At 49.3% G+C, this 57,470-nt stretch overlaps 1 protein-coding gene and 2 pseudogenes across 6 annotated transcripts; 1 reads left to right on the top strand and 2 right to left on the bottom strand.

Annotated features, from left to right (window-relative positions):
* The first annotated feature begins 1,978 nt into the window (after positions 1–1,978).
* On the top strand, positions 1,979–32,784 carry TMPRSS13 (transmembrane serine protease 13). Of its 4 annotated transcripts, none has more exons than XM_084783944.1 (14): positions 1,979–2,140; positions 12,204–12,483; positions 13,534–13,638; positions 16,015–16,053; positions 16,149–16,271; positions 17,333–17,462; positions 19,831–19,923; positions 20,770–20,813; positions 22,155–22,317; positions 23,120–23,292; positions 27,236–27,334; positions 29,691–29,833; positions 29,991–30,143; positions 30,729–32,782. In XM_084783944.1, the coding sequence occupies exons 1-14, from the start codon at positions 2,120–2,122 to the stop codon at positions 30,753–30,755; spliced, it is 1,593 nt and encodes a 530-aa protein (XP_084640070.1). In that variant the 5' UTR covers positions 1,979–2,119; the 3' UTR covers positions 30,756–32,782. The 4 variants fall into 4 exon arrangements, with proteins under 4 accessions (XP_084640070.1, XP_084640071.1, XP_084640072.1 ...); XM_084783946.1 differs by having other exon boundaries at positions 1,981–2,140; positions 12,204–12,355; positions 30,729–32,784; XM_084783945.1 differs by lacking the exon at positions 16,015–16,053 and having other exon boundaries at positions 1,980–2,140; positions 30,729–32,775.
* Positions 5,669–6,189, bottom strand: LOC311597455 (small ribosomal subunit protein uS17-like; annotated as a pseudogene). The gene has a single exon. The product of its transcript is annotated as a small ribosomal subunit protein uS17-like (transcript).
* A 503-nt stretch (positions 32,785–33,287) lies between the features above and the next one.
* Positions 33,288–33,607, bottom strand: LOC311598020 (large ribosomal subunit protein eL33-like; annotated as a pseudogene). The gene has a single exon. The product of its transcript is annotated as a large ribosomal subunit protein eL33-like (transcript).
* Between the last annotated feature and the right edge of the window lie 23,863 nt (positions 33,608–57,470).

Raw genomic sequence — 57,470 nt, forward strand, 5'->3', positions numbered from 1 at the left:
AGCTGACACTGCTTCAGTGGTGACTGTTCTTAGGTGCTATGTGTCACCACCAATTTCCAGATGGCACACCCGTAGAGTTCCAAATCACCTTTGTCTTCAGTTGTTCCCTCTGACTTGCCCAGAACTGCCTGTTCGAGCTCTTTCTAGAGGGTTGGGGTACCTGGACTGAAAGAGGCAATTGACCTTCTTGGAGGACTGAGGGAGACCTCCATGCCTGGTCTCTGGGTGAAAGGATCATGAATAGCCTTGTAGCTCACTGAAGGAGGAGGATCCAGGACACAATGCCAGCCGGTGGCCAGATCTGGATGACCAGAGTTGGACAGTACAAGGGAGTGTACCAGCAAAGTAATGCATCCAAGTCTGAGGCTCCTAGACTCTCTGCCTGGGTCTTCTAGGAGTTTTCCCATGAGCTTCTGTGTCTTAGATTTCCCTGAAAACCCTAAGCCAGAGCAGTTTCTTTATCCATTCATGTAAAATAAGGGCAAGTGTCAGCCTCTTACTTCTCCTTAGCGGCCATCCCTGACCCTAATTGTCAGGGCGTCCTCAGCCTCCCTCACCCCTGCCTGCATTGCTTTCCCCTGACTTCCACTGCCTAGTGCCAGAATTTCTCGGCTGGTTTTCTCAATTTGGTCCCCAGGCAGTGCTGGCACCACAGCTCCAGGGCTCTAGGGCTTGTTGGGCTCCTAGGACTGCACGTAAATCAGGAAGTCATAAAAGAGGAAAAATAAAAGCAAAGAGAGTTTTACTCGAGTGCAAAATCATTGCATGAGGGAACATAGGTCTAGTCCAGAAATCCATGGTGCTCAGCAGAGTTCCAGCATCCCTTGGGCTTTCTCAGGAAAGGAGCATTCCTAGGGGAGATGAACAGGACTGAGGCAGAGGATGGAAACTTGAACAGACTAAATTGGTCACATTTTTTTTTTTAAATTATTACTCGAGAGGGACAGGTTGAGACAAACTGGTCGATCGGGTGTTTCTCAGCCCTTGCCAAGAATTGTTAGATTTTGGAAATCAGTTCCTTCTATCAGATTTAGTGCCTGCTCTAATGTCTCTCAAACATCCCCATGGTGTAGGAAAGAATTTTGACTTGGCTTTGACCATTCTGCAGCCTCGCTGATTTTCACACTGTTGTTGGAGCAGAGCCAGGCATGTCACAGGCACTGTGTAACGAACGATGGGCATACAAGGCTTGTCACGGCTGCCGCTGTCTCGCTGCTGCTGCTGTTTGCTACCTATGAAATCTGCCGATTGCTTAGGCATTCTGACTCTCAACCTTATCCTCTGTGAAATGATATGGAGGGAATGCTCAGAACATCCTCAAGCCTTCTAGATACTCAGAATCTAGAACATTCTTCCTAAGTTCACCTAAAGCCTCTTCTTCCACAATTCCTAGCCCAGCTGCTGCGGGTTTAGGGCGGGCGTCTCTTCTTTCATTTCGTTTTCCTGTGCCAATCAGGATGGTCATGAGTCAGCCTAATATTCCCTGGACCGGTTTCCATTCAAATGCTTACATGTTTTATAGTAATTGGTTTTGATATAGTTCATAATATTTTATTGCTGTCAATGGAGGTAATTCATTACGTGCATAATTCAAAACCATCTGATTTCATTTTTGAGGGGGTGGTTAGGAGTTTTCATAAAAATAAACAGAATATAGAAACAAAAACGTCCACCTCATGTGCCCAGATTTGGGCTTTGGACATAGGGGGCACTTGGAAATGAACATAATGCGGAGACAGAGCCATTCCTGGAGGGTTCAGATGCACGCATCTTAAGGGCTGCTCATGGTCCCTAAGTCTGTCTGGAACCCTCTGGGAGGGGAGGTGAAGAGGACCCCACACAGAGAGGCTCCACATAAGCTCCCGTGGTGGCAGTTTCAAGAGCCCAGGTATTAGCTGAGTAACTGGGATGGCCTGGCATGGGGCTGAAGGACAGGTCTGGCAAGTTCTAGGTTGTTTATAGCCGAGTTACCTCACATCCGAGCAACTTCCCCGCCCCATCTGTGGGGGCCGGCCCTCAGCCCTCAGCCTCTTTTTCCCCACATGTTGGGGGACCCAGGAGCCAACATGGATCTTACCCTTGGTATCAGCTGAGCCTGGAAGACGCATCCTCTTACACCATGGACAGAGGCAGCCACCCGGTGAGTTGCTCCGACACCTCCCAGACTCTTTCAGGCCGAGGAGCAAGGACAGGCTGGAGACAGGCTGGGCGCTGCCAAGGCCTGCCCTGGGTTTAGGGGAAATACAATGCCTCGGCTAGCTGGAAGCTGCCTGAGATCCAGAACTCTCAGCCTTCTTTCATCTTAGTCCCTAGAAGGAGATCTTAGGAGGAGAAACCAATAAAGTATGAGGTCTCGCTACTAGGCACCCCTGGGCTGTGTGGCTGAGGCCTGGACAGGGCTGTGGCATCTCTGCTGCTATGTGGTTGGCTTTGTTGCTTGAGGATCTTATTTAATCTAAATTACTTTTTGCTGGCTTGAGAACCAAGATTATTTTAATTCATCTTCAGGGAATATTTCCTAAGTAGACTTCTAAACCTTCCTAGTAAGACGCGATTTTTTTTTTAATGTACATCTAAGATTTTCATCTACCCTAGGTCATTTACTAGAGACTTAATGTACACAGGAAGTGCTTTTATAAGTCTAACCACAGTGTCCTCTGCTACATCTCAGGCTTCTTTCTTCTGCTGCTTTTAGGGGTGCTAGAGAGAAATGGGGCTGTCCCGGGTAAAGAAGGATCATGCACACACACACCAGGTATCCACAAAGCTTTGTTCAGTGTGCCTTTTTTTCCTTAACTTCTCTTTAGGTCCCGTTTCCCCCCTTATTTCTACATTTGGGGGGGTTATTCTATTGTTATTGTGGAATCTGAGGCTCTAGAAAGTCTAACAAGCCCTAGGCTTGAAGAAACTCAACCCATCCCATGCTCTCTGCTCCTGCTAGCTTGTGGTCCATGCTGAACCGGGGTATGATCCTGCTGAGGGCCCTGTCATCTCTCCCACTATTCCAGACTCCTCTCGGCTCTTCTCCCCATGCCCTCTGCTCTGCTTTTTTTTTTTTTTTTTTTTTTTTTTTTTGGCTCACGTCTTCATGGTCAGAGGAAAGGGGTTACACAGGCAGGGATGGTAGTTTGTAGAAAGCATGGGGCACCACAGTCACAGCCATGGTGGTCTTCCTTGGGAATGCGCTAGTCCCCCAGATCCAAAGAAGACAATTGAGCTATCTAAATGGTGGTGGCTTCGTGTTGGGGAACGGTGGTGACTTCATGTTGGTGGTGGGCAGAGAGCTTGCCCCTTCCCTGGAATGAAGTTACAGAGGTGACATCCATTTGGGGAATTTATCCGCCCCACCCCCCTCCAGAGTTAGGCTCCAGTGTGGAAGGTGGCTGGAGGGACATGCCATGGCCAAACGGATGAGTTAAGTGTCAGAGGTCTGGTAGGTCCTGTGAGCACTGTGGAGGGTCTAAGCATTTCTTGGAATGAGCGAGCTGAGCCATCCCATTATTCAAGGGTCATAAAGGTGCCTTCTTATTCCAGGTGAACCCCTAGACAGTGAGTCAGGGTAGAGCAAGGAGCTTATAGCTGTCCCCTAATCTGGTCCACAGCGGATTGCTTTTCTTTTTTTCTTCTTCATTTTCGGTTTTTTAAAGAAAGGGTTTATCTACATAGCCCAGACTGTCCTGGAATTTGTTTTGTAGGCCAGGCTGGCCTCAAACTCAAAATTATTTCCTGCTTCTGCCTCCCAAGTGCTGGGACTAAAGGCATTTGCCACTACTGCTTGACCACCTGGCTCAGATTTCTTAAGATTAAACAAGAGTGGGCAGTCCCTTTAGCTTCCTGTCCCTTGGTGTCTCCATCTGTAAAATGGAGCACCTGTCCCAAGGCATTTACCACTACCACCTGGCCACCTGGCTCAGATTTCTTAAGATTAAATAAGAGTGGGATGGAGAAGTCAGGTGTGGTGGTGTACAAAATTCTAACACCACGAAGGCAGAAACAGGTGGATCTTTGTGATTTTGGAGCCAGCCTGGTCTACATAGGCAGTTCCAGGACAGCCATGACTATATAGTGAGACCCTGTCTCAAAAAAAAAAAAAAAAAAAAAAAAAAAAAAAAAAAAAGACAAGACACTAGAGGTTAATTAAATGTTGAGCTTCCCCTGTGAGGGCTCAACGGCAGAGAGATGCTTTGTTCTTCCCACAAAGAGAGGAAGTGGTGTGGGTTGGAGCTGTTGGCATTCTCGCAGGACATGCTGGACCTTCAGAAGGCTCTTAAAAAGGAGTGGAGAAGGCACCCTGCTTTTTTGTATTCAAAAGGAAAATAGAGCTGGCTGAGGTGGGTAGCACCTTCCTGCTACCCAAGCTGTGCTGGAGGTGGAGGCAGGAGGATGGAGAGTTAGTCCCAGGCCAGCCTGGACTAGATAGCAAGACCACGATTGGAAAAGAACCCAAGGAAGAGCCACTTGGTATGGTAGGCAGAAGTGACAGGACCCAGTCACTTTAGCTTCCTGTCCCTTGGTGTCTTCATCTGTAAAATGGAATACCTGTCTCAAGGAGTCTCAACGTCTTCTGTGTGTTAAAGCTCCTTTACAGTGTCATCTGATATACCATAGATTGCAGATACGGTCCAGTCTTGACGTGTGGCTTTCTTGTCGCCTTCTCTATATTGAGTCCAGTGCTGGCTCCCCTGAACTGGGACAGACTGTTCTCCTCTGTCTCCCCACCTGCCAGAGAAGAGGGTTGGACAAATGGCCCCCGAGATCCCTTTCTGTTTCCCTGGCAGTTGCGGGAATGATGCAAATTGGATCGTAACTGTGTCCCACTGGGTGTAGGTGCTGTTCTTGCCAAATGTGAAGACCTTGTGCTTCTGCCAAGTGGGCCACGCTTTTCAGTGCTTGGGGAGGTGTAGTGCCTTCTAAGAGGACTGAGGTCAGCCCATTGATCTAGCAACGGTCCTTTGGAGAACAGTCTTATGCTGCGAGTTCCTGCATGCAGCTAGCTGTATGTGAGGACATGTGAGGCACAGCGTGAGCCAACACGCATACCCTCCCCAGGAGGCTTCTCAGCTTCTCAGGTTCCCAAGATTGCAGACCAGTACACCCAGGACCCCTTGTCATCCCACAGCCCCAAACTGGAGGCACCTCCAACAGCTTGCCTTTGTCCTGTAGGGCCACACCCCTCACCTGGAACATCTGTTTCATGCTGTCACTGGCGCTGATCAGCATGCACCTGGCACACCCCACCGAGCCTCATTCTGTCTCGTCCCCTGTGACTTAGTGTGAATACGTGGGAGTGCATGTCGGGCTCCGTGCTGGGTGGGAAGGCTGGCTGATGTAACAATGGCCACTTAGCTTAAGTGTTTTGTTTTGGCAACACAGCTTCCTCCTGGGCCAGCAACAATGCGGGTGGACTGTACACTGGCAGCTGGACAGGTGGGAAAACACCACAGAGGCCTTGGAGGCCCTAGGTAGGTGAAGGCTTCTCCACTGGGGACAGCCCAAAGCACCCACTGGGTCCTAGTGCTATACTGTCACTACACCTGCATCTGCAGACAGGACAGGCTTAGCAGGGAAACAAAGTCAGGAAATACCCTGATGCACTCAGTATTTAGTTGTTTTTTTTTTTAAGTTGGAAAATAACTTTATTTGTTCCGAGGAGCAGGCCAGAGTCCCCTTAGAACTTCTGAAACTGCTTCCTGGTGCCAGCAGCCTTGGTGACCTTGAGCACATTGAATCAAACAGACTTGCATAGGGGCCTGCACTCTCCCAAGATGACAGTGTCGCTGATCTGTACATCCCTGAAACAGAGGACAGGTGCACAAGCATGTTCTTGTGGTACATCTCAAAGAGATTGTAGTCCCAGCCAATGACAACGGTCCTCTGCGTCTTCATCCTGGTCACGACACCAGACAGGATCTGACCTCGGATGGAGATGTTACCAGTGAAGGGGCGTTTCTTGTCTATGTAGGTGCCCTTGATGGCCTCCATGGGCGTCTTGAAGCCTAGACAGATGTTTTTTGTAGTACCAAGGGAGTTTTTCCTTGCCGGTTTCTCCCAGCAAAACATGCTTCTTGTTTTGAAAGACTGTAGGCTGCTTTTGGTAAGCACACTCTGTCTGAATGTCTGCCATCTTCCCGGCAGCCTGAGAAAAAGAGAGCTAGGCCAACTCCTGGGCTTCGTTACTCACTATGCAAGGTCTGGAGCGGAAGTCTAGATTTCATTTTTAATCTTAATGTAATGTATGAGTGTTGTGGGCTCTCTCTCTCTCTCTCTCTCTCTCTCTCTCTCTCTCTCTCTCTCTCTCTGTGTGTGTGTGTGTGTATGTGTACAGTGTTTATGTGGGAGTCAGAGGACAACCTTGAGTGTTGGTCCTTGCTTGAGACAGTCTCATTTCTGCCGTTGCACACATACTTCAGGCTAACTGACCAACGTCCTTCCAGGGATTCTCCTGCCTCTGCCTCCCATCTCATCACAGGAGCACTGGGGGGGTTACAGATGTGTACCACTATGTTTGGCTTTCCGTGGATTCTTGGGATTTGAACTCAGATCTTCATGCCTTCATGGCAATACTTTTGCCCCATGAGCCATCTCCCCGGGCCCACACACCGTATTCTCTAAAGTCGTTGGTGAATGAGTGAATGAATGAATGAATGAATGAATGAGCCATCAAGGGAACCGTGAGGTGTGATCTAGTGGATGCTTCTGGTTTCTTTCATGCATCAAGGCATCCTAAGCTAAAGAAACTGGGATGCTCACCCAAGGCAGTCATTTTCAAGTCCTTGAAGCAGCTGCTTCTTTTATTCAAATGAAATTTCGGAGCGAGGCCGTTGCATGAGAACATGTGAATCTCTGTCTGTGGTGAGTGAGAAAAGGGCTCAAGCCCCACCATAAAGGCCCGTGGCCGGGCCCCATGGTATCTCCCTGAGAACTTATAACTTATGGGGACCCCTGGAAATCAGCTGTCAATCCCTTCGTAGGCATGAAGGAGCTGAGAGCATGGCGGGGACATAACTGTCCCTTAACCCACACAGCTAGCTAAGAACAGAAGCTTCTGTGCTTCACGCAGAGTCTGCCGAGCAGGCTGGCGGGGGTTCCTGACTTCTGTGTATGTGTCCCGGGGAAGGCCAGCCGTGTGTTTGGGGAGGAGGCAATGGAGAACGGTCTGCATCTTGAGGGACCTTGTGTCTATGGAGTTCTCTAAAGGAAGAGAGTAGGGGAGACCCATGCCCTAAGGGGGCACAGTGAAACCTGGCTTCGTCTCAGGCCAGTCTGGTCCTCATGGGGGCGGGGTCAGAGCTCCCTCATCACAGCTTCCCCTTGTCCCTCCTCCCTCTCCCCAGTCTTCCATAGACAAGAACTTTCAGGCCTTGACAAAGGGAGCTCCCAGGCAGGACAAGGCGAGGCATATACTTATTCTTCTAGTACATGAAAGGCAGAGGCAGGAGGATTGTGAGTTCCAGGCCAGGTGGGGCTATATAGCAAAGTTCTCAAAAAAACCACAAAGAATGCTGGGCTCTGATTGTGGTCTAGCCCACACACCTCCTCCTTTGACAGTCCTTAGAACTCAGGGTTTCTGGGAAAGAGCAGTGCTCCAGAGCCTAAGTCTGGTCTTGCTCACTGCGGGGTGGTAGGAAGAAGGCTAGGGTGGGTACAGCATTAAGAAGCAGCATGAGAGTGGGACTGGATCTGTGGCTCTGCCACTGCCTCAAGCTGGCATCCTGGGTACATCCAGAGCCCCTCTGGACCTTGGCCAATTCATCCTGAAAGAAAGCGTAGATCAGTGGGGGCTTCAAGGTCCTTCTGTCCTAGTATATCCCCAGAGTGAGGACTTGGGAGTGGCCTTGGAAGTGGCCTTGGGAGGAAGATTCCACAGGCCTGTCTTTGATAATGGGCTGACACTGAAGTGGCCACTGGACATTTCCTGGGCCCAGCATGTAAAGCTTGTGTAGAGCTCTTTCTAGTGGTCTGCATGGTGCGGGGAAGCCAAGGGCTCAGCCTGCAGCGGCAGTTAGCTAACTGGCTGACCCCACAGGACATGCAGGGGAGGTCAGGGGCTGTTAGATAACTCCCACCCAACACCAAGAGAAATCACAAACGTGTTCCGTTCAATTGCGGGTGCAGAGTGCTTGTGTGGGAGCCAAAGGAGAGTGGGCACAGGATTAAAAATGGGGGCCTTGGGAGTCTTTATGTAGCCCCTTTTCTGCTATATAGGACTTTGGAAAAAGTGTGTGTGTGTGTGTGTGTGTGTGTGTGTGTGTGTGTGTGTGGTGCATGGATGTGCACGTGCAGCTATATGAGGACATGGAGGTCAGAGCAACATGTCCACTGTCTTTCATTATTGCTGTCTTCCTTATTGCTTTAAGACAAGGGCTCTCCTTGAACCAGAAGCTCACTGATCCTGTTAGTCTGTGACTGGAGAGCTCTAGAGATCAGAGTCTCAGTACTCCCAACACCAGGGGGACAGCCACACACAGCCATGTCCAGCTTTCTGCCCTCCTGTTCTCCCATGATGCACCAGAACCTCTAGAAAGTCCAACAAGCTGTGAACAATGCACCCAGAGCTTGTCAGGCACAAGCGGGAGCCTTGGCAGTGGCTGGTACGCAATTCATTTGATGGTCAACTGTTACTCTAGGGACCACGGGGCTGGGGTCAGAAGGAATGAATGGTAGCAGTAGGAAATGGCTCAAGTTATCCAGGTGCTGACTCTGTCCTAGACAGCTGTCCATGTGGCTTGAACAGCCTCTGGTCTGCAGGGGGCTGTGGGAAGGGCAGGGGCCTGAAAGGACTGGGTCATGGGTTCTTTTTGCGGGGATTGGGAGGCCTGAGTTTTTGGTCTCCTAGCTCTGCCTTAGTACCTAGGGACTTAGAGAAGTCTCCTCCCTTCCTGGAGCCCCATCTGTTGTCAGGGCGAGGTCATGTCTCCGTATGGGAGGATGACATAGCCGCAGTTGCTTTCCAAGGATGGAGGGGGAGGAAATGAGTTAGTGCCGTTGTAGGTTAGACATCAGGAAGCTGTTCCAGCTGGGTGGAGTGGCAGGCCGGGAGACGCACGAAGAGGGAGGCTGTGGGCTCTGGTATTGCCACGGTGCTCCCCAATGTCCTGTGAAGTCTGGGTCAAAGTTCAGAAGCTGCTCTCCTCGGGCCTCTGGCCTCCTCTTCCTTCCTGACATCCTCCTGGGACTCACACACGTTCTCCAAGTGGCATTTCTCATTCCGATTTTGGGATTCTAGGTCTCTCCTCTTGCACAGGTTTGCGGGGCCTACATTACCCAACTTTCACCCTGGCTCACGTAATAGCGTGCTGACGCTGTCAAGGCTGATGCTGAATGCCCTCCAACTCAGGGTCACCTGCTAGTTTTTCAGGGTTACCTAGTCTGGCTTCTACTGACTTTTCCCACCTCGCTGGCCAACTTCTTCTCTGTTCTCACTCTCTTCCTCACCCCGACTTCACACTCTCCTCGGTTTTAATGCCCTGGACTTTGCCGGGACCACCTCAGCCTTCCGTCCTCCAGACCTACTTCTGTCATTTCTTCCCTTTGGGATGAGGTGCGAGGATCACGGGATCACACCTGCAGATAGATCAGAACTCCAAGGTCATCTCTGGCTACACTAAGAGTTCAAGGCTAGCCTGAGCTATATGAGACCCTCTCTCAACGAGCAAGCAGACAAACAAACAAACGAAACTAAAGAGAGAGGCCAAGCATGACCATTCTTACCAGTTTTTTTTCCACCAAGACCCTTGTGAGCACCAGACTGAATAGCATGTGTGAAACTGAAGATGGTGAGCCCTGGAGAGACGAGGGACACCCTGGGGTCATTTGCGACATCACTGGTCACAAACTAGTTTAGCTAGAACCCAAGCCCTCTTCCTTAATTGACCTGGAAATTTGAAAATTGATCACCTTTTGATTATTAATTTCTTAAATGTGTATGTATAATATGGTATACTCGTATGGAGGCCAGAAGACAGCTTGCAGTATGTCAGTTAGCTCTACCGTGTGGGTTTCAGGAACTGAACTCTGGTTCTCAGGCGTGGCAGCAATCGCTATTACTCATTGATCTACTTCTTCAGCCCTCAGTTCCAATATCTGAGGGGTGGAGCTAACCATGACAACTAAAAAGAGCCAGTAGCAGATTGACATGGGACCAAGTAAGGCGCCTCATGGGCTATTATCTTCTTCAGAGCTTGACCCTCATGTACAGTCCAGGATTGTTCACATAGACCTCTGATCGTAGACGGAGGAGATGAGGTCGGCCCTGTTCGTACATGTAAAACAAGCTCTGACGGGCTCTTGATGACCTGCCCAAGAAAACCCGGTAGGGGATGGGCACAGCCCTACTCAAACAGACCGATTTCAAGCCAGGCGTTCTTAAAGAAACAAACAGACCCACTGCAGCAGCCGGCGTCTCCGCAGCCCTCACTGTGTACATGTGCTTTGCATGTCTCATCTATGACTACCGAGATACCAAGCAGGGTGATTACCCACATCTTGCAGATAAGGAAGCTGGTGTGGAAAGGGGTGAAGTCACTTGCTCATGTCACGCAGCTCAGTTCGGGCATAGTTGTAACCCTGACCAGCTGCAGTTCTGGGTCACAAGACTCCAACCGGGGGGGGGGGGCGGTGGGGGGGGGGTCAGGGATGCAGGGTGGGGGACAATAACCATAATTGACAATAAAAAGTACCACAAGGTCAAGTTCCCACCAAGAAGCCCCTGGGCCCCGCCTCAGCCCCCAAGTGGGGCTCTTGCCTTGCAGGGCCCCAGATCCCAGCTCTTTCGTCATGTTTCAAATGCACAGTGAGTGCCCTGTGCCTGTGTCCAGAAGATAGCACCAACAATTTCTCCTTCTGCCTCAGGGTGGGATCCTGCCTACACAGTTTTGGTAATCCAACTCTAAGAAAATGAGCTGCTAGAAATATTACTAGCTCTTGGGATGAGGTTAGGACCCCCACAAGGCTACAGACAGGAAGGTTGGTTGTAGATTCTAAAGTGTATTTTATTGTATCAAATCATAGGAATTTCCCCAGTACTGGGGATGATTTGAAGTGAATTTATAAGAATGGACACCAATAAGGGTTCTGTAATGCCAGATCCCTGCCAGGAGCCAAGACTCAGGCCACCACTGCTGGAAGGGTCACGTCACTGAGGCCCTTCCCTCTAAATGAAGTACCATAATTTGTGTTTTCTTCCAACACTCTTTTCTCCATACCCCATGGCTGTCGAACCACGCTCTCTTGATCCTGAGTACGGAAAAGACAGAGTCGAGGAAACCATTACTTAGTAGGTGGCTCCTGTATCCTGGGCCCTGGTGGGGACTTCCCTAATTAGAGCCAGACTATTTTATAAATGAACAAAAAGCTTAAGTGATTGGGTGCCTGGCTCCAGTCCTCTTGCTGTGAGAGGACAGGCCCAGGGTTGAGGCTGAGGGCTGCCTGACTGTCATCAAGTGCAGTCTCAGGTGAGGGACTCACTCAGGGGCAGAGTCGTTGCCCAGTGTGCCCAAAGCCAAGTTTGGGTAAGGGGTGTACTTCAATAATAGAGCATTTTCCTACCATACGCAGTGCCTGGGGGTCAACTCTCAGCACCTCTAAAACCAAATGTCTTGTCTAGTTTGACCTTCCTTGTCCCCACACCCCTCATAGGGGTCAGAGGTGAGCCTACTTGCTTTGGAAATCTGTTCTTCAGACAACACCCGCAAGAGGGTAGCCTCAGTGTCAGAACACCTGGAACAGCAGAAGCAGCTGCCTGAATGTCCCCAAACACATTCAGAGGCATCCCTGTGCAGCCAGAGGGAATAAGGGTACCCATGTGTACCCGCCTCTTCCACTGATGGGGCCCCAGTACCTCCCTATGGACAAGAATCTCTTGTCCCTGCCTTGAGCATGGTCAAAATCATCCTCAAATCCAACACGCAGGCCCCAATAAAACAAAGATGTGGCCAAACCGACTGCCTCGGATTCCTGGAGGAGAAGATTTAAGAAGTGTATTCTCTGTGTCCCACTCATAAGAGACAGTGATGCTGGTTGTGTCAGATGTTCTCAAGAGGAGAACTTTGAGCTGCACTGCTCAGGGCTTGTGTTGAATATATTCAAGCACAGGCCTTCCTCTGTCCCCTGCCACTTGCCCCAGAGTATTCATCTACCACTCACCACAGCTGGGACAGGCTGGCTGGGGGCAGGGACAAGACTGCTCTTCATTCTATTTGCAGAATGCTTCTCCAGCAAGGACACCTCCTCCACAGGCTTCCCCAGCCCGGGCATCTCCAGCAAGGACACCTCCTCCGCAGGCTTCCCCAGCCCGGGCATCTCCAGCTGGGGCATCTCCTTCCAGGTCATCATCGGGCAGGTCATCATCTGCCAGGTCAGCCTCCACGACATCCTCCCCAACGAGAGTGTACCTTGTTAGAGCAACACCAGTGGGGGCTGTCCCCATCCGGGTACCTCCTGCCAGGTCAGCACCAGCCACCAGGGCCACCAGGGAGAGCCCAGGTAAGGGGGCCATTCCAGGGAAGGCAGAGAACCAGGGCAGTATCTTTGGGCAGAGGGAAGCTCTCAGTGAGAACTCTGCTCCTCACGCCCCTGGGATAATGACATGGCGGACAGTCAGAGTGGAACACGGGGCGGGGCGGGGGAGGGGGGCAGGGATGACTGGAGGGGTGAGGGTAGAAAGGGACCATGATGTCACAGTGAAAACGTAGGCAAAAGGAGGAGCGGGGTAGGGGCCAGGAGCAAGGAGGCAGTGTGCTCACTGCTGAGCTCCAGAGCTGTCCAGGTGGAATGCTGGGGCTGCCCTGCTCCGGGTAGAACTCCGACTTCAAGAGCAAGGGCTTCTGTTTCCTTTGGCTGACCTGCATTTCTGCTGGGTCGTGCACGGTAGTGATCAGCATGCCCGCTCATACATAGAGGAAGAAGAATGAGAAGAACTCTGTCCACTCCAAGCTGCCAAACTTGTGGGGGTGGGGAGGGGTTCAAGTTCAGCAGTTCATCTGCCAGGAAGTCCAGGAGGCCAGTGGACCTCAAGGCTTGGCTCTACCCCTTGGGAAACTGTTTCCATTTACCCCAGGCCTTAGCTCATCCCTGTTGCCTCTCTCCCCTCCCCCAATATAGTCAGGCCTAGTTGCTACTTGACTATGAAGAAACACCTAAGGTTTGGGGACCATCCTAGCCTTTCCCTATCCAGGGTAGGAGAGGCACTTTGGTGGCATGGATCTTAGAATGAGAAATTGCATTTGAATCTCTGTCCTGCCAATCACTAGCTTAGTGACTTTGGCTAACTCCTTTCATTTCCACGAGCCTGTTTTCCAATCGACAGAATGTACCTAATAAGCTCAGGGGATGCTATGAGGATGAAGTGACAGACCGCATGCCTGGTGCCTGGCTTAGAGGAGGGTCCTGGAGGAGGGGCTCCATAAGAGGACTGTATGGGGGAGGGGCGGAGCTGTATCAGGACGCTCAGGAGCCAGTTTTGCTTCCTTCTTGGTCTTCCACCATGCCACACTCCTCCTCAGCAGCTTTCCTTCCCTACCACCCTGTTCTTAGGTCTCAGTTTGCCCAAGATCTCCTGGCAAGAGACCCAGAAACAGCTGCCACTCATCGGGTGTGTCATCCTTCTCATTAGCCTGGTGATCTCGCTCATCCTTCTCTGTGAGTCGAACAGAGGGGACAGGGTGGGTTTGGGTTGGCTCCATCGCAGAATGGAGTGGGGTCAGGCATGGAGTCATACCACAGGGATCTTGGATCCTGGGATATCAGGCTCCTTTGAGATGACTGGGGTAAGAGTGTGGGGTGTCGTGGGCTTCTGGGTTTGGGCCCATCAGTGCAGATGGATTCTGATGATACACTGGAACAATTACATTAACTAGTCTGGGCTCCGGTTCAGTCTCTTTGAATGGGATGCTGTTCATCCTTAACCATTCAATTCAGCACATACGTCATGACATCTTATTCCACTTTGCCCAGACCAGGAGGACTGTGTGAGAGCAGTGCACAGTTCTTGGCATAAAAATCTCACCCTGAAAACAAGCAGCTATCAATGAAAACCAACATTCCATAAAACAATGAACCCCCCCTACCCCACCCCCACCCCACCCCCACTCTCCTGCCGCTGAAGGTTGAAGGGCCATGTGTGCTGTCTGGATTCAGGCCCCTCATGTTGTCCTTTGGAAAAAAAAAAAAACCCAGGACATGTCCCAGGTGCTTTGATCAGGAATCCATCAGAAGCCAGCCCAGAGGGGAAGGTAGAAGGGAGCAAAGACGAACATGTATCATGTTGTTCTGTTCCAGGAAGGTCACTCACTCCCGAGAAAACGGAGCTAGAAGTAAGTCAGGCTGTGTGATCTCAACGTGACTGTGAGGAATAAGTGACAGAGGCACGGGTTAGGGTGCAGGCAATTTCAGATGAGATACGTAAGATCTCCTAAACGTCAGAGGTGGGGGAGGGGAAGGGGCACAGGTGGCCAAGGCCTACATTGGGTAGAGGGAAGCAATCCATCTACCCAGAGGGGAGATGCACATTTGAGAGCCAGGGGCCCATCTGTTCAGCTACACGAAGCCAGAAAGCTTTGCGTTTAGGCTCGGAAGAGAGACTCTATAGAAGAGGCAGCATGAGATGACAAATGGAGGGACAGAAGGGCTCATGGGAACTTCTGGTGGCACGGCTGTTAAAGGAAGAGTCTGTGTGCCATCATATCACGACTACAGGACAGAGGCCCCGGCATCCTATCTCTGCGTCCCTTGTGCTGTATGACTTCAGCAAGTTAATTAACATTTTGAGCCTTGGTTTCCCAACCCAGATGATGTGATCATTATCACAACGCATGCGATGGCCTCCAGTTTCCTCGGGCTGAGACCCGTCCATTCCTTCTCCCTTTGCCAGCAGAGTCCTTTGTTTCTGAGAACAGAGGGAGTGACCCATGGAAGGGACATGAGACACTCAAGGGCAGCCTCACCAAGTAGTCTCCAGGCTCTCAGCTGGTTCTGTAGTATTTCCTGCAGCTCCTTCATGGAGGCCAGAGAGGTAGTAGGGTCTGTAGGGCCAAGCCTGGCCTCCTGGTTCCACTTCATCCACAAACACTGCACAGTGCTCCTCTTATGTGTCGCGTCCCCAAGCACTGTGAGTGGGACACTGAGGGCTCCCTAGAACTTCAAGCGTCTAGGGTGAGCAAGGAGGAGGGCAGGACACTGTGAGGAGAGCATGCAGCCCTGAGGGGTTAGGATAGACGCGTGTCTGGACTGAGAAGGGGCTGTCTCCGCAGGTGGCCTTCCCTTGAGTGACAGAGACTGAGGGGAGCTGGGGAGATGGCAGAGGCTGGGAGGTTGGGTGAGGCGGTAAATGATAGGGCTGTGGGGCTCCACAGGGAGGTGTCTCTGGGCACTAGAGTGACAGCTCAGGTTTGAAAAGAGACTGGTGTTGGAGGCAGAGGAAGACAGGGAGCTGGTTCCCACAGAGGGTGCGAGAAGTGTCCTTGCACATTTGGAAATCAGCTACCTGGAGTTGCCTGCTGAGTAGGAAGACACTGAAAGGCATGAAGAGAAGCAGTGAAGGACCAAGTACAGGGAGTCCATGTTTAGGGGTGATGGAGGAGGATGCAAGCCTAGGAACTGCTGAGGCTGGCATCGTGGTATCAATTGAGAAGACAGACCAGATGGCAGCATTCCTCCCCACCTCTGTCTCTCTCTCTCTCTGTTTCTCTGTCTCTCTGCTTTTCTCTCTCTCTCTCTCTCTCTCTCTCTCTCTCTCTCTCTCTCTCTCTCTCTCTGTGTGTGTGTGTGTGTGTGTGTGTGTGTCAGAGAAGAGGGGGGTTTAAGAGGGAACTCTGGGATACAGGAGGAGACGTTTTCTACTAGGTCATCCAGCACATAGGGGTAAGGAAGCTTCCAAAGTAGGACCCATGTCCCTGTCTCATCATTTCTCTTGGTCTTTTTCCTTTCTCTCTTGGTAGCTAGCTGTTCAAGTGTCTGGGTTTCCCTGATTGCAGGAGCTTTCTAGAACATTCCTGAGCAGCCTTTCTTTCCATACAGATGGGGGACGGGAGCCCCAGAGTCCAAGAGGGATTGCAGGTCGGTGTCTGAGAATCCCCAGAGCCTTGGGCTGCTGAGAATCCTGTCTTCGCGTTGGTGGTAGCCAGCTGTCTGCTGTTTGTTTTGTTTTCCAGTCTACTTCTGGCGAGGCCACACAGGGATCAAGTACAAAGAGCCGATGGAGAGTTGCCCCAAGCATGCAGTTCGCTGTGATGGAGTGGTAGACTGCAAGATGAAGAGTGACGAGCTGGGCTGTGGTAAGAAGCTGGGCATGGGGAAGTATGTGCGTGTGTGCATGCCTGTGGGTGTGCATGCGTGTGTGCATACATGTGTGTGTATACACATGTGTGTGCACTTGTGTGTGTGCACACGCGTGTGCATGTGTGTCCACGTGCGTGCATACATGTGTGTGCATGTGTGCACGTGCATGCTTGTGTGTATATGTGAATGTGTGCATGTGTGCATGTGTGCGTGTGTGCGTGTGTGTGTATGTGTGTGTGTGTGTGTGTGTGTGAGCATGAGAGCATGTGCTGCCTACATCTGTATGTATCTGGCTAGTGCACACAATATTGTGGAATATCATGGCTCAGGCAAAAGCAATGGGCAGAAAACCAGAAGATCTTGGTTTGAGTCACAACAGACAAAGATTTGAAACTTGATTTTGAGTGTCATGGATAAATGACCTGCTTCCTAGGGCTTTTGACTTCTAATTTTTTAAAAAAGAATGGACTGGGCAAGATTGGTGGCACATAAAAACCTGAAACTCAGTGAGACAGAGAGAAACAGAAAATCTGGCCATTCCTCTTTGTTCGGCAGACCTCCCACTTGTGACCCCTGTGGTTTCTTAATGTCCTAGTTGAGCACAAAGACCTGCTGAGCTCTTGCCCTCTATGGTTATGCTTGTACAGTTTTAATACCCTTGCTAAGGGGTGTGGCTATTCGTCCTTTCACCTTCCCATTTATTAATACATAAGCCCTTGACCATGACTGCACCTAGCTGCGGCCAAGCCCGTCCTATGAACACACACTCAGATCAGTGGTCCTATGCCCCTCATCACCTTCTCTGAGCATGTCACTGCCTCAGGGTGAGATGCTTATCCGTCTCCCAGAAATGGCCTCCTGAGTCTTGCTGGATGAACAGCTGCCCAGCCGCCGCTCCTTCTCTTCAGCTCTGTGCTTACTGAAGGTCGTGGCCGCCCAGCTATCACTTCTTGGGCAGCTTTCCCACGCTTCTCCCAGGAGCCTCTCACAACTTACTCTCCCGAGCTTGGAGCTTCCTGGGCTCTGAGACCCTTCTCTGCCCTTTTCTGCTCTGCAGTCAGGTTCGACTGGGACAAGTCTCTGCTGAAGGTCTACTCGGGGTCGTCTGGCGAGTGGCTTCCTGTCTGCAGCAGCAGCTGGGACGACACCGACTCCAAGAGGACCTGCCAGCAGCTGGGCTTTGACAGGTGAGCATCGAATCAGTCCAGCGTGGCTACACAGAGAGAATCTGTCTCAAAAATGTTAAAGGAAGAAGGAAGAAAGGAAAGAGGGAGGAAGGGAGGGAGAGAGAGAAAAAAAAAAAGAGAAGGGCTTTGCAGGAACTTGGCTGATCCTACCAACTCAGGACTACCCCCACCCCCAACCAAGGCATTGAAAAAGGGATCTGCTGGGTGTCAGGGGGAGCTATGCTTGTGAAAGCACCCTCATGGCCACCACCACACTGAGTGGTTCTGGGATGGCTCTGTGAGCACTAGGAGCTCAGAAGAGGCCATAGTTGTGACTTGGTTATAAAACTCCCTGAATAAGAAACAAGTAGGACCAGTGTGATTCGGCCAAGTCCTATGACGTGACACATTAGCTATAGAAGCTTTACACCAAGAAGCCAGTATTGGTGAGTGAAGCAGGAAGTGACTGACCCTTCCTACTTGAAGGCGCGTCCTGCCTGAAGCCCATATAGGCACCTCCACTCACCATTTTCGTCTGAGTTGTGTGTGTGGTTACACAGGAATGTGCATACATATGTGGAGGCCCGAGGGTCACCCTCGGGTGTTTCTCAGGAGTCAGCCACCTTGTTTGCTGAGAGAAACTCTCTTATTTAGGCTGAAGCTTGTGAGGTAAGCTGGGATGGCTGCCACTGAGCGCCTGGGATCTGCCTGTATCTACTTCCCAGCGCTGGGATTATGAGCTCCCTCCACGCCTGCCTTTCACATGAGCCCTCTCGCTTTTGCAGCAAGCACTTTGGCAGCTGAGCTGGAGCCTCAGGCCTCTCTCTCCTCTCTCTCTCTCTCTCTCTCTCTCTCTCTCTCTCTCTCTCTCTCTCTCTCTCTGTTCTGAAGCTGAGTGGTTTCGGGGTAGATGGATGAGTGTGAGGCTGTGGGTGACCCTTAGAAGAAACACCTAGAAAGACAGGGTTGGAGCTAGCACTCAGAGCTAGTTCTCTGCCGCCACCTCAGCCCTTGGTGGGTAAAGGAGGGACCGACTGATCCATTCTGAAGACTTGGGTGCCTTTGTCTCTGAGCCACTGTGTCATCTCATGCAGGTCTGATAGCCCTCAGCATTCTCTCTGAATGCCATTTATGCAAAGAGCATCCTCAGAGCTTCTAGGAGACCATGTGACACATAGGCACAAGAGAATAAGACAAGACCCTCTAGTGTGATGTGGGAAAGGCGGCTTATCCCAGCAATCCCACCCAAGGGGATGAGTGGGGTCCTGTTGGGGCGGGATGGAGAAGACTTCTAACTGTGCTTGCTTAGAGGAACTGCATATTCACAGGCCCAGTTCACAGGAGGATGTAGAATGTTCTAGAAATGTATATAAGTTCTGAGCAGAGAGTAGAACATTCTGGAATCACTGGGGTTCTTCTGAAAATGTCCCTCCCAAACTGAATCTTTAGGATTAAAACTAAGAACTTTTTTTTTTTTTTTTTTTTTTTTTTTTTAGCAAATGCCCAAGGTGATTCAGAGGGGTGCTGCTTTAAGAGTCACCTTCATATACACTGGGTCACTTCCCGGGGGACCTTGAGCATGTAGGCTGATGCTCAGTAGGCTTAGGGCAGTGCTGATGCCACTGGACTATGGGTCACAGTTTGGATAGTTAGGGTTTCTGTTGCTGTGATAAAACATTATGACCAAAGACAATTTGAGGAGCTCACACTCTATCATTGAAGAAAGTTGGGGCAGGAACCTGGAGGCAGGAGCTGAAGGCAGAGGCCATGAAGGAGACCTCATCCTCCTGCTTGCATATATATATACTTAGCTTGGTACCACCTGCCCCGGGTGGCACCACTTATAGTGAGCCTGGCCCTTCCAGATCAATCATTAAGGAAGAAAATAGCCTACAGACTACTAACTTGCCTACAGGCCAAGCCTATGGAGGCATTTTTCTTAGCTAAGAGTTCTTCTTCCCAGATGACCCTTGCTGGTGTCAAGTTGACATAAAAACCAGCTACTCCAGCTATAAAAGGCTAGATGTGTATTCTCAAAGTCAACGATGCCTCAACCCTCTCTGGAGCTGTTAAATCATGGGTGCCTGGGTGCCTCCCAGAGCTGTTTCTCTAGGTCTGAGGCAGAGCCAAGAATATGCTTTTCTAACCAGGGACTGGTGATGTGGCCAGACCCACACCATCCTGGACAGCTGCTGGGTCAGTCGTAGGGCTGGTAGGCGCAGAACATGTGGTGGAGCTGGGCTTTGAAAGCTATGCTGGAGTGGCCACTGCACAGGCCGTTCAAGTGGACCTCAGTCTGAAATGAAAGGCTGTGTGTGGCTCTAATGCCGCCGCAGGGCTTGGGTCCTGCTGCCTACCACGGTATTCATTCTTCCCTCCTTTTTTGCAGTGCTTACCGAACAACCGAGGTGGCCCACAGGGACATCACCAGCAGCTTCTTACTCTCTGAATACAACTCCACCATCCAGGAAAGCCTCTACAGGTGCAGTGGAACACCCCGACTAACTCTCTGTGTGCAAACAAACAGGGACTGCTGGAGGGTGCTTAGAGTCGGGAGTCCCTCTGTCATCCTGGGGCCCAGACTCCAAGGCTCCATTGCTAAAGCCAGGAGCACTATGACCACCTTGGGCTTAAAAGCTCTTGTCTGAGATCTGGTGCAGAGATCACCCCAAGGTCAGAGGTTCCTGCCTCCTAATCTCTAAGGGTGACTAAAAAAACCTTAGGGTTCCAGAGAACTAGGTGTTTGGATTAAAAGATGCATCACCGGGGACAGGAGCAGGGAAGGGTCTGACAAGTACAAGCCGTGAGGGCCCAGGAGGTGCATCTGGGAAGCCGCGGCCCCCTCCTGCCATCTTCGCCCTACCGTCCCTCTTTGTCCCAAGCTCCCTGCTGAGGAAGATGGGAGTCAGTCTTCCAGCCTAGCCCTGCTTACCCAATGTGAGGGGAAGAGAAGAAGCAAGCCTCCAGTTGAGACATGGTCCCTCGGGGCCTGCTTTGGGGGTAGGCCCTCTGCATGCTACGTTGAGAAGCATGGGGCTGTAGAGGAGGCTCACTGAGGTCGGCTTTAGTTGTAGAAGGAGGCTGGGGCCATGGAGGCTTCCTTGGGTTCAGATGCTGTGTGCGGCTCACCGTGGGAAAGCTTGGAGGGGAGGGGAACGGTGTTGGAGCGTTTGCTCACATCCACCTTCCTGGAGAAAAGCCCTGCTAGGAGAGGGAAGGGTTGGCTCTCCGCTTCTGTTAGCGGGGCAGGATCTGAGCAGGTACCAGTCAGGAAGAGGAGGCAGCTACTGACCATGCCTCCTCTCGCCTTTCGTGTCCCGTACTGCAGGTCGGAATGCCCTTCCCAGCGGTATGTCTCCCTCCAGTGTTCCCGTAAGCTATTCTTCTTTTTGGAACCATGGCCTATGGGGGTGGGATGAAGGGCTATCTGGGGCAAAGGGATGGAATCTTTCTAAGGAAGATGGTTGCTCCTGGGACCCAAGCCAGTGAGTCTGCTTCAGAACCAGAGACTCCGTAAGACATTGGGGTAGAGTGGGTAACACTCCCCTTCTCTTCCCTCTGATCTTGGGGTCCTGCAACCTGTCGTTCCAAGGGAGTCATATGAGTCTCCAGGACTTTTGGTAGGGGCTGAGAACGGAGGGAGGCTAGCAGGTGGCGGGGCTAGCTGAGAGCTTTGTGTCAGCACTCATTTGAGTGCTTGTCCATGGAGGGTACCATACTTGTGTCTGTATAGACATGGCTGTATTTACTGACTTTGAAAGCCCCACAAGGCAATTGCCATTAGTCACAGTCCCTTGTAGAGAGCTGATATCTGGCCTGGGCGTTGAGCCCTAAACCCTAGCTGGTGAAGCCAGGGTGCAGGGCCACTGGGCTCTTCTCTCTCTCTCTCTCTCTCTCTCTCTCTCTCTCTCTCTCTCTCTCTCTCTCTCTCTCTCTCTCTCCCTCTCCCTCTCCCTCTCCCTCTCTCTCCTCTCTGTCTCTCTGTCTCTCTGTCTCTCTGTCTCTCTCTGTCTCTCTGTCTCTCTGTCTCTCTGTCTCTCTCCCTCTCCCTCTCTCTCTCTCTCCTCTCTGTCTCTCTCTGTCTCTCTGTCTCTCTGTCTCTCTGTCTCTCTGTCTCTCTCTCTCTCTCTCTCTCTCTCTCTCTCTCTCTCTCTCTCTCTTTCCTCTGCAAGCAGAAAAGCCCCATGTCTGAACATACGAAGCCGGCTGCCCTCCTTGTCCTGGGCTTGACTCATTTCAGAGTTGCTCCCTGTGCAAACCCAGCTGTGTATCATAGGAAGTATATTTCTCCTTCATTTTGAAATGAGAGATTGCCATACAAGTGCTCATCAACTTGGGCTTGTGATAGCATTTGTTGCTTTTCTGAGCCCTTGATGACAGCCCTGGGACTCAACCTGATAACCAAGCCAGACTCAGTGCCGAAGCATTGAGCATGAAGTAAGCATTTGCCAGATTAATGAAAGAAAGAGAGAAAAAGAAAGGGGACAAGGCAGAAGCCGCCTGGGCTCAGACTTCCTGGTAGGAAACACCAGAAGGTTAAGACCACCTTGTACTGCTTCTGCTTGGACAGGGGATAGATGTGCCACATTAGACTCTGTGGACAAAGGCTGCCCTTCAGAATAGGCCTACTCATGCCTGCCTTGAGCTCAAGAAGAATGGGAGAGGTTCTAAAAGAAGCATATGTCATGTTCTGTCCTCTCCATCTCCCCCCAGACTGTGGTCTGAGAGCGATGACCGGGCGGATCGTGGGAGGGGCTCTGACCTCAGAGAGCAAGTGGCCCTGGCAAGTCAGCCTACACTTCGGCACCACCCACATCTGCGGGGGCACACTCATCGATGCCCAGTGGGTGCTCACGGCTGCCCACTGCTTCTTTGTGTAAGTGCCTGAGGGGCCCTTGGTTACATGCTGCTGGGGACCTGGAGCCACCGGGAAGGACTTATAGATGCTTTAGTCTATGACTAAGCCTAGTTCCCCAGGGTCAGGCAACTCAGCTACTGCTCAAAAGATCAAGTGCAAATGAGGGTTTGGTTCTGAGCTTGGGCCAAGGATGAAAAAAACGAGGCCCCAAGAAAAAGTGGGGCAAGCTAGAAAAAAACCTCCAGATCATCTCCCTGAAGAGCAAACAGAGTGAAGCCCCGGCTCCTTGCCATCTCCCTCAGCAACAGCAGAAGAGTCTGAAAATCAGGGGTGCTGTATCAAGGCTTGAGGAACAGAGGTAGCAGGGGGGTGGTACAGTTGCCTTCTGAGAGTCCCTAGCAGCCTGTAGGGACCTATAGCACAGACCTTGTGCACAATGGCTCCCTGGTTAAAGAATCTTCGCTACCTTGTCCTGTCTAAATCTCCATGGCTGATGGCATCTGTTCCACTGCCTAGACTTCATCCTTAGTGTCAGGCGGATGAGGTAGTGGAGTGAATCCCCCACACAGGAATTGCTTATTCCTTTGCCTTTTCATACTCTAAGACACAGGACAGCCAATTCAGAACAATTATGAGGAGACTGCCAGATGGTTTAGGGCTTCATAAGAGCTCTATCTCATCTACCTCCAGAGGTCATTTTGTCCATCCTCCTGTCTCCAGGCTGGTGCTCCTGCTTTGGCTCGCCGTGTGTAGTGGATTCGGCCAGTGAACTCTGCCAGGTATATAACTGGATAGCTTTCATATTCTGTGGCTCTTGTAGGACCCGGGAGAAGATTCTGGAGGGGTGGAAGGTGTATGCAGGCACCAGCGACTTGCACCATCTGCCTGAGGCTGCTTCTATCTCCCAGATCATCATCAATGGCAACTACACCGATGAGCAGGACGATTATGACATTGCTCTCATGAGGCTCTCCAAGCCCTTGACCCTGTCAGGTGAGTGAACGCGCGTCCCTGCTTCCCAGAGCCCTTGATGTGGCAGCCTCTGGTTACACAGCTCAGGCCTCCAGGGTGTCATTATAGCAGAAGCCAAAGAATTTTAGAGATCATTGCATGGCATACACTTGTTTTACAAGTAGGAAAACTGGGGGTCTGGAGGAGATGGCTCAGTGGGTGGAGTTCTGGCTATCCAAGAATGAGGACTTGGGTTCAAATCCCCAGAACTGAAGTAAGAGCCTGGGCATGGCAGCATGTGCCTGCAGTGTCAGCACTGGGCAGCAGGGACCAGGGCCTTGATGGGCAGCCAGGCTCCTAGTTCAGTGAGATACCCTGTCTCAAAAACATAAGGCATGGAAGTGATTGAGGAAAGACATCTTGACATGAGTCTTTGACCTCTATATCCTTGCATGGGCGACAGCACCTACACATGTGTGCACATCTGTACATGAGTGCTCATGTGAGGGTACATATGTGTGACCACACACACACACACACACACACACACACACACACACACACACCACAAGGAAAGGAAGAAAGAAAGCAATAATTGGAGAAACGTAGGCCCAAGATTTAGAAATATGTGCGCCCCAAATGACACATCCCACATAGCAGGCCGGCCACGGGCTAGAGCTTGTAAAACAGTCTTAATAAGTACAAATAGATTGGGTTGACTCACCGTTAGTGACTATGCACTTAACAGCTGCCAGACAGCATGCATCCGTTACTTGTCTCATTGCCGAGGCAGAACACCTAGTAAAAGCAGGGTAAGGTCACAAGGATTTATTTTGGTTCTTGGCTTGAAGGAATACAGACCTTCGTGATGGAGAAGCAAATGGAGGTAATTTCATGGCAGCAGAAATGTGTAGCTACTTTCTCATATCTAAGTGAGATCATGAAGCAGAGATGGGCTTTACAGCTTTACGTCCACCCCCTTAAACCTGCTTCCTCCGGTGAAGACTACACCTCCTAGAGGTTCCACAAGTTCCCGAAGCAGTGCCAGGGGGCTGGGACCAAGTGTTAGAATACATAGGCTTGTATGGGGGCATTTTACATGTAAGCCATGACACACTGGGAGATATCTGATAGGTATGATTGGGTGCATTCTGCCCAGCCAGCCCAGCAGAGCAGAGCCTATGAGCTCTGTTTAACATACAGGGAAGTAGAGTTTTAGAGAGAGAGAGATGCTGAGTGAGGCCGTGAGTGACAGGCAGTAGTTCCCGGATGATTGGTTGCTGTGACTCCAAAGCGCGGTTCTTCCCACTCAGCTCTGACCTAGCTGATGGTGCACATTACAGGGAAGAGCATGAGTTGAGCACAGATTTGAGTGGCTCAAGGCTCTAACCTGGGAGCAAAGGACCAAATGAGGCTGCGTGACGGGAAGACCACAGAAGTTCTCAGATCACCGCGGACACTGAATGCCAAAGAAGGCTTTACTCACTCACTCACTCACTCACTCACTCACTCACTCACTCACTCACTCATGTGATTACGTCTTACTCTGTGTCTACTACACAGCCAATGACAAAATGGGAAGCTCACACCAAGATCACCAGGAAGGGCCTGCGATGTCCTGGCAGGGGAGCAGGAGGAGCGGAGGGGCAGTCAGATGTGGCAGGCTGGCGGGCAGTGCAGAGAGGATAACTATGGTGACGTCTAAAAGAACTGACAGGACTGTTCACTCTATCAGAGGACCCAAGTCCCCAGCACCCTTGTCCAGCAGCTCGCCTCCCTTCAACTCCAGCTCCAGAGGCCCTGACGCCCTCTTCTGGCTTCCACAGGCACCTGCATTCTTGTGTACATAGTCACACAGACACGCATATACGTGTACTTAAAAAATTAAAATCTTTAAAGGGAGTGGTAAAGGGAGGTTAAGGAGGCTTAAAAGAGAGCCTGAAGAATAGGTCCAGGGTTGTCTACTATAAAAGTCTCACTGAGGGGAAGCAATCACTTCTCTGTCGGAGGACTAGGCTTCCCAGAATCCTTGGAGAACTCTGATTGGTCCAAACATCCCGGAGCCTTGAGCCTGTCTGAGAATGGGTATTTCCTCACATGCCCATTATGAGTGCAGTGTCTGCCACCCATAGAACAGCTGGTTCATGAGAGCAGGATGAGAAGGAAGAGCCTGGCTAGAGCTTTGATGTACAGATGTCTTTGAACTGGCTTCTCTGTTGCCACACCCGCCCAGGCTCAGCTATGGAGCCTAGAACTAAGCTGAGGGCTCAAGCAGCCTCTGTCCCCCACTCCACCCCCACAACTCACACAAACAAACCATGAACTTGAGCAGCCTTCTCAACTTTGCCCAACTCTAAAACCATTTGGCTGACACACCCGTGTTTTACCCGGTTCCCTCTCCTGGTGTGGGTGTGTCCTGGGACATGATTCTTAAGTCTAAGAATCCCAGTTCCATTAATATAGCCCTAAGGTCAGAGCATATGCTCAGGGCAGGATTTTCTTGAGGCGCAGTAGTTTCTGTGAAAACTCAAAATTTAAACTCCTCTTCAGACTTCAGAAGTCTGCAGCTAGAGACACATACAACCATGTTACATGCTAAGACACATTTCAACAATGAGTATAAGGGAGAATGTATGATTTGATTTTTTGTTAATAATCAATATTACCCTTTCCTTTGCTTGTGTGCATTTACTCACCAGCAGACAAAATGTGTAGATACCAACGTTTATGCCCCAATTCATGAAAGAAGAATTCAACGTGTGTTCTGGTCTCATTTATGTTGCTGTGATAAAGGACCCTGACTAAAAGCTACGTGGGGGTGGGGGTAAGGGTTTATTTGTCTTGTAGTTCCTGGTTATGGTCCACCCTTTCAGGAATCAAGGCAGGAACTCAAATAGCTAGTCATATCCCATCCACACTCAAGAGCAGAGAGAGAATAAATGCATTCTTGCTTGCTGCTTAGCACTTAGCTAGTTTTCCTCCTCTTTTAAACAGTCCAGGGTCCAGGCTATGAAATGGTGCCAATCACAATGGGCCAGGTCTTCTGCCATCTATTAACGATCAAGATAAACACACCCTCTCCCCCCCACACACAGATTTAACCACAGGCCAGCCTGATCCAGACACTTCCTCAGTTGAGATTCTCTTTCTAAGTGATGGCGAGTTGATGTTTAAAACTAACAGTCACAACCTGAAGTATTCCCTCTCTCCTCAGTCCCACCCCCCCCCCATCCTCAAAAGTTCATCGATCCCTGAATCTGGGTCAGGCCGAGAAATGAGTGCAGAATGCAGCAGTGACCATAACGAGTGATGAGAACGCTGCAGCACCCTATCAGCAAATATTTCCCTTCCTCTGGCTCAGATCTGGGTGGTCAGTATCATCTAAGGGGATCCCATGCCTAGGGTGCTTATGATGGGATGTTCAATAACACTTGATAGCTAGTGCCTGGCATGGGAGCTAGTCAGCAGGGCTTTGTGGTCTCAGTCTTCAGGGCGTGTGCTCCTCCTGCTTGGAGCATTTGCTCACCCCATGTCAGAAGAATGCTTATACAGAGAGCCCCCAAGTGGTGGCCAGCCAACAGGTGCCCTCCTGGATCAGGTGGCATGCAATATGGCCCCAGCATCTGAAACTTATCTTTCATTGTCCACGCTTTGAGACCAAGGCCTGGAAGAGTCTGAGCCAAGAAAGATGCTCTTGACAGACTTTCCTCTACCCTGTGTCAGCTTGGCTCAAGCTGACTTCCAAAGTGGCACACAATAACAGGGAACCAGAATGGCCTTGTGGGTGCCGGCAGCACACAGATGGCAGCAAAGGTTCAGAGGAAATGGCTGACTTTCATACCTGCTCATTCCAAAGCCTCAGAGAATTCAGAGCCGCTGAGAGAGCAGGGATCAGACTCCTAGAATCCCGGTGCTCTGCCCTATCCCACCCTCTACCCAAGACCCCACCTTGTTTCTTCTCTGATACTTAAATGTCTTCTTGCAGCTCACATTCACCCTGCCTGTCTCCCTATGCATGGTCAGACCTTCGGCCTCAATGAGACCTGCTGGATCACAGGCTTTGGCAAAACCAAGGAGACAGATGGTGAGAAGCAGAGATGCAAAACACTCTCTCTCTCTCTCTCTCTCTCTCTCTCTCTCTCTCTCTCTCTCTCTTTCTCTCTCCCTCCCTCCCTCTCTCCCTCCCTCCTTCTTTCTCTCTCTCCTCCAGGCTCCCCCCCTCGTGTGTGTGTGTGTGTGTGTGTGTGTGTGTGTGTGTGTGTGTGTGTGTGTGCAGGCAGATGAAGGCTTTTTCAGGCAAGAGTTTGGGTGTATAGGCTCATAGTTAATATATGATCATGGACACCTGTAATTGTATCAGTACAGTTCATGTGACAACACCTTCTAGGCAAGACTGCAAGGAAGCCCTTCAGCCGATTAGGTGGGTTTACTGTTCAGGATAGTGAGAGGAAACACACATTTCATTAAGAGGCTACTAGAGAGGTGGGTGGTGGTGGCCCACGCCTTTAATTCCCAGCACTAGAGAGGCAGAGGTAGGTGGATCTCTGAGTTCAAGTCCAGCCTGGTCTACAGAGTGAGTTCCAGGACAACCAGAAAAACCCTGTCTCAAACCTCCCTCCTCCTCCTCCCCACATACACAAAAAAGGGGTTATTAGAGGAACAGAGAGATGGTTCCGTTGGTTAAGAGCATTTGTCTCTCTTCCAGAGCACCCAGACTTAGTTCTCAGCACCCACACAGTGGCCCACGCCTGCCTGTAACCCCAGTTCCAGGGGATCCGAGGCCCTCTTCTGGCCTCCAAGGGCACAGGGTACAGAGACAGAGACAAGAAGCTCATATACATAAAATGAAATAAATGAATATGTCTCAAAGAAGCTACTAGAATGGGCTTATCGTAGGCTGGGGGTGACTTTGGGGACAGGTCAAGGATGTGGCACTTTTCTCTAGGTTGAACACTGGTGAGAAACAGTGGCTGGAAAATGTAAGAATCTCACCCGGAAGGAAGGTGGAATCTAAGACTCTCATGATGGGGGAGCAGTGAGCCCTGTGCTGACTGGCGAGGGTCTTGAACCCAGAGCCTCTTGCTCATGGTAAAAAAGAGAAGTGCTGTACCACCGAGTGGCATTACCAGGCCTTTCTTTACGTTTTATTTTGAGACAAGGTCTCAGTAGGTCACCCGGCTGGACTAGATCTCATTTTGCAGCCTAGGCTTGCCTTGAACTGATGCTTCTGCCTTAGCCTCCAGGGCAGTTGAGATGACAAGCCTGCACCTCTAGGCCTGGCTGGGACCTTGCTTTCACTTGTCCTAAGGCAAGATGATGAAGCAGTTTGACTTGGCCTCAGTCTGAGTGCCTTGTCAGGAGTCAGCTATAGATGACTATCTGTGTCCCTCGCAGGGACACTGTGGCCTGGCTAGCCTGGCCACATTCAGACCGACTCCAGCTGTCAGGACACTGTTCCTTGGCTTCCTCTGGTGGAAAGCTAACTGGCCTGGATACAGCTTTCTGACCGTCCCCATTTCACTGATTAAGTACCAGAGGTGGGCTAATAATTCCTTCAGTCCTGTGTGTCCACACATATAGAGGAGAGATCAAGACATGCCCTAAAATCTTTAGGGTTCTGAGAGAAAATGGCACATGAGATGGTGCTCTGACTGTAGACGGGCGTGCAAAGTCAATGAGTTAGTTACTCCGCTCATTGCTGCCACAAAATACCTCACAGAATGGCTTCCGGGTTTACTGGCTCATGGTTCCAGGAGACAGACTCTCATGGCAGGGGTGTCGCAGCAGCATAAACTTAGGCAGCTCATCACACTGTGTCTGCAGTCAGGAAACAGACTGAGATTAGTATTGCTGCTCAGCTCCCTGCCCCCTTTAGTCAAGACAGGGTTTCTCTGTGTAGCCCTGGCTGTCCTGGAATTTGCTCTATAGACCAGGCTGGCCTCGAACTCACAGAGATCCACCTACCTCTGCCTCCTGAGTGCTGGGCTTAAAGGCGTGTGCCCCCACCACCCTGCTCCCTCTCTCTTTTTTTTAATCCAGTCTAGGACCTAGCCCATGAAATGGTACTGCCCATATTTAGGATGGGTCTTCCTGCCTCAGTTTACCTAGTCAAGAAAATCCCTCAGGGGCATTCCCTGAGGCTTCTTTCCGAGGCGATTCTAGGCCCTGCCATGTTGGCACTTCATACAAACCACCACGGGCAGGTCACCCATAGGCTTGTGAGTGTGCATGGGAGCAAGTCCCTGTTTTCGGGCAGGCGAGTTGTGCGTGGTGTGAGGGTGTGTGCCCCACCATGGAAGGATGGGCTTGGACACAGATGTAGTGCTCTCTACTCCTAGGAGGCTTAGGATCTGGGTCCTGAGGGTGCAGCTGACGGCTGTGAGGCTTTCCACAGTCTCACTGGCTTCCTATCCTCTGTCCCCATGTTCATCTCACTGAAGAGAAGACATCTCCCTTCCTCCGAGAGGTGCAGGTCAACCTCATTGACTTCAAGAAGTGCAATGACTACTTGGTTTATGACAATTACCTTACCCCGAGGATGATGTGCGCTGGGGACCTTCGAGGAGGGAGAGACTCCTGCCAGGTGAGGTCCTTGTGGGTGGCGCTCAGGTCTCATGGCCCTGGAGATGGGAGAAGGCTGGAGTGCCAGGACTGACATGGGGACACGAGACCCACCCTTTCCCTGATTTGAATCTTCCTTTTGGCACCAGGCTGACTCACCCTCTGGCTCTTCCTTGCAGGGAGACAGTGGAGGACCTCTTGTCTGTGAGCAAAACAATCGCTGGTACCTGGCAGGTGTCACCAGCTGGGGCACAGGCTGTGGCCAGAGAAACAAGCCTGGTGTGTACACCAAAGTGACGGAAGTGCTTTCCTGGATTTATAGCAAGATGGAGGTGAGTGCTCAGGGCAGACATAGAGCCTGGCAGAGGGTGGAGGCGGTTCAGACAGGGGCCACTTGAGCCTGTGCGTTTGTGGATGTCCAAGACAAGGTTAGATGTCAGGCATGAGACTAGCCCAAGATGTCAGTTTTCCTCCTTTCTTCCCTTGGAACAGAAATGGTTGAACCTAGGTGTAGTGTCAGCACCAGTATTGTTCTCTCCCAGTGATAGTCAAAGGCATCCAACTTGGCCACTAGAGTGTGCTAGGAAGCTACCTTCACGGCAGGAAGTTGACCATCAGAAAACATGGATCCACTCCCAGCTCTGCGGGATCTGCTCAGCCCAATCCTGCCTCCCTTGCCAGTCTCTTGTCTACAACTGTAAAGCCAGGTGCTATGACCAACCCTCCCATATTCTGTGGGCAAGGGAAGATTTGATGCAAAACTCAGAGGCAGACTGTGCCAGAACCCTGTGCCATGAGCCTCAGAGGGCATCCCCTCTCTCCCGGAGAATGTGCCAGGTGGCTTCAGCTGTCCTCTAGTCCTTGGGCTTCTGTGTCTCATGCTCACTTTTACCCTGTTTTCCTGCTCTCTTCCTCAGAGTGAGGTACGCTTCCGGAAATCCTAACCATGCCTTCCTCACATCACTGACTGCTATGAAGATCTTGGCCGAAGGGACTGGCCATTTGACAGCATCGGGGCTAGTGAGCACCAGGCACCTTTGTTCCTTCCACCTCGGCTGTCTGCTGTCTCTGTGAGAGTGTGTATGTGGCGTGTGTGTTGACATCGTACGTGTGTGTGTGTGTGTGTGTGTGTGTGTGTGTGTGTGTGTGTGTGTGTTGCTATTCTTCTAAGTTCTTTAGAAAACAGGAAGACTCAACTCTTCTCAGAACTCCAGGCTGGAAATCTGGAGTTAAGAGTTTGGGCACCAGGTGTGTTCCTAAGAGTCCATAAATGAAGGTGGAGCCAAAAAAGAAAAAAAAATGAGCCCAGGAAGGGCCTGGAACATGACAGCAGCAGTTGTCACTCCTCTGACTCTGACTTGGAGGCCAACCTGGATTGGACAGATGCCCAGAAGCCAGTGACATCATTGCTGTGCTGGGACAGCAGCAAGTTTTGTCAGAGTCTGGCTTTTCAGTGCCCAGACCACAAGTCCTCGGTGGAAAGCCACTCCCACGGTTGTTGAGAACGTCGGGCCTGCTGTGGATTCCAGAGCTGGGCTCTACTGTGGCTGCCCATCTCTGGGTGGTGACTGTGACTCAGGCTTGCTGTACTTTTGGTCACAAGCTGTTGCGGTGGATTTTATTTTTGTATTTAAAATATAGAACTAAGTGTGACTATAAGAAACCTCCAAAAATCCTAGGGACCTTTGGAGCTTTCACACGAATCACTTCATGAGCTCCAGGGGACTCGTGGGAGTTGTGCCACTGTAGCGTCCTGCGATATATTACTGGCTTCATGAAATTGGGTGAAGTGCCTTAAGGAAATCCTCAGGATGGGCATCTCCAAGTCGGTGTAGAGACCAGGGCCCTTTGAACCACTCAGGGAAGAAAAGCCTCATTTGGGCTGACAGATAAGTGCCACGCGTGCTGCTCTAGCCTCTGACTACGGCCAGGCGGAAGAACTGAAGATGTGTGTTCTGTCCTGGTTAGCCTCCCGGGACCCATGGGAGAGTCTAGGTGTATAACATCTTTTACACCCAAAGGCTGACTATGAGGTTTGTTTCTGCCTCCCTTATCTTTCAGCATTGAAGAAAAAACAAGAACTGTCCTCAGAACCTCTAAACTGCCCTTAGGGGTGGGGCTAAGTTACCATGGTCCTGGTACTTCCCAGGCCTTTTTCTTTTGGTCAACTGTTCCTTTTCAGCCCCACTCTCCTCACCTTCCTTGGGTCTACCAGACCTCTTGTGATACTCAGTCTCCGAGGCAAATTCAAGGAGATCAGATCAGCTCAGGCAAGCTGGAGTGGTTGGGCAGCATCAGATAAGGCTGGAACCTTAGGGAATGTCCTCAAAGTTGGGAAAGGGGGCAGCAGTCACGTCTGCAGAAGATCCCAGCAATGGGTTTCAATAATAAAAGTGTGTGACACAAAGAAGTCGGCTGTTTCTTTGATGATGTAGGTTAGAAAGTCAAGATGGCCTGTACTGTGCCCCAGTGCCTCAGCATCTCAGACAGGTTTCTTGTTGAGTTTCCCATCTTTGGGTTCTGTTCACCCAATCACACACCTGTTCAGTGACGATACCAGAGCTTAGTGATCTCAGGTACTCACGCTAAGAGCACAGAGCACCCTCTACTCTGTGTGACAGAAGTAATGACTAAGTGCACATACCGTGCTTGGAACGTGCTCATGGGAGCCACCAGCCTCCTTTACAGAGGTCAGAGAAGGCTTAGCCAAGGAGAAGAGGTTTGAAGTGAGTTTTAAAGAGTAGATGGACATTCCTAAAGTAGACGTGGCATGGGAAGGGCACTCCAGGGTTAGTCTTGTCCTCTTCCTCTGCCTTTGTTATTTCAGCAAGAAGGGCATTCAGAAGCCCAGGTGATTACCCACTTCTTAACAAGAGGGCAGATTAGGTGCCTTTGGCCTCTTCCACAAGAGCTACCTCTCTATGCTGGCCCCTAACCTTGTTGTTGTTGTATTGTTTTTCAAGACAGAGTTTCTCCATGTAGTCGTAGCTGCCCTTGAACTAGCTCTGTAGACCAGGATGGCCTTGAACTCACAGAGATGCACCGGTCTCTACCTCCCGAGTGTTGGGAATAAAGGCATGAGCCAGCCACCACCACCCGCCTGCTCCCTCATTTTTTAAGCATTTACTACATGAACTTTGACAGTTATGACTCCACTAATGACTGTCCAGCACCACTACCACACATGCACATGCCTGTGGCCACAGCCAGCATTTTTCCAGGCCTGCATGTGCCTGGCCTATGAGACATCTGCTTTGTTTGTATCTTTTTTATTTTGAAGACAGGGTTTCTCTGTGTAGCCTTGACTGTTCTGGACTTGCTTTGTATATCTGGATGGCCTCAAATTCATAGAGATCCACCTGCCTCTGCCTCCCTGAGTGCTGGGATTACAGGAGTGTGCCACCACGCCCAGCTCCTTTGTTTTCCCCCACCTCTCCCCCCCCCAATGCACTTTTATTTATTTACTTTTCATTAGTTTAAATATGGGAAGGGTACAACATCACATGCATTCTGTGTCCAATGGCCTCCGCAGGAATTTGGCATGAACCGTGCCACTGTTTCCATGGGCCGGAGTTACTTTTCCCCAGGTCACTCTGGTTTTGTTTGGTTTGCCTCCAGTAGTCACTGTGTTGCTTTTTGCTTTATACACATAAGCACATCTCTTGCCTAAGTAGAACTCAGTTTCATCCTGAGCATAAACACCTTCATTTTTAAGAAGAGCTGTGTGCTCTTTTTGGTTCCAGACACCTCGCTTGTAGGCAGCAAAAGTGGCCTTGCACTACAGCCTTCCAGACATATCTGTGTTTTAGAAGTCCTGTTCCCAGCAGGCCCCAGAAATCTGCCCCTGAAATCTCAGAAGCAGAAACTTCACTCCTCATTTGTATCTCTTACTGATGCCCACGTGATCCTTCCTTCCTGCCTCTTTTCTTGCTTCATCTACACAAGAAGGCCTAAGGGTGGTGCTGAGGGCTGTGGCTGCTGCTGGATTCCTCAGCACAGTAACAGGACTCTTAATAGTGCCTACAACTTCCACGGTTTAACTCAATCTGACTCTACCTACCGTCCATTAACAGTCTCTCAAGGGTGCTCCATCAGCTGGAGACCTTCTCCCACGTGGGCTTGCCAGGACCTGGGTCTTTCCATTGTGTGACTGACATGGCCATGTCGTCTGCTTTTGCCCAAAACCATGTAGAAGATACACCCGTTTCTTAAATGCCTGGCTCCAAGGTGATAGGTGTAAGCAAGCGTATCGCAGAGTGTCACCAAGGGGCTGTGGGGCCAGGAGTTACAGCCTTCATCAGCTGCTGACCATACGAAAGTAAACATTCATTTTAGAGGACAGCCAGGCCCATCTGAAGAAGCTGACTGTTACTCTAGAAGCCAAACCCAGGTCAGAGTACCAGGACCTTGGCCACTTCTGCTCATCTATCTTCCTTCGCATAACTATTTCCAGGGTAGCTCTGACTTTTCAAATTATAAGCTGATTGGCACATACGGGAAGGAGTGGAAATAGCATAGAAAAAAATCAGACTCTACAAAGGAAATGGAAACTAAGTTCTTTAACCCAGGACATCTATAGAGGCTGAAAAATATTACAGAAAGGGTATAGTGGAGCCTCCCCAACTAGTCCAGGATTCCCAGGAGGTTGTGCAGTGGTGGTGAGGGGCAAACACAGGAGTACTGTCCCAGGTTCCCAGATCTCAAACATCTCCAGAGAGCGATCAGACCCTTTGGGTTTGCCTTCACTTGTTAGCTGTTGAGTTTCCATGGAATTTCTCTGGGATGCATATGAGAACCCCATGAGCTCTTAGGACCAGGGCAAGTGATGGCTCTGTGGAGAGGAGCCACTTACAGCTTAGCTGATGATCTGGTTGCCTCTGGGGTTTGATTAGATTCCCAGGGGCCATTGTTTCTCGTAATTGCTCTCCTTTTTTTCCCCCCTGATGCAATTGGGACAGCATAAGGAGATGCACATGGAGAGCTCCTGGCAATGGCAGTAAGGAGGGATGGGGAAAATAATTCAGCATCTGCCAATGTCAGATGCTGTGCAGAGCACCCGATGTCCGTTATTCCTGTAAGCCTGTGATCCCACAAAGCACCCTACTTTATAAACAAGGAAACAAAGGCGTGGCCTCCCAAACTTCCCAGCTTTCAAGGGCCAGAGCTGGACTTTGAAACAGACCGTGGTTGTTGATGCTTTTCCCCTGCAGTCTGCACACTACCGAGTCCCAGAGCCCCTGCTATCCGTGACCTCAGTAGGGTCGGGCTCTCTGTTTCTTTCCAGGATGGGAAAGGGGTGAAACAACTCCCCAGGGACGGCTGGGCACAACCCTTGGAGTGTCACATGACCAGAAGCTCAGCCTTGGCAATTTCCAGAACCTTAGAGAAGGGCATCGAGAGGCCCCGCCCTCACTCCCAAATAGATGGTTTCCAGGAAGCCCTCTCAAACCAAAAGTTGTCCCACAATACACCGCCATGACTCCTTCATCTGGGTCACTGGCTCCAAAGGGCACATGCCACTCATTCTCTACCTCCTCTGCACTAGACCTCACTTCCTGTCATTTGGGAATGCTGTGGCTCAGCCCAGGAAGTAAACAACGTCATGACCTTACAGCACATCTGCACAGAAAGCAGGGAGGACCACACAGTAGATGGTCAGCCCTGGACCGCCCAGAAGGAAAGCTTTGTTAAAGCTGGCCCTGCCGGAGAGGTGAAGGCCTGGCCTGATATTTGACCCTGACCGTCCGCAGTTCAGGTCCTTCCAACAGGATGTGAGATGTAGATAGCACCTGATGCCTTCTCTACCCAAAGTTGAGTCTCAGAGAAGGCGGCCCCACCTTTGCTTTCAGGAGCTCTTCCTATTACACTGTTGTAGTCGTGTAGGCTTGGGCCCAGAGTACCTGGAGGTGCGGATTCCAGCTCGGCCGCTCACTTAACTCTGTGGTCCCGGGCAAGCCAATCCCTCTACTTTCTCGTATGTAGAGTGTGAGCATCTCCAACGGGATGGTGGATAAAAGCAATCGACACAAAGAGATTATCCAGTTCCTTTGTCACCGTGTCCCTTCACTGAACAAATAAGAGAGAGAGGTCGTGTAAGCAAATCTTCAAGTATAAACTTTCTTCTAGCTTTTGAGCAGTGGACTGATCTCTCTGAAAAGGATATTCTTACCCAGGGCAGGTGGCTATCCAGCTAGCCATTTCTCTAAGTCACAGAGGCCCAAGTTGAGTTTCCCCTGTTCCCAGTGTCACTGATGGGCGAGTTACCTGTCCATGGAACAACTTTCCTCCAGTGTCTTGTCCAGTGGCCTCTGATGACTGTTCAGCTAATGAAGCTGGCAAGTTTAGAGCTGTAAGGGTCACATGTCCTCAGCTCCCATTCTCTTCCCACGGCCGTCTGCCCACTGCCCCATGACACTAATGATGCCTGTTGTCACATCCAACGGACACTTGTAAGTTCTTACCTCACTGAAATCTCCATGGCTTTCAACTGTTCAGCAAACTCGCCAACTTCCTTATCACCAACTTTTCCCCTTCCTCCTCTGGCTGACTTTTCTCGATGCTCCATAAGTTCTGTGACGGTGTTGTTGTAGGGGGTCTGCCTAAATCCAACGTAACTCAAACACCAGGTCAATGCAGATGACAAAAAAAGTATTGTCATCAAGCCGCTACTGATCAATCAAGGCCTCAGAACAGACTTGGGGCTGAACTATGACCCTGAAGGGACGTCGTATAGAGCTTACTTAAAGGATGAAATCACAAAGTGAGGGGGGAGGGGTGGGCTGTAGCATTGTCCAATCATATTTTGACTCAAGGCAAGGGAGTTTCCACCAATCAGTACAGGAGTAGGTTCCTGGGCCTGAGAACATGAACTTAGTTGACCCTACAAACAAGATGGAGAAGTTGTCCTGAAAATGACTGGACTCAGACAATTGTCTCCTTACAAGCTGTCCCTGAGACGTCTGCTCTCAGACAACTGTTTCCTTACAACAGAAGCTGTTCAGCTATTGGGAAGTCCCCAGCTCCCCTAGGGCCTAAGATCTTGACTTAGCTTCCCCCTATGAGTAAATGGAGTCTGAAAATGAAATGGTAGGACTTAGAATAAGTTTCTTTTGCTTGTTCCCAACAGTGTTGCCAGGTTCTCTTCTCTCTGTGGTCCATGATTATGTTGGTTACTTCTCTTCTCGTGGTGGCAAAAATAAATAAATAAATAAATAAATAAATAAGTAATAAAATAAAATAAAAATATTCCCCACAGAGGCAGTGTAAGGGAGAAAGAGTTTATTTTTGGCTCATGATTTTAGCGAGTTTCAGGCCTTTCTGGTGGGGGAGGAATAGTGGACCAGGATTGCTGAGTTGCTTGTTACAGCTTGGCCGTAGACAGGAAGTAGGGGGTGAATAGACCTGATGCGCAGCCAGGCACGCATGCTCCTCAGCTTGCCAGTGTCTGTCTTACCTGCTGACCAAGCAGGCACCGGATCCCTGGGAACACTCCAGGCCCAGCTGAGGTCACACTGGCGCAACCGCATTTCCTGCGGCCTTTCTCCCAGGCCTCTCCACACGGGCATGGGACTCTCGAAGGGTGGGCCCTGATACAGCAGCTGAGGGCAGAATGGCAGGAGCCAGGGACGAGGCAGCTCTGTGGTAGAAGCCTGCCTTCCTGACCTGGCTGGCTCTCACAAGTGCCATGGGTGTCCATCCGCGCTTTCCCTGCAGCGACTCCTGTTCCCTCCCCTCAGCTTCCTCTTGAAGGGTACACCCCCCCCGCCCCCCCTGCCCCCCCCAGCAGCTCCATGGAGTGGGACATCTGCCAAGTCCCTTTAATTGCAGGCTACAGGGAGAGAGAACCCTGTTGCTTCACCAAGTCCATGTAAACATCCTGCTATCATCTCCCCGAACTTTACTCAGGAAAGGGGTCTGTCACTTTAAAGAATAACTAAATGTTCACTTCAAAAATGATTAAACGGTTACTTTATACTGGCCTGAACACCTGGTTATAGTTTTTTCAGCCTTAAAGAAACTCCCTCCTTCCTCTCACCACTGCAGTCAGCTCCAGAGACTTGACCACAGTCCTAGCTGGCTAGAGGCTCATCCCGAGGTAAGTAAAGTTGCTCTTTGGTATACCTAAACTGCAGCAATGGTGTTCCTCCCTCAGACCCCACAGGGGCACTCGGTCAGAAACCTGTCTTCTCCATCCCTCCACCCCTACCTCTGGCAGCATCCACGCCAAAACAGATTCATTTCGTCCAGCTAGACTCCACCTGTCTTAGTCACCGTCCTATTGCTGTGACCACAGTAACTCTGACAAAAGAAAGCATTTCATTGGGGCTGGCTCACAGTGTGTTTCAGATTACGGTGGAGGGCATGGCAGCAGGCAGACAGACATGGTGCTGGAGAGGTAGCTGGGAGTTCTAAATCTGGATCTGCAGGCAACAGGAAGAGGAAGCCACTGGGCCTGGCTTGGGTTGGTGAAACCTCAAAGCCCACCCACCTATAACACACTTCCTCCAACAAGGCCGCGCCTTCTAATCCTTTCAAACAGTGCCATTCCCTAAGCGTTCAAATATATGAACTATGGGAATCACTCTTGTTCAGAGCACCACAACTTCCTAAAGATTCCAAAATCCCACCCTTACCCCCACCCCCTAAATAACATTGCTACCAGCCAGCAGCTTGGAACCAAATAATTCATTCAAACACAGGCACCTGTGAGGAATATCTCATAGGAAACCATAGCAGAGAGCTACATTAATGCTCAGTGCTCAACGGACCATTTCATTTTCTTCCTGGTTTTCCAAATAACATCTGCAGGGCCAGGAGGAATTTGCTCCGTATCACTAAGGTGCAAGAAATGTCACATATCTTCTTAAATTGGATTAGTCTGACAGAGCTGCTGTGGCATGGCTGAACAACATATGTCTTCGTGCTCTTCCCTCAGAGAGCACAGGGCAGACTGCTCTCCACGACGGGTGTCTGCATGGGTACCACCAGGAAGAGTGCACAGGTGGGGAAAGACCGTTGCCCTACAGTCTTAGAAACTCCACACTCCTGGTCAGCCTCAGGCTGTTCTCCTCTGTCAAACCCCCCAAAGCCACGTCCCCAGCAGATATAGCTGGCTTCTTTTAAGAGCTCTGCTTTACAAAGATGCATAAGCCAAAAGCCAACATGAGCATAGGTTTCAATAATTACGCACTGGTTTTTGTGCAAATATGAGTTTTCATTGCTCTGAAACAAATGACTATAGGCGGGATTCTTGAATCATCTTGGTTTTGTATGGGTTTGTGTCTGTGTGTGTGTGTGTGTGTGTGTGTGTGTGTGTGTGTGTGTGTGTGTGTGCATATGAGCATATGAGTGCTCGTGTCAGAGAATCCACTGGAGCTGGACTTCCAGGGGATTGTGAGCCAACCGACCTGGGTGCTGCGAGCTAAATCTCAGTCTTCTGCAAGAACAGAATGTGTTCTCAATTGCTGAGCCATCTCTCCAGCCCTTCTTGGGTCATCTTGTAATTGTGAACAACAGCAGCAACAACAACAACAAACCTTCCTGTTTCCAGCGTGTCTGTACCATGCTTTACAGGCTGTGCCAGTACTTAGTATCGTCAGTATATTTTAAAGGCATCTAATTTGATGTCTAACAGTGTCTAAGGTGTTTTGGTTTGTGTTTTCCTGATACACAAAAAGATCGTCTTTGGTGAAGTACTATTTAAATACTTTTTACCGTACCTTTGGTTGTTTCTTATGAAGTTTTGTGATGGGTAATCTTCATTGTTTACTTAACCAGATTTAGAATCACCATGGCAACTCCTCAGGTGTGTTTGTGAGGGTATTTCCAGAAAGGTCCAAGTGAGGATGGAAGATATTCCCACCTTGAATGTGGCTGGAGAAAGCAAGCTGTATGTAAGCTCTCCTCTTTCTCAGCTTCCTGGCTGAAGGCATGTGACTGGCTGCCTCACACTGCTGTCACTGTGACACCACAAGGGTGGACTGCATCTTCAAACGGTGTGTCCTCAGACTGTGAGGCAGTGTAGATCTTCCTTTTCTTAAGTTGCTTTTGTCCAGTGTTTTGTCACAGAGATTAGAAACGTAGCTAATATAAAATTTCAGAGTTCTATACCTATACAGGAGCTGGAGTCTTTGTTAGAACTGTGCTTTGCAAACGCTTTCTCTGTATGACTTTCCTCGGTCTCTTAACTGTATCCTTAATCAGAACAAATTATTTTAACATTGTAGCATCAATTTATAAACTTTTTCTTTTCCAACTGTGTTACAGCCAAGACTCTTGCCAAATCCAAGCTCACAAGGATGTCATTTGATGCTTTTAAATTGTTAGTGTTTTATGTCTCATAATCAGGATAGTGAGCCACTTTGATACGGCTCAGATGTAGGTTACTGTTTGGTGTTGTTTATTTGGAAAAGGACATCCAAGGGTCCCAGCATCCTGTACTGAAGAATCTACACTTTCTCATCTAATTGTCTTTGTACTTGATCAAAAACCAACTGAATGTATTAGTATGCATATATATCTAACTCTGTATTCTGTTCCATTGATCTATAAGTCTGGTTATTATTATTGTTATTACTAATTATTATTATTCAGCACTATGATTGGCATCCAGTACTTCTAGGCAAGCACTCTATCACTGAGTTCTGCCATCTCAATCCTACATGTCTACCCTTTAATCAATATCATCCATGTTAATTATCATATGATTCAAAACTAGGTGTGCAATTCTCCCTTGTTCCTGGGGTCACCGGCCCTCAGGAACAGGGGAGTAGAAGCAACAAACTGAGGGTTCAGTGGCCCATGAACACAAATGGAAATAATCTTCAGTGATCAGCTGAAGAGAGGCAGATCAATTTTATTAGGAGTGGAGGAGGGTTATATAGAACTTTGTGGGGGGGGGCGTGAATCCAGGGGGCGTGAATGTCTTGGCTGAAGGGCTGAGGTACTGAGATGCCTTATTAGCATAGGGAGGCATTCCAGCAGTCCCAAGTGCTTGCTAAACAGATTCTATGGGGGTAAGGGAGTTAGTTGGACCTGTAACTTCCCTAAGGACAAGTGACATTCAGCCTCCCCAGATCAGGCAGAGATAAGGGAGCCCTACTGACAAATGGAGTCCTCCATTTTGCCGAGCTCAGGGCTTTCACGTCATAAAAGACTGCCACCTTAGAAGTCAACCTGGATGAGGTAAATCCTCCATGTTCATATTACTATATAAAATTGTTTTGCTTATGTTCTTTATCTACATTTAAAATATAAATTTTAGAATCAATTTATTTGTGTTTATGAAGATTCCTGCTGGAATCTTGGTTAGGTTATATTAAATCAATACATCACTTTGGAAAGAATGAATCTAACAGTTATACTGAATTTTTATAATCAATGAACATGATATATTGCTATATTTAGATTTTTTAAATTTCTTTTAAAATGATTACAGATTCTGTAGTTTTCAGTATACAGATCCTCCATCTAATTGGTTAGAGTCACAGCTAAGTTTTCATGTGTTTAAAATATTAGTAAAATATTTTTAAAAGGAGAATTATTGAACAGTTTTTCAAACTTCACTTACATATATGTACAAAATTTTAATTTTATTATTTTTGTTAATGTATGTCTATGTGAGTGCCATATATGCAGGTGACTGCAGAGGCCAGAAGAAGACATTGGATCTCCTGTCCCCTAAAGCTAGATTTACAGGTTATGAGCCACCCAGTATAGGTACTGAAGTCCTTTGGAAGAATAGCAAATGCTCTTAACTGTGGAACCACCTTTCCAAACCCTTTACAGACCTTAATAAAAGGTAACTGGATTCTAATACTTGCTTCTGTATTCAATATGTTATGATATATTATTTGGTTGAAATATATTAAGAAAATTCAACTTCATAAAGAATTATAAAGTAGAAGGGCATTTGAAAGCCTTTTAGATAAATGTAGATTTTTTTAAAATTTGTTATTTGTAGTGGTTTGAATGAAAATGGCCCCCATAGACTTATTGGGAAAAGAACTATTAGGAGGTATGACCTGGTTGAAGTAGGTGTGGCCTTGTTGAAGTAGGTGTGGCCTTGTTGGAGGAAGTATGTCACTGGGGGGCTGGACTTTGAGGTTTCAAAAACTCAAGCCAGGCCCAGTGGCTCACTATCTCTTCCTGCTGCCTGTGGATCTAGATGTAGAAGTCTCAGCTACTCCTCCAGCACCATGTCTGCCTGTGTGCTGTCACGCTTCCTGCCATGACAATAGTGAACTAAACCTCTGAAACTGTAAGCCAGCCTCAGTGAAATGTTTTCCTTTGTAAGAATAGTGCTGGTCATGGTGTCTCTTCACAGAAATAGAAACCCCAGCTAAGACACTACTGTGCTCAAACTTTGCCATATAGCATCTGAAACCATACCATAGACTCTTTTCTAGTTATTTTGAATTGAATTCTCTTGCACTATCTGTGCTGCGCTTGGACCGAGTTGCACCCATATCTAATTTTGTACTTTAGCATCATTTGAATGGCCAATTGGAAAATATAAGTTATCTGAATTCTGACTGTCTCTTAGTGCTGATCCATTTTATTATGCGATATCAAAATTACAGGTATTAACATCTGAAAAGACTCTTTAGAGATTAGACAACTGTCAAGTTTATGGTGAAAGAGACATGCTTTCTTGCAAATTCTAATTTTCACCTGAAAAACTGTCTGTGATTAGCAGTAAATATTAGCAGCTTATTTCCTCACAATGACAAGCCGATTTTGTTCATCTCTGGGAAAATGATTCCCAACTATCAGGTCTAAATAATCACAGTTTGTCTATCAATTTTCTTTCAAGGAAAAATACTGCTTCATGAGAAGAGTGGCTAGCTCAACATATGGATCAAAAGCGTGCTTTTCCTTTATATGCACATGATACCTGTGTGTTTCAGAAATGCTTCGTGTAGCCCTCCCTTCCTGTCACAGCAAATATTAAAAAGCTTTTTTTGCTCAGTGTTGAGACTTAATGATAGTAATAAGTTCATTGCTTCGCTGGGATGTTCTTCAATAAGCTGACAAGCACGTGAATGAGAAGGACGCAGTAATTATAGGTCCAGTTTGATGCCCTGTCTTGATTCATGAGATGGAGCCAACGGTTTTATTTGTCATTGCTTTTGTGCCATTGGTGCAGTTGTTGACCCAATGAAGAGGTCAGATGACATCGTGGTATGATTAGGAAACTAGTTTTGGTCCCCGAAAAATGTCTCTGGCACTTAGCAGTGCTCGGGTTCTAGTTTGAGGACCGGACCCCTCAACTGGCCCTCACCACAGAGAGTGACACCCAGTGTGAATGATTTCAGATACTTCCTGGAAATTCCACTGGAACCACGTCCTCTTCCTTCCCTCACTTCCTGTTGTTGTGGGGAAAGTGGATAATCTAAGAGGGCTAAGGCTTTGTGCCTATGAGCTGTGTCTTGCTGAAGAACAGGGGTGGATGCTGACGTAACTGTAGCTTCACAGGGAGCGCAATGGGTGGGAGAAGAAGAGTGACCAGGGATTTGAGTGTTCTAAACTTTCTGGTCCTGATGCCGCCCAGGTGAGTGTGTGAATACTAGTAAGAAACATTTGAATCATTTCCCCCAGAATTGGAGAAAACAGGACTGATGTTCTCAAAACCAGTGGGTAGTGTCTTAGTGGTTGGAACTAGAGATGAGAAGACACTGGTCTCTGTAATGGTTAGTGTTAATTATCATCTGGACAGAATCTAAAATCACCTAAGAAATAGACTATAGGTCTGGGGGGCAGAAACTACCTTGAATATGTTAATTGAGGTGACCAAACAAACAAACAAACAAACAAACAACCAAAAAACCCTACCCATGGAGGGTGGCACCATTCCATTGGCTAGCGTCCTAGACAACATGGATGGGAAAGAGGAGCCAAACAGCAACATCTTCCATTCATCCATCTCTAGTTCCTGCTTGTGGATGCAATGTGCCCAGCTGTGTCCTGACACTGACTTCTTTGCCGTGATGGGCCGTGTGACTTGAACCACAGGCCAGAATAAAATGTTTGTACCTTTAAGTTGTTTTTCTTTTTTTTTCCCAAAGAAGTTTATCATAGCAACAAAAAACTAAGACAGTCCCTCACTGATAATCCTTCTGAATGGTTAATTTTGATATCAATATGTTGGAATTTAAAACCACCTAGGCTTGCCAGGTAGTGGCTTTAATCTCAGCTCTCAGGAGACAGAGGCAGGCAGATCTTGACTTTGAGGCCAGGCTGGTCTACAGACTGAGTTCCAGAAAGGCCAGAGATACACAGAGAAATGCAGTCTCAAAAAACAAAACAACACAAAACAAAGCAAACAAACAGAAACCCACCTAGCCTTGTCTGGAAAAGTGTTTAGAAGTAAGAGAAAATGACCCTCCCGGAATGTGAGTGGCATCATCCCATGTACTGCAGGCGTGTACAAAACAACATGGAGGGCGTGAGCTGAGCAGAGCCCATCTCTCTCCATTCCTAACTGTGGGCGCGTGGTGATCGGCTGCCTCATGCCTTCCCTGCCACAGCGATCTATATACTCTCACCATGACCCTAAACAGACCCTTCCTTCCTTAGGTTGCTTTTTTTTGTCATGGCAAGAACAAAAAAAAACTGGTATATTTTCTGGTGATCCATGTCCAGCAGTACTGAGTGAAGTGTCATGGTCACTTAACAGTTACAGAGGCTGTAGGAAACGCTGGGAGCTGGGCAGAGGACACATGCCTCTAGATAATTTATCGCAGTGTCCTCCTCCCCCCCCCTCTCTCTCTCGTGTGTGTGTGTGTGTGTGTGTGTGTGTGTGTGTGTGTGTGTGTGTGTGTTTCCTAGGAACTAAGTCATACTAGACAAGCCCCTACAACTAGCCCACCCTCCCCAGCCCAGCCTGTGTTGTCTTAAAGTTTGACTACATCGATAATGTGCTTTAGATCTTATTACAGAAGCACACAAAAGAAAGGTCCCAAACAATCCCCCAAAGTACAAAGAAAATATAAGAGTTATTATTTAAACTCATCATATTGTCCTGTACTTTATTTCATATAATCTCTAAACATTACAAAGTCACTATTATTGTAAGGAAGAAATTAAATCCCTTCTAGGTCTCACCACATAAAGGTAAATATTGTGAGCATTTTGGTGAAATATTCCTGGAACTTCCTCTACATATCATAGAGGTATATTTTTATATGTATAAGATAATTTTATATAGATGCCTTGGCACCTTGATTGCTTGTTTGTTTGTTTGTTTCCTTTTGCAACAGGGTTTCTCTGTGTAGGCCGTCCTGGAACTCAGTCTGTACACCAGGCTGGCCTTGAACTCAGAGATCTGCCTGCCTCTGCCTCCTAAGCACTGGAATTAAAGGTGGGCGCTACCACGCCCAACTCCTTCCTAATAATAGAGATTAATGCCTTCTCCAGGAGTTGGGTATTATCGTTGTTTCTACTTGTTTCAGACTATGCTGGCACAAGGCTGTATCCGTTTACTTAATGGATAACTGAGTTGGGTGTGGACATGCTGTTAGGATAGCAGGTAGGATGGTCCACATGGGAGATAGCAGGTAGGATGGCCCACATGGGAGATAGCAGGTAGGATGGCCCACATGGGAGATAGCAGGTAGGATGGCCCACATGGGAGATAGCAGGTAGGATGGCCCACATGGGAGATAGCAGGTAGGATGGCCCACATGGGAGATAGCAGGTAGGATGGCCCACATGGGAGATGTCCCCCTTAGAAGTCCCCGAGTAGAAAGAGCCTTGGTCTCCAGCTAGCATAACTAATCACAGACAGATCCCTGAACCTTGAGGGCTGTGATACACCAGTGGACCAGTCCACTGAGGGACTCATAGTTGACAATGCTATTGAGAGGCCATGGCGTGAGTCAGAACACACCTTTCCTTCTTGAACCTTACATCTGACACTGGTGAGGATTGAGCAATGCTTCAGGAGAGCTCCCGGTTTTGGGGCAATTTTTAACAAACCAGGTTTGTGACTGAGAAAACCCAATGTGATCTCAGGCCTCACAGAGTCAAGCAAGCAGGCGTTTAGAAACACAACTAAACTTAGATGCTGCTATCAATACATGACGAAATAGGGAGGTGGAGGAGAGGACCTGGGAGGAGTTGGGGAAAGGAAAAACACTATCAAAATATATTGTGTGAAAATATTTAAATAGAAAATTTAATAGAAAAAAACTCATGTAAAGATCGGATCTTCTATAGCAAGATCTGCCCTTGTCTGGTGATGGCGTTTGGGGTGGTAGGGGAGAGCAGCGAAGGCTTCGTTGGATGGGTAGAGTAGAGCCAAGAGCCTGACACTGAGGAGACAGTCAGGAGATCAAGAGCAAGAGCTGTGCTCAGGGCAGACAGGAAGGAAGTATCTTTTTCCCACATTCACTGGCACTCCACTTGTCTCCAGGCTGCCACCAACTGAGCATCTTGCTTGGAACCCTGTCCACACAAAGGGGTTCCTACCCTTAGCCTGCTGCTCCGTTTCCCCTCCAGAGGCAGTAGGCCACAGGCGGAAGAAGGTAAAGAAGGCTGGAGAGGCTGGAGTTCCAAGGGTCCCAGGGAGCATGCGTGTAGAGGATGTGGAAGAGGTTGGCAGAGTGCCTTTTTTCTCATCCTGCACATCTGGATATATACATGTGTGAGTCTGTGTTGACTGTCTAAGTGCCTTTGGGAGATGTTTGAGTACACTGGCTCTCAGACTGAGCTCTCTTGGCCAAGCATCAGCCTCCTTTGGGGGTTGACCTAGGAATTCACGATGGTGATACACATTCAAGTGTAAGGACCCTGGCTTGGAGGCTGTGCTTGTTTGCGTGCACCTGTGTGGGTAAGGCTTGGGGCTAATTTGCCTTGCAGGTGGAGATTTGCATGTGCGCATCCTTGTGACAGGAAGCCCACTCCATCTCACTTGACCTTATCCTCTCCAGTGTTCTCCCAGGCTAGGGCAGCCATTCTGGGGCACTTTACAAATATTTAGTGGCAATCTAACAATGGAAGCCAGATGTGTCTCCAGTCAGCCTAGCCCATCTTCTGTGCCAGGCCCAAGGCAGAACAGCCACAAGGCTCCCTCCTTTCATCACAGACAGAAATCTAATCTAACAGTGCAGAAAGCAGGGACAAGAAAAAAAAATGCCTTATTCAGAGAAAAACAAACAAAACCCACCTGCTTGTTCCATTGGTTTTTGCTGGGATGAAATGAATAGTTTCTACCTATCCTTGGCAAATGGCTTGGTAAGGCGGGGGAGAGAGAGGGTAGGAGTGGGTGGTGTACCTCAGTCCTGCACAAGGCAGGGTTTGGAATGGCTGGTGGAAATGGAAATATGTATGGTGAGAGCTCCTTGTGGGCAGAAGCCTTCCCCAAAGAAAACTCCAAACAAGTATCTCTTTGCAACCAGATTTCAATTCTAGCTCTAATATTTGCCAACTAACTGACCTTGGTCATGTTTGCTTTATCTCTTTCATGTCTCCTGTCTCTGGAGCAGAGAATGGGGTCCACGTAACAGGCCTGCTGTGTAGATTAAATAAGATGAGAAACAGGGACAGCTGTCCGATGCCACTGTGCTGTTTCCTTGATGCCTCTCCTGCCCAGAGAACTGCATCAGTTTTCTGAACCCACCACCTGAGCCCACTCAGAGGCTTAAATGTGGTTTCCCGGGACTCCTCAGATACAGGGATGAGACTAATGGCTACTTTTTCCCTCTTGGAATACTCCGTTTCCAAGCATCCTGTAACGTCCGAAGAAGGACATGCATTGCTTTGACCATATAAATCCAGTCCTGAAACTTGCACCCACCATGACTTAATGTTTATGCAAATGCACCATAGACAGAGTCGCAGGAAAGAAACCTAGCTGGCAGGTTGCTGTGTGTGGTAAGGTGTGCTACAGACCTACTTTGTACCTGGTACCTCATAGGTATGTATTACATGAAGTTCTGTCTTGGTTCTGGGTTTATTAGTATATGCAAGCAAAGAACAATTATTGGGGCTGGTTAGATTTTTCAGTCAGTAAATTGCTTGCCTAGAAATCACGAGGTCATGAGTTCAATTCCCAGAACTCCCATAAAAAAAATCCAGGCACAGTGATATGTGCTTGTAATCACAGTGCTAGAGAGGCAGAGACAAGCAGATCTCTGGATCTTTCTGCCAACCAAACATAGCTTACTTGATGACCTCCAGGCCAGTAAGAGACTCTGTTTTAAAAAAAAAAAAAAATCACAGATGGTGCCGAAGGAATGACATGCAAGGTTGACACATGACACACACACACACACCTACATGCACACACATATACATGCACACCTACTCATACATGTGTACATACACATCCACACACACGTCTAAATGCACATAAACATGCACACACACACATATGCAGTCCCAGTCCTACATATAATAAAAGAAACAAATACTTATTGTGCAATTACCACCGCCTGGCACTGCAGCAGCTGTGTTATTCATGCTAATCAATTTTCATAAGTCCATGGAATAAGTAATACATGTCATGAATATTATCGTAACACGCGGGGAAGAAGCCGAAGCTTACAGAAGCTGAGTCACTTATTCAGGACCATCAGTAATTAATGAATTCCGAAGAGTAGTTATGTGAGCTCGTCCTCCTCCCCTCGACAGCCTCCAAATGCATCTTGTTCTGCACCATGGAGTCTGTAGACAAGATTATTGGTCTCTCCACTGAATAAGGAGAGCTGGGGAGATGGCTTAGTGGGTAAAGCGCTTGCTGCACACGCTTGAGGACCCGAGTTCAGATCCCCAGCACCCGCCAGACACAGGACACAGGACACAGCATGCCTCTGCAATCCCAATAGAGAGAGATGAATCCCCGAGAGCTGGCAGGCCAGCTAGCTTGGTGCTGTGGAGAACAAGCGAGGTGAAAGAAGACCGACAGCCAAGGCTGTCATATGACCTTGTCGTGCGCCATGTCGCACAGGCACCTGCAGAAAGAGAGAGGAATGAGGTGGGGGAGGGGGAGAAAGAGAAGAATTATTTGCTAAGGAAGTAAGTTTACCACCCTCGCTTATTCTGCCTATTCTGACCAAAGGGAGAGCTTTTTTCTTTTTCTTTTTTTTTCCATTTTTTTGTTTGTTTGTTTGTTTTGTTTTGTTTTGTTTTCTGCTGCCCAGCCTGACGTTTCCTGCTTCAGGCAAAAAGTCCTTCTCTCTTATTCAACGATGGCTTGCTCCACGACCTGCAGTTCTTAAGAGAGTGAGACACTGGAGACAAACCTGACTGGGCCATTGTCTGGAATCCTCCTCCAAGGGCAAAGGGAGGCTAGCCTTTGAAGGGGGAGAGAGGCAGGGAGAGACTTCTGGATGCCACGCCCAGGGAGCTCCGTTCCCAGGGACCATTGGCCGTTCTCATCAGCACATTTGACCCTGAATGGACTCAGGTTGCAGGACTCTCTTGACTGCTGCACAGCAACTAGCCTGCAGTCAGGAAGATGGTCATGATGAGTCCCACAGCAGAGTTCCACCCTTCTCTTACTTTGGATGCTATGGCTGGACACACCTTGGCTGGGACAGCGAAGACCAGCACCTTCCCATATATGGCTCGTGAACAAATATTTTTCAAGCACTTAGGGAAGCATTGCATTTTCTCGATCCACAAAAATCCCAAGAAATGTGTGGGTCAAGGGAACTGGACTAGTTTCAGGAGACCTCACTCTAGTCTTACGGCAGCTGCACACAAACTGTGTGCCTCTGGGCAAGTCACTTGCTGTCATAGTTACCTTTACTTGTCAACTTGACACTCCTGGGAAGAGAGAGCCTCCAGGGAGGACTTGCTGTCGTTACATCGGCCTGTGGCCATTCTTTATTGCTAGTTGCTGTAGGGAGGGCTCAGTGTACCATGAGCAGTGCCATCCCTAAGCAGGTGGATCTGGGCTGTAAGAAAGCTCGCTGAGAAACCTGTGGAGATCACACAGGAAACAGCTTCCTTCCGCAGCTTCTGCTTCAGGTTCCTGCCTCCAGGTTCCTGCTGGAGTTCCTGCCCTGACTTCCTGCAGTGATGCAGTGTCACCTCCCTAAGCTGTTTTGGCCATGGTGTTTATTACATCAATAGAGAAGCAAACCAGAACACGAATTCTCTCTGGGCTTTGGACTCCTAGTTTTCAAAATGTTCTCTAAGGTCAGATCCCGTCCCAGTATTTCTGGCTCTGCTTCATTTCTCCTCGTTCTGTCCCTTTCTGAGGCTATTTCTACAGCTATCCGATCTCCCGGAGCACAGGTATCCCCAATGGGCTGCTGCAGGTCAGGTCACTGTATTCTAGACTCAGAGCCATCTGCCACAGCTGTGGTGGAAGTCACTGGAAGCTCAGCTCTCAGTCCCAGGGGGTTTGTGAAGATGTAGATGATCTGGTCGTATCCTTGACCCCAGGTCCTGTCCTGACTCACAGGCCTGAAACAGGGGACCTTGTCACCCTCGGTCAGTCATCCACTGTCGTGAAGCTAAGTGCTCCTGATGTTACATTTTAAACAATAGCTGCTTTATCTGCTCATGATGCACAGTGAAGGAACTTGGATAATGGTTGCCAGTCAAGGTCATTGAATCAACCTGGCTGGGAGCCTGGCTGGCTGGAGACATTCTACACGAATAACATCGGGCCTCTCCTCTGCAGGGAATCTGTGTCAGCTGGCTTCTGCGAGACAAGTCCACATTCCAAACATGGAAGGTAAAAGTCACACATTTGCCCAAAGCCCAGTCTAGAAAGTCAACAGGTCTGTCTCTTTTTTATTGCTTAGATTGAGGTACAGGCTTGGGTGTGGTGGTGCATGTCGGTAATCTCAGTACCAGGGAGACAGGGGTTCCATCCCTAGGGCTTGCTGGCCAGTCAGCCTAGTTACCTGAGACCAACCAGGACCAGCAGAGAAACTTTATGTCAAAAGGAGAAGGGGAGAGGAGAGGGGGAGGAGAAGGAGGTAAAAAGTGGTTTCTTTTTTTAATTTATTTTATTTTATTTAATTAATTTATTAAGATTACAACTCAATTGTTATCCCAAAAGTGGTTAGTTTCTAAGGAATAGCGCCTAAGGCTGTCCTCTGGTCTCCACATGAACATATGTACATACAGGCTTTCGCATTCCTGTGTGTCTCCCACCCCAATAATAATAAGTTATATAGCCTAGGCTGAGGGAGAGGCACACACCCATACACACACACACACACATACACACACACAAACAGAGAGAGAGAGGGGGGGGGAAAGAGTGACAGTGAGTCATGACAGATAAGTGGGAAAGGCAAGAAGTGCTACTGAGGCCAGCTCTGGGCTTCTAGATTGTCATAATTGTAAAAACACTTTCCCAGTGAGCCTGATGTATCCAGAGTCTGGCAGCCATGTCCTGAGGACCTGCCTGTCATCTCCCCGCTTCTCCTCCTGCCAATTAAGGCGCAGCTTTAGACTGCATCACAGCACTGACGCTAATGGACCCATGACTGATGTGTCCTGTGCTCTCTGTGGATATGGGCCCTGTCTTTGTATTCAGGAAGCAGCCATTATACACCAGTGGCCTTGATGAAGGGGGAGGGGAGGAAGGAGGCTAACCGTGTGTGCAAGATGTCCTCCTGGCTTCCCGTCCTCACTTTGCTCCTCATCTGGGAGCAGCCAACTTTGTCAAGCAGCTCCCGGGGCTGAGCCATCGCAGCCCTCCTTGGCTCTGAGTTTGTTCTGAATTACACGTAGGGAAGGAGTAACTGTGAGTTCTTCTTTTGACCGTGTACCCAGGAGACATGTACCAGGACGTATGTAAGTGCTTAGCGGGGAGAACGAGAGTGGGGGCCATTTTGTAACCATCACCTCTCACCTGCCACATCTAAGATCCTTAAAAAGCCCTGAATGTGAAAATTAATTATTGGAGGTGATACTTTAAATGGTGGTCATAAAAACCAGACCCTGGTCTGAGAAGTGATTACAGCAACATCAGTTACTTATTACAGACAGCTGGGAGGGTGGGGCAGTCTCCAGACAGAAAGTCCTTTCTACTCAAACCAAAGAGCCAGGGCCCTTACGGCCACAATGTCTGCTGAGCCCTTCCCCTGCCTACAACCCATGTTCCTCTTGGATGTCCAGTGTCACTCAGAGATGTAGGCTTTGCCCTTATAGGTCCTGATATCACACTGGGGGGGGGGGGCAGGGCAGGGAGTCACATGGGGGTGGGGGTGGGGGTGGGGGTGGGGAGGCAACTCCCCTGCCCTGGTGGCAGTTCCCTGTAGACTCCCTATGACTTCAAATAGCTATTTGTTTTCCTAAACTGCAGCTCAGGCTTTTGGGGGTGGGGTGGGGGTGGGGCGGGGTGGAATTGGGAGCAGCAGATGCCAGAGAGGACAGGTGGATTCGTTCAGCCTTCCCTGCCCAGTGAACAGACAGGGCTGTGGCGTTACAGACTGAATGGAGCCTCCTGCTGGCTTGCTAGCTTTCCTCCTGGATGAGGACTCAGCTGAGGCTTTGCTTCTGAGCCCTCATCCTGTGGGTTTGGAGCAGGTAGACGTTGATAAACAGGTGCGTCTCCACATGAACGCTGGCTCCAGGCACTCTGGGTGAGGCGGGAGTTCAGGCGCCTGCGCGAGTTCACAGGCTGTTTCTCTGTGCATGGGAAAGCAGGAATATGAAGCTATTCTGGTTTTGACTAGAGAGCCATTATGTCTTGGATTTCCAACGTCATTATCTCCAAAGGGCAACACTGTTCCTTGTTGCTCGCATTTGCATGCACAAGAAGACAATTGCTGCAGATTTGCAGAATGGAAAGGCTTTGAAGGGAGTGGCCTAGGTTCTCATTTGGATAGCCAACCCTGCTTTCTGAAAGACCTGTGCTCCCTAATTAGGGATCTTAGCAAGTGGCACCTAGGAGTGATATTTCACACTTACAAGCAAGTTTAAGCTAATCAGGCAGCAATGGGCCCTCCCAGACTGATGGGATGGGGGTGGTTTTTACACTCAGGGATAAAAGAAAAAAAAAATCATCCATGTTGCTTGCCTGGAGAAGTGCTGTTTTCTTGCCCATTTTAGCTCTCTTGAGGTAAGGGCAAGAGTTTATTAACAAAGCTAATAATTAGCATAGGTGTGGTCTAGGCTGAGGGGACTACTGCTCAGAGTACCAGCCCCAAAAACCTTTGATGGCCTCTGGGAAGGATCTTTGGCTAAGCTTGGCAGTCATTAGCTAAACAGACAGCAAGGAAGGTGTCTGGGGTGAAGATAAAAAGAACTTGTTTAGGAATCAGATCACAAGGGGCTCATGAGTCAATAGTCACGATGATTTTTTAAAATTAATTTATTCTTGTTACATCTGAATGGTTATCCCATCCCTTGTATCCTCCCATTCTTCCCTCCCTCCCATTTCTCCCTTACTCCCCTCCTCTATGACTGTGCCTGAGGGGGACCTCCTTCCCCTGTATATGCTCATAGGGTATCAAGTCTCTTCTTGGTAGCCTGCTATCCTTCCTCTGAGTGCCACCAGGTCTCCTGCTCCAGGGGACATGGTCAAATATGAGGCACCAGAGTATGTGTGAAAGTCATACCCCACTCTCCACTCAACTGTGGAGAATGTCCTGTCCATTGGCTAGATCTGGGTAGGGGTTTGAAGTTTACGGCCTGTATTGTCCTTGGCTGGTGCCTTAGTTTGAGCAGGACCCCTGGGCCCAAATCTGCCTATCATAGCGTTCTTCTTGTAGGTTTCTAGGACCCTCTGGATCCTTCTACTTTGCTATTCTCCCATGCTTCTCTCATCTAGAGTCCCAATAGGATGTCCTCCCCTCTGTCCCAGTTTCCTGGTAAGTGAAGACTTTCATGGGACATGCCGTCACAATGATTTAAATTGAGAAAGTTGTCAGTGGCTCACCCTGCAAGACATTGTATGCGCGGACTAAGATGCTAAACCTGACTAAGGAGACCTCATTTCTGTCAGGGCAGTCAACATACACCTTTGAACACGGAGCTCGGACCATGGTATATGTACAGTGACAGTAGAGGCACAGTGCTGCTTGACTGAAATAATGGAACGAGCAAGGCAGAGTTATAGTATATAAATGCAGGTTTATTGGAAGCAGCTCTCGGCCACCACGCAGAGGAACAGGGGGAGAGAGTAAAGTGCACATGGAGAGAGGAGGGAGAGATGGAGGGGAAGGAGAAGAAGAGGGGAAACACTGAAAGAGAGAGGAGAGCAGGAGGGCGGGGCGGGAAACCAAAATGTCTAGGCTATCTGGTGAAGGGCCTCTGGGAGACAGGAAGCCTCCCCCCCCCTCCCCCCTCCCCCCCCCAAGCTAGGGAATTCAGAGCAGAGGGCAGGTGAGCCAGCCATGCCCTGCAGCAGGTAGGGACCCAGGGATGCCTGAAACTAAACAGTGCTCATGACTCGGAAATGAGAGCCTTAATTCCCATGAGGCAATGTTTTATTTAACTCTGTGGGGCAGTAGGAGTCTTGTATGAGGCTGCGTCAAATGGGGAAAGTCCTATGAGCCAAGGCTGGATGGCAGAAAAGCAGGCAGTGAGTATGGAAGCCGTGAACTCTTGGCTTGGAGCTCAGCACCCACCTCCATGGGAGTTCAGGGGATGACGTAAGAGCAGTAGGTGGCCATTGGGTTATACACACTGCGTGTGATGGTCGGAATGTGGACCTCAAACTTACAGGAATTGTGGGAACTCAGTCCACTGTGATGGTTTACTTTCATTGTCAACTTGGCTAGATTTAGAGTGGCCATGGAAACATACCTCTGGGTGGGTCTATGAGAGTGTTTCCAGAAAGGTTTAACAAAGCAGGGGAGACTCCCCCTGAGTTCCCATGGGCTGGGGTCTGGATGGAATGACAAGGAGACTGCAACCTCCCTGCCAGCGTGTTACTCTGTCTACTTCCTGACCGTGGATAGGACCATGCAGCTGCACCTCGGTCCTGCTGCCATGCCTTTCCAGCCGTGAGGGACTACACCCTCAGTCTCCTCAGTCTGTGAGCCAAACAAAGCCATTTTTTGTCACAAAAATGAAAAAAAAAAAAAAAAAGGCAACCAGACAGGAGTCAATAATAGAGGTAGAGGTGGGGAGACTGAGGCAGAGCCAGCAGTAAGAGGCTGACTGACAGAAGCAATGGTTACGAGACAGCACACAGCCAAGGGAGGAACCTCTTCTGGATGAAGACGTGAGTTGATGGTGGTGCTGCTGAGATGAAGGAAGATGCAGGGGATTGGGAGAGCTGCGGCTTGTAGCTTGCATATGGAATATCCCACAAAGACCCACGTGCTAAGGGCTTGATCTCCTGACGGAAATTGGGAGGAAAGAATGTCCTTAAGAGACTTAGCTGAAAGCTGGGCGTGGTGATGCACACCTTTAATCCCAGCACTCGGGAGGCAGAGATAGGCGAATCACTGTGAGTTCGAGGCCAACCTTGTCTACTTTTCCTCCGATACCGGGAGCAGAGAGGCTCTCCTCTACCAAGCACCATAGGTTCCCCCACGTGATGTTCTTCCTCAGCACAGGCTCAAATCATTGAGGCGGAGTCACCATAAACAGAGCCCTCCAAAGCTGTGAGCCAAACAGTCTCTTTTCTCTTTATAAGCTGGCTTGACTTTGGTATGCGTTACAGTAGGGGAAACGCTGACTAACCCATGTGGGATGCTGGGTTCCTGGGTTTCCTGTCAGGAAGAGAGGACTAAGCTTAAGCGAGTGGCAAAAACATGGCTGGTGATAGATTGCTTGGAAATTACATACAAAGACAAAGGGCCTGACAGGTTCCCCGGGGGAGAAGCCTAGAGGAATGTAGGGAGGGTTAGGGAGGAGGATCACGGAGTGGCCTGAATGAGTGTGGAATCTGGGAGCTGCCCTCTCCAGGCATGACAGCATGCACAAGGAAGGCGATGAATGGCTACACAGCAGCAGTTGGTGAGGGGAACTTCTCCCTCTCTGTAGTCTGCTTCTTGAGAAGACTGGCACCCAGTGACCTCTAGGTCTCCGTTGGAGAGGTGCCAGTTAGGAGGGCCAGGGTAAGTGGGAATTTCTGGTCCTCCTAGGCCCCTTTAATTGCCCATGTGAGCCCCCCTCCCTTGGACAAGGCGGCCTTCTCACTGACCCTAAAAGGTCTACTTCAGCCATAGCACACGGACTTAAGTGACTGCTATTAGGTCCAGGGTTTAGTTATGTGGTTTAGGGTGAGCTTTTTTGCACAGGGCCATCTGTGACCCACTCAACAGTGTCATCCTGGCACGGAGTCTTCCCGTGGTTCTAGATCTGGGCACTCTCGTGTGCTCGCTCCCCCCTCACCACGTGCGTGTCTTTGTGTTTTCTGCGTGTGTGAGACATGCACTCCTGCAACCCTGCTGCTTAGACACCATTCTGCTCTTTCTTACCTGACTCCCAGCTTGGCATGCAGTCTTGCCTCAGCTGCCTCTTTTCCTCAGGCTTCTAGAGAAGCAATCGATTACCAAGGATCCAAGCTCATTTCTTCGTGTTCTTTCTTCTACGGCCTTCTAAACCTTGACTGTGGATCCCTCAGGAACTTCCTGTGCCAGCCTCTCCCTAATTCTTGTTCACAGCAATCTTTGTATGGACTCTGTGCCTCCCCGTTGCCCTGAAGACAAAAGGCGGAATCACCCAGGAACAGCCCAGATGCCTGGCCTGGCCTCTGCACCCTTCCCTAGCCGGTCTCCTCTGTGGCATCTGCCACACCAGGAGGAACTTTCACACTATGCACTCTGCCTCAGGGCCTTTGCACAAACCTCTTCTGTTCCAGAGCTGGCATCACTTCCCAAGCCTGCCTGACACCTCAGTTCTTGTTTCTCTCGCCTCATCTCCTTAACACTTCTCAACTCTCCAGCTTGCTTGCAAATGTTACACTCTTAGGGCTCTTAAACATGGACCCATAAATATCCACCCCACCCACTGTCTGTAAGAGATGATGTCTTTCCTCTCTCTGTTGTATCCACAGAGCTTCCTTGACCCAGGGGGCCCAGGGAAGAGTCACTCCTTGCACCCGAGTATTGTTAGAGTGGCAGCTGGTGACCTCTTTTAACCCCTGGACACATTTTTCTTAGGAAGCAGATGTGTTTCTTTGCCCCGTAGAAGGGAGATGGGACTCTCCCGGAGGAAGGCCATGTGTTGCTTTGTAGCAGTAACCCCCATATTCCACCTGGATAAACAAGAAGATGTGCTATTTAATGAGCCCTTCGTAGACTTGACTCCCATTATCCTCTGTAGCCAGGATTGTCAGCAGCATCAGGCACAGGCCCGGAAGTAGCTTGGCCACACACGCTGGCAGGAAACAGACTGAACCAACAGGTGGTTGGGCTTAAAAGTTCTGACACATTGGCCTGTCCTTTCCCAAACAGGCCTGCAAAGCCTGAGCTGGGCATCCACTTACAAGGAGTGGCTCCAACAGACAGCTTAGAGGTAGGCAAATGTCAGGACTCAAGGGCACTGGGAGGGAAGAGCGGTCTGCTTGCCCAGGACACGGGACTAGTGAGTGAGGTGGTTTCATCTCTCCCTCCCAGAGCAAGCAGAAAGGAACAGGGGGTTAAAGTCCTCAGCTTATGGAGAAAAAGTTGTGGACAGAGGGCCAGGCAGCTGTTGGGAGCCATGTGGATCAGCAAGACTTGAGCCAGACTTTGATGAAAGGGTTTTCATTGTCACAAGCACCTTTGAAACCAGGCCAAGGTGGAGTCCTT

Source organism: Acomys minous, assembly GCF_964271855.1.
Source record: "Acomys minous genome assembly, chromosome: 5".
NCBI lineage: Eukaryota > Metazoa > Chordata > Mammalia > Rodentia > Muridae > Acomys > Acomys minous.

Coding starts and splice junctions, on each gene's coding strand:
- TMPRSS13 (XM_084783944.1), top strand. CDS start 2,120: ATGGACAGAGGCAGCCACCCG. Junction 12,484..13,533: donor GGCCACCAGGGAGAGCCCAG/GTAAGGGGGCCA, acceptor CCCTGTTCTTAG/GTCTCAGTTTGCCCAAGATC. Junction 30,144..30,728: donor GGATTTATAGCAAGATGGAG/GTGAGTGCTCAG, acceptor TCTCTTCCTCAG/AGTGAGGTACGCTTCCGGAA.